This window comes from Orbicella faveolata, unplaced genomic scaffold (assembly GCF_042242905.1).
Source record: "Orbicella faveolata isolate gen_17 unplaced genomic scaffold, um_ofav_v1 contig_46, whole genome shotgun sequence".
In the NCBI taxonomy this organism is placed as follows: domain Eukaryota; kingdom Metazoa; phylum Cnidaria; class Anthozoa; order Scleractinia; family Merulinidae; genus Orbicella; species Orbicella faveolata.
The window spans coordinates 28,839,569-28,911,657 of record NW_028301576.1 but is presented as its reverse complement, the minus strand read 5'-3'; the positions used below and the strand labels follow the sequence as shown (position 1 = coordinate 28,911,657).

The 72,089-nt window shown below is 39.6% G+C and overlaps 4 protein-coding genes, 2 long non-coding RNA genes and 3 pseudogenes across 6 annotated transcripts; 5 read left to right on the top strand and 4 right to left on the bottom strand.

Moving 5' to 3' along the window:
* Positions 1 to 2,565: 2,565 nt before the first annotated feature.
* LOC149099497 (uncharacterized) lies at positions 2,566 to 3,757 on the top strand (annotated as a pseudogene).
* A 3,404-nt stretch (positions 3,758 to 7,161) lies between these two features.
* LOC149099496 (uncharacterized) lies at positions 7,162 to 11,326 on the top strand (annotated as a pseudogene).
* On the bottom strand, positions 9,557 to 21,620 carry LOC149099495 (uncharacterized protein KIAA1958 homolog). Its single transcript, XM_089277422.1, has one exon. The coding sequence runs from the start codon at positions 18,504 to 18,506 to the stop codon at positions 17,151 to 17,153; it is 1,356 nt and encodes a 451-aa protein (XP_089133548.1). The 5' UTR covers positions 18,507 to 21,620; the 3' UTR covers positions 9,557 to 17,150.
* Positions 21,621 to 24,629: 3,009 nt separating this feature from the next.
* On the top strand, positions 24,630 to 27,518 carry LOC149099494 (uncharacterized). Its single transcript, XR_016203890.1, has 2 exons — positions 24,630 to 24,854; positions 25,015 to 27,518. It is a non-coding gene; the product is annotated as an uncharacterized LOC149099494 (long non-coding RNA).
* An 18,598-nt stretch (positions 27,519 to 46,116) lies between these two features.
* LOC149099493 (52 kDa repressor of the inhibitor of the protein kinase-like) lies at positions 46,117 to 51,240 on the top strand (annotated as a pseudogene).
* A 1,268-nt stretch (positions 51,241 to 52,508) lies between these two features.
* Positions 52,509 to 57,581, bottom strand: LOC149099492 (uncharacterized). Its single transcript, XM_089276849.1, has 2 exons — positions 57,467 to 57,581; positions 52,509 to 57,025 (listed from the first exon to the last, which is right to left on the bottom strand). Exons 1-2 carry the CDS (start codon positions 57,579 to 57,581, stop codon positions 52,509 to 52,511), a joined length of 4,632 nt encoding a protein of 1,543 aa, XP_089132975.1.
* Positions 57,582 to 59,095: 1,514 nt separating this feature from the next.
* Positions 59,096 to 60,789, top strand: LOC149099491 (uncharacterized). Its single transcript, XR_016203551.1, has 2 exons — positions 59,096 to 59,796; positions 60,120 to 60,789. It is a non-coding gene; the product is annotated as an uncharacterized LOC149099491 (long non-coding RNA).
* Positions 60,665 to 63,881, bottom strand: LOC149099490 (uncharacterized). Its single transcript, XM_089277192.1, has 5 exons — positions 62,988 to 63,881; positions 62,742 to 62,866; positions 62,150 to 62,496; positions 61,320 to 61,672; positions 60,665 to 61,052 (listed from the first exon to the last, which is right to left on the bottom strand). The coding sequence occupies exons 1-5, from the start codon at positions 63,088 to 63,090 to the stop codon at positions 60,721 to 60,723; spliced, it is 1,260 nt and encodes a 419-aa protein (XP_089133318.1). The 5' UTR covers positions 63,091 to 63,881; the 3' UTR covers positions 60,665 to 60,720.
* On the bottom strand, positions 63,424 to 65,425 carry LOC149099489 (uncharacterized). The gene is made up of 2 exons (XM_089276848.1): positions 63,876 to 65,425; positions 63,424 to 63,512 (listed from the first exon to the last, which is right to left on the bottom strand). Exons 1-2 carry the CDS (start codon positions 65,362 to 65,364, stop codon positions 63,424 to 63,426), a joined length of 1,578 nt encoding a protein of 525 aa, XP_089132974.1. The 5' UTR covers positions 65,365 to 65,425.
* Positions 65,426 to 72,089: the final 6,664 nt, after the last annotated feature.

Below are 72,089 nucleotides of genomic sequence, written 5' to 3'. Positions count from 1 at the left end.
TAAGCAAATGGTTTGTCCCTATGGGGGAATTAGAATTTGTTAGAATTTCTCAGTCTTAGTATGCAATATGATGAAGTAGAAGCCGAACGTGAACTTTCATTTTAATATTTCAGTCAATGACATGTATTTATGTGGAATAAATTAGTCATTTAATCAGATTCCATACTCTTCTGGTTGCAAATTGACAACTCATTTTCACCTATATGACAATGCTTAAACTGGTGTTTGGAAATAATGAAAGGGATGCCTTCCAGTGCTGTTGATGAATATAATTACAAAAATTTCGGGCATCAAAATATCCAAATATACCAATAAAGAAATGCCATGAAATTATCTTAGGCTTTATCTTTATCAACATGTTATACACTTCTTGTCGGTCTACCTAATTGCATACCACTGCTTTGGTACATTAAACAAGTAATATGGGGAGTGTGAACATTGCAAGACTATATGAAGTAATCACATAAAAACTTCTGAGACAGACATGATACCAATCTGTCCTCGAAGTCCGCTAATAAACAAAGGGATTTTAAGGTCAACAAAAATTTCAAGGCACTGGTTGCATGACTTGGAACAAAATGATACATGTAACTATCTTATTTCAGAGCGATGCTTCTTTTAAAATGATATTGAATTATTTTCATTTATCTATTTCTTCAAAGAGTGCCAGAATACAGTAAGGAGAAACGTGATGCCATGAAGTCTATAGGCTAGAAAAGAAGTTGCAACAATGGCAACCTTCTCTTCCAGTGAACTTGCAGTTTGTTATTTGTAATAGCCCTTTTTCATAATAGTTTCAATACACTACCGAAGAATTACTGTATTACTTGGCACAACAGTTAACACATGGAACAGTTAAACCCGACACAGAAAACAGTCAAACCCGACTGATATGATCCGGGCCTGATATGGTACGTTGGGGTTGGATATGGTAGGTTGCGGTTTCATATTGTATGTTGGGGTCCGAAATGGGGGATCTGATATGGTAGGCCACTTTCCAACTCTAATAGTGATCATCAACAAGTGCAAGGCATCTCTGGATGTTTGTGGAAGGCTTCAAATCAATTGATGCCCACTTCTTTGAGTGCATAAAAATCATTGCCCCATTGTTTCATTATTTATTTTGTCATAGTAATATTGATCTTGACCAGAGTTTATGAACTGTTATTTAAAATAGAGTATGACTTAAAAATGACAATGTTTCAATACAAGATTATTCGCAACATTCTTTCAACTGATGTCTCTTTAATGCCAAACTATGTGATCATGATACAGCTTTCACTGACAGGCACCATTTGAAAGACATGTTTTACACTGCTCTTTAACTTATGTTACTGGCAAATATTTTATTGTTTTTAATTTCCTTTCAAGACTTAAAAAGTTTCTTTGTATTAATCATAGGACACCCCTTTTAGTAGTTATTTTGGCTGATGTGTTTGCCCACCTGCAGTAAATGAAACAAAGAAATCTATTATGCTTTGTATTACGCAGTACTTCTTTTAACAAATTCAGAAAAACGTTCCGTTATAGTCAATGTGTCATCGTGTTAAGATCAAACTCTTGCACTCAACTCGACACATGTGAAATCCCTCATACCGACACAGAAGTAAGGTTTTGTACTGGAAGCAACCAATGAGACATTTTTTGCATCAATCCAAAAATTAAATCACAGTCATTTAGAGAATCAATAGCAATGTGCAAGGATTTAAGCCAAAGGACAACAGCTGTCCAGAATGCTACAATAAAATCACCTGCAAAAAAAGTGCGTGAGAGATTCATCTGAAATTTTGCAAGAAGTGCAGAGAGGTGAATCAATCATTTTCATTTTGTATAAGGATTTGTTAATATAAATTATTTGTCTCATCTGGACTGCAATCTCTCTGGTGATGAAGGGAAAGAGAGGAGAAGAAAATAGTCTTTTACTTGGAGGCCATCTTTGATTTCAGAAAGACTCATGAATAAAAACTAATTTCTTTCTTGTTGTAGTCAAAGACAGTTGTGTGGAAAAAGCAAAAAGTACAGCAAGCCCAATTCTCACCCTGGACACTGATTCAAAGAGAGTTTTTCATGTGTTTTAGAACATTCAACCTCACATATAGCTTTGAATAGGAAGGGACAATTAAGTGAAGAAAACAGGAAAATGCAAGAACTTCACACCAAAAAGAACTCATCTGGATGAGGTTGGTTAATATCACAGAGTGTATGGAAAGCCTATAAGTTTCTCCTTTATCACATATTAAAATCAGGACAGATTATATAATTTTAACAATTTATTTCATTCTTTAGTAAACAGACTTAAATTTTATGGGCATTCTCTTGTTTTTTTCCTCCAAATGACTTCTGAATATTTGACTTTTTCTATACCTCGGTAGCTCAAAAGGATGCAGCTGAAGGGAAACTTCAAAGACAGTCCAAGTTCAACAGCAAGAGGAGAAAGTCAGTGAATTAAATGAGCAGTATAACAAATCTAAATCTTTACTTGTGCAGAAAGGGTTTTCTGTCAGTAGGAGACAAAATACTAGTACTACTTATGAGATGGTTACAAATGTCAATTATGGTACTAGATAGAGAAGAAGACACGAAACCAAAACAATGTCTTAGAATTTTATACATGGAGGAAAAGAAGGATTACTATATGGGGCTTGGGATTGTGTCATCTACTGCTGACAATCAAACCATCGATAAGCTGATTTCAGGCCTCAAGCTGGGAAAATAAATCCAAGGCTCATTTGACAAGGTAATAAGGCAGTATCAAAATTCAGAAGAGGGTTTGAAGCAAGCTGTGCTTATGAAGTATCAAAACCTTTTGTCCAGATGAAAGTATGCCCTTGTCTGTAAAACTCAATCCTCAGTTTGTGATCCCAATTCTGAACTCTGGGTGCCTCACAATATGAAATGTTTGGGTTTGGACTTGAGGGTTCAATGTGTAACTATTTCTGATAAGTGGGTGCAAACATTTTGTCTTGACACTGGCCATGTCAATCAAATCCCCAGTGCACCGGGTGTTTCTAGAACAATAACTGGGTTCTTATTTATGACAATTGATTTCACTTGAGACTTCCTCATTTGTCACGTAAACTCACTTGGTTTAATGCAAACAAGTCATCTCATATTTCAATTTCCTGATGATGGGGCTCCTGAATCCAGCCAAATAACTATGTCAATAGGAAATCTGACATACTGGAACTTTGGGGATAAGGTAAGAAGGAGGGACTTTCAACATATTTTACCCTGTGTCAGTTTGAGGGAGAAACATGAGGTGCTTGAAAGTATTTGGAAATAACACACTGATGAAATGGAAACGTTAGATGGTACTGTTTTTAATGTTTGTGACAGGCACTGAACTTAAGAGTTTCAGCCAAGTGCTGATATGAGCTGGAAGAGCTGGGCTAATAATGAATTAAATCAAGCTGCTACTTATCCTTCTCCTTATGCTACTGTTAGCAAATGAAACAAGTTTAGCAAATGAAACAAATTTACCATGGGTGCTACCCCTGGGTTGAGGGAAGAAGATTTATTTAAGCCATATACACTAGAAATTAGGAAATCTCATGGTAACAAGGTTAACAATTTCATGCATTTGCTGCCATCTAATTTGTCTGAGAAAAATCACCATGCCAGAAAACTAAAGTTCATGACAGAAAGTGGAATATGGCAGTTAGGTCCAGCCCAGATTGGTATTTTTGCAGACTGAGAGCAGCCCGAGCCTGTCTACTGTGAGAGGCAGTGCAGAGAAGTACATTTACAAAGGTTATAGATATCCTGAGTGCATCAGCTGTAGGACAGAGTACTGATCAGGAACTGTCACTGAAAAACCAAGGGTTTTTGTTTCTCATGATGATGGGGCAGGGGAGCAATTCACCATAGTTGATATTGTGAATGACTCTAACACAAAGTTTTTGCTTCTGTGCTTAAGGACCATTGCCTTTGCAAACTAATCTTACAGGCTCATTGATATCCTCAAAATTTTAGAGGAGTTCCTAGCCCAGAAACTAAAAAGATTAGTCTTTGGCAAACTTGCCTAGTTTCTTAGAAATCCTGGTGCTTTATTCAACAAAATTGAAATTTGTGCCATTGACCTTGGTCAGCTTAAGGAATTTTGCACTTTATATTTTAACCTATGACATTTTGCCCACAGGCATTAGCCTTAACATCCCGCCCTTTCTTGGACGAAACAGTCAAATGTCGGCAGATGTGGTGAGAACACAGAAAATTGAGAGCAAAGATTAACCACAAGTGGAACTCTCAAGCCCACAAAAGTGGTCAACTGCCATGACAATGTGTGGAAAATTGAACTTGCCATGGTCAAGAACCCATCAGAATTGTCAACCATCCTGAACTGCAAAGTTTGCCAAAGACCCCAGCCAAGGTTACTGCCAAGATTGCCATTAAGATGGTGTACTCCAAGGATTAACAGAGTTCCACCCAATAAAAGTTCTGATGACTCTTCAGATGACTCTACTGACATATTCACTGCTTTCAGAACTCCTCTGAACCCTGTTCCAAAAACGCTGGCCAACCCTGTCTCAATCTGAAAGGCTTAGCAGGGGACAACATGTCAACCTCTATCATGAGCCTAGGACAAGCAATTAATAATTCAAGTCACTTAAGTTCATTTTTGTTTAGCGATAATTCTTATTATTTGGGCTATTTTCTCACATTTGTTTGGTTTCCTTACACTCCATGTTAACTGTTTCATTCCCACACATTTCTCTTAGCTAAATCCCATTGTGTAGGAGTACAGTAACCTCCTAGTTGCTCAGTATTTACACTTGTGCAAATTTTCCATAAAAACGGGATAGTACTAATTGAAAAAGTGTACACAAGTGTAGCCTTATTCAGTACTGAACAATACAAATAAAAATACCATTTATATACTTATAAAATAATCAGGATGAGGAAATCCTTGCCCTGTCTAGTTCTTGGAAATAAAAATATCACTTATTATTATTGTTATTTTGTGATGACCATAGATTGTTTCAATGGCTGTCGAATGCAACTGAAATGAAAAAGACGGACATAAGATGTTAACTGTGGTAGTAATGCTGACCCTTGCAATGATCAAAACACCAAATTGAGATGAAAAATGGTCATGGAAAACATTATCTACCCATCATAAAGAAACTGCTGCTCACTCATGAAACATGGGACAAGATGCAAAAATGAGGAGGCATATGCATCACCTGGGTTTACTTCTTAACTAACAGCTTTGTATTGCAGTGATTGGGAGCACCTAACATAGGCATCTACCAATGATTCATTTAAAGCTATCTTTAGGATCCACTTACACATACAACTGTACAGGAGTTTGATGGTAAAAAGAAATTGGACTTCAAGAAAGTGGCCCTTTTGATGGCAGTGGACACAACCATGGCGAGCCAAGCCCTCACACCATTACAACATTAATATGAGAGGACATTAGGGCGGTCGTAATAGCTGACCCAAGCAAAATAGCTGCAGATCTCCAAAAAGGTAACTTCCGCCTACATGGAATAACTTGGCAGAAATTGAAACCTTTGTGGATGAAAATGCAAAGCAAGTACATATAACACTGATATCATCTTATATATGAAAATTACCTTTTCCTTTTTGTTTACCCCCTTTATTTCCATGCTATTAATACATGCTAATTTCATTGTATGATCTTAACTTCTTACATCGGAGGTGGATCGTTGGCTGCAAATGGTGGCATGATCCCTGAAGAACAACTCTATGACAAACTGGGAGGAGATCATGGCAAGTGCTCCATGAAGTTTGCATTCGAGCTTGCAAACCTGAAGAAACCAAATTCTTGATGTTTGAGGCAAAGAACACTGGTAATAACTTGAGAGCCTCTCTCCAAAGACATAAAGAGCGGCTAGGAGAACTTAAACAGACTAAGTTAAAGATATCCTCATTTTTAGAATATATTGAGCCCACTGAGAGGGTATTAAAAAATATAGATTTTAGCTATGCCTAAAAGCAGAGCTCCCATAAAATACACATTAACCTTTAAAGAAATGACAAAATGTACAGTAACACAATATGTATATCACTACATCTGAGTATTGATTAGAAAATCCCCTCTTAACGAAGGATGGCCGAATGAAAGAAATGCTAAAGACAATTTGTTTATGAGTGAATATCATTTAAACTGCATTTGAAAGCCAGAAAACATCCAAGACTTCTGGTGTTTATGATAAATAGTCATTCATGCTAAAGTGTAATTTGAATATTATTTTTGCTGATGGCTTTGCAGTTATTTTCTTGGCCATGTCTTTACCAGTCTTTTACCAATATCCTTTAAAGAAATTCACCCCAGCACCCCACAAAACTGAATAAATTGCACAAACAAAACGAGGAAATCTCCACACTTTGTTAACACAAAATGCAAATCACCATGTGGGAGTGACAAATATTAAGCAAATCCTAGTTTGTTAACCTTTCTTGGTTTCCAACCGTAAAAAAAGAAGAAATTCTAACAGCCTACGAAGCAGCTGTCCCTGCTTACTTAAAAGACATTACCAAATGAAACTGTTGGCTTCTTATTAACCTAAGTTATGCAAGATTAATAATGTAGCTGTATGCTGATAAGAAGTCTCCTCATTATAAATTGTCTAAGTACTCACTTGAAAAGGCCAGTAGGTTCAGCAACGCTGTAAATTACTATGGAGCCAAGTCCACAAGACCCTCAACATAAACTAAAAAGGCAAATGGAATCCCCAGAAAGACAAAGCAGTGCCTGAGAAGTTGTCACAGACAGTCGTAACATAAGCACACAACCAGAGGAAGAATTTCGGAAAAACTACCACTTCCAGCGAACACTGAAAACACTTGTTCACAAGTTTGTCAAAGCCATAAACAAGCTCTATGCTCTGCAGGAGTAGGTGAAAAGACTTAACAACTCCAAAAGTGCAGGAAAGGTGCCCACTGGCTTGATAGTCCATTTCATTCATGACCAGCCTCTACAAGATTGTTTTGATACATATCTCTGGGATGCCAAGCTTAAATTTCTTGATGCCACCATTAAAGCCCTTGTCCAAGATGAACCACATTACAAAGAGAGATAGGCTAATGGAAAAAAGAAAGTTGCAGCTGCAGGAGATGCCTGAAGAAGTAGAGGCAGATCATTTTGTTGCTTAGGCAAAATGCTTTGCAAATGACTTCTACTTTCAGTGTATGATGATAAGATTCTCTAAACAAGTCGCTGGGGACATAAAAAAAGCTGCAAAGGAAGCAACCAGAGTGCAGCAAATGGAGACCATATTCGAACCAAAGGAACAAGCCATAAAAGACATGGTCATTCATGAGGAACAAAAGGAAGTCTCTAATCTTCAAACTGCAAATAGCAGACAGTCTTACTCCAAACCTGCCGACACTAGCAGTGTAAACCAATTTTTGACAGCACTCGCCACTTGGGCAAATGAATCTCAAAATGCAATCATCTACTGAAATGTTACTTGCCCAGAAAGATACCACCCACCCCTCTATCTCTGCAACCATTTTTCTTTTTTCCACGTAGAATTTTACTATTAAATTAAATAACTACTTCATTGTTATTTTAACACAGAAAGGCTGTTTACAAGTGTTACAAAGGCTCTTTTCACAGTTCTTGCCATAGTTTTTCCAACACCATTTCCTCAGACAGCTCATCTTCAGACTCTCAGTCTGAAACCATTCCTTCATCCACATTATTGTCATTGGGTTATCTTTAAATAGAATGTCCTCCTCATTCTCCGGAGTTGAACAAGCCCAGGAGTAGCAGTTACATCATCGACATCTCCAGCTTCCATCATTCAAATCCTGCTCTCTTCTTTGACTGACCATTATCAGATAAACTATCACCACAAGGAAGCCATATTTCATTTTGTCTGTTTATGAAACAATAAGTTGTGTTTTAATGGAAAATTAGCTGGGCACCTTCAAAGATAAAAAGAGGAAAAAGCACTGGTAAGTTTTTGTTGAGAGATTTTCTTGCCACAATAGAAAATAAGAAGAGGTATCAATTTTAAGCTTAAACAAATTTCCCAAAAACTGAAAGTAATACACTGATTGCAAATATGGTGGCGATAACACCAAAGCAAGGCTTTTCGGTAGTAATCGTTGCTAAGGATTGGCCAGCTCTGTTTTCCAAGGAATTTTGCAGCCTTTGCACTGAGAAATTGGATGCAATTTTGTTGGGTGCAAAATAATTAAATTTTGAAGACATGTATTTCATTCACTTAAAAGTACTGGATAAAGATAAGAGTGTTTTCAAGATGGAAGAATGATGTGGTTTTGCATGCGAGACTCTCCAACATGTTTAATAAAATGGTGCGTCAAATGACAATTTTAATGAAATTTGGTAATTTGCAGATTTCTTTGAAATAAAAGGATATTTTGCCAAAAAAACTATCCAGTACTTTTTGTCATGCCCTAGCCTATCTACTGTAAAAATATGAGCGAAATCGAATTTTCAACCCTTGCCGAGTTATTTTCCATATTTATGGACAGGGACCCTTAATAACTTATAGTCAGGCAGACCTTGTGAAGTTCCCATCAAGAAAGGATTTCGCAAACATCATCGTTTGTTCTTTTTCAAACGGTGCAGCCAATGTAGTGCAGTGGTGCTGTTCTCTCAACAATCATAGGAAATCTGGGGTGCATTATCATATTGTTATCAAACCTGATAAAGTAACACGTTGGTTTAAGTCCAAAAAATATCTCCTGCGTGAATACAGTGTAAGCGTACATTGTTCAAGTACACATGAAAACTAGTGAGACAATCTCAGATAGTGCAGAGCGCAATTGATAGCTCTGGTACAGTAGTCCCATAAGTACTCACCCCTACTCGGCTCACTTCCGGTTTGTGTCTACCTTGGTAGTCTGCTACGGCTTTTCCCCTTTGCAGTGTGTATGTTTCAAGGTTGTATTTTCATTCAAGGTCCAAACATTACGCACAAATTAATTACTACTGGTGCTTTAAGTTGATTTTCGTTCATTTTAAATTCAACAATACGCTGAAGCAGCAAACGTGACAATTTAGCTCTTCACGCCAACTTTGTAACTTGATACTTTTGTTTTCCTCGCAAAGCCATGTAATATGAAACCCCTGTTTTCTCCAAAACATACGGAAGATGTCCTTGTTTTTTGGAGATAAATGAAAGAAAGTTAAATATCTGATGTAGTGATGAAGCAACGGAACAGAGACGATGTTTTACTAAAAATGCAAATTTTTACCGATGAACAAGAACTAATTTAATTATCAGATAGTCACGAAATACCACTTTCTTTTTCTGTTGCCACCTTTGTTGTTAACAATAAAACAATTCAAAATTAACACACAACGATATTGATGGCTGAGAAGCTTTTCAACGAAAAGTATTGAAGATAAACAGCGCTACTTGGCCGATATGAATGAGTCTCCTCAAAGACTGATTAAATTAATTTGCGCTTTCATTAGGTGCCACGGCGTCTGCATCAATATTTGAGCATTTTCCTGGTTTCTTTTGTTACAAATTCACAATTTTGCGGAGTATTAACGCCACTAACTTGAGAACTTTTTGGTCTCTCTTACAGACACAATTAAGGCAAGAAATAAACAAGTCGCTAAGGAGAAGCAATATATTTGAACTCTGACAAGCACACTATTGTAGATTGAAAACAGCAGATGATATTTGTTGAACCGACCTGTTTGTAATTCTAAAAGCTACACAGCCACAGTAACGTTTCACTTTTGCAATAAAAAGGGACAACTGGCACTACCTGAAAAATAACTGCCGTCCTTGGTCGCATGATACGATATATAAAATACTGCGTGTAAAGATAGTGTATAACACTAACAATGCTAGAACGCATGCGTCTTACATGTTGAGCTCTACCATAAGGAAAACCACTCAACATTTGTGCGTGATTCCGTATGCAATGTATCCTTCACCTAATATAGAAGCCACGAACCCTAACTAATCTACGCATGCGTTTAGGGCAAATTAGTTTTCTTCTAAGGAGAATGGTACCACAAGGAGAGCATGGGTTACCTGAAACAAATATATAGCTTTGCAATGTTCAAAGTTAAGCGACGGCGATGGAATGTGTTTTATGTAGAGTACACATGTACCTTTCCCACCCTACTCCCATTACTTCCTTGCCTCTAGACTAATTAATTAATTGAAATTAATTAATTAAACAAACATTAAAGTTTACACCTTAGCGCCATAGGGCCATAGCGCCATAGCACCATAGCGCCATAGCGCCATAGCGCCATAGCACCTTAGTTCCTTAGCGGCAGGCAACCCCCATAACCATCCCAATAGTGCACTCTGCACTAATTACCACAGTGCATGGAGGTACTTGACAAAACAAGATAAGGAGTACGCACAAATCACCAAACACCCAGAGCTTTGCAACTCAAACGAACCTCGCACAATTGCAGCAAGGAGAGCTAGAAAAACTTCTGCCGCTCTTAAAGAAGATGACCAGTTATCAGATTGCATTGATGATGGAAGTACAAGTAAGAAGCAAAGACGAAAAAACTAACAGCATTCAAAGTTTCCCAAATCATTACCGAAAAAGACATCAAAACAGTGCAAGAGTTTCAATCACTTGCATATGAACAAAAAAGTAGGGGAAAATGGACTTAGATGAGTTTCTTATCAACCGATCACCGTGCATTGTTGCTGATACAGTTAACACCTCGTGGGAGATTGAAGAGGAAAGCATGAAGCTTAAGTGGGCTCGTAAAACAAGAATGCAGCTCTTGGAGGAGGCTAGCAGTAATGAATGTGTTACAGGATGCAATGGTGAATGGCTGCTTTGTGCAAACAAAATTCTTGTCAAAAAAGGAATCTCTCCTGTGTTTTTTAGCACTGCTATGAAAGAGTTGCTCTTGAAGGGTTGTGGGAAAAACAGAAACCTGTTAATTACTGGGAACGCAAATTGTGGCAAAAAATTTCTGCTGAATCCCTTAACGGTTATATATGATATACTCTGTAATCCAGGAACAGGGAGCTTCACTTGGGTAGGTGTGGACAAAGCTGAATGTATCTTTCTGAATGATTTTTGATGGTGTAGTCAGTTATTACCCTGGGATTATCTTTTGTTAATGTTAGAAGGGCATGTGGTTCATTTGCCAGATATTAGTTTAGTGGGACACACTCAAATTTGCTGCACTGGAAAGAGTCCACGCATTTTCATCAAAAATGGAGTAATTGATCACGTTGAAACTGACATGATGGCTGCTAGGTGGTTGCACACGAGACTTCATCATCAAATCCCACAGGATCAGCAGAGAGAAATCCCGCGATGCGCCAAGTGTTTTTCTTTGCTCATTTTGTTTTTGGGGGATTTTCTCTCCCAGGAAATCGAATGATTACCATGTTAACTTTCTGTTCTGGCACTGAGTTTTAGTTTTTCCCTCTATTTCCTGAAGCCCATGTAACAAACAACTTTATTTGCAACAGTTTACATGGTTTACATCGCAACAAAGAAACATGATACCTATTTCTTTTTAGTGAAGCGTAAACCATTTAGAATAGAGGGATATTCATTGCCTATTGTTCCAAATAATGGTTTGTCATTTTGTAAACCATTAGTGTTACAGTAACAGGTCCAATTATGAGGTATTTTGCTGCGCTTTTGTGAGGTGTTTCACAGAGTTTTAATGTCACGTGATTCTTGCAACTCGGCAAGAACAAAGAAACATGATACCTATTTCTTTTTAGTGAAGCGTAAACCATTTAGAATAGAAGGATATTCATTGCCTATTGTTCCAAATAATGGTTTGTCATTTTGTAAACCATTAGTGTTACAGTAACAGGTCCAATTATGAGGTATTTTGCTGCGCTTTTGTGAGGTGCTTCACAGAGTTTTAATGTCACGTGATTCTTGCAACTCGGCAAACATTACAAATTCTTGTGTACCATCACGTACAGTTTCCAAGTTCTTTGTAAAGTACATGAACATTTAATACTTTGTTCACTTACCATGTCCTTTAATAATAAGGTCCATTCTTTTATCCATTGACTCAATGATGTTATCTATTATTTAACAAATGGGAAGGTTGTTATAGTGTTTATTACACATTTCAAAAATTCGTTAACTTTTTCTGGTTATGATACATTGTAAGGCATCTTTTCGAAGTTCTCGTTTCACTAAATGGAAAAAGTTTTCATTAGGATTAATGTCTAGACTTCAAGCTGTAATCAACGACAACTTTGCCCCTATCAATTGAAATATTCTTTTCACTGCAGCGCAATTTTGACTGGGATCTCCATCTTGAATACACAGTTTCGAATTTCCTTTCTGTGCTCTAATGAACATTCCATGGAAATTCTCATTGACAAAATTGACAAAATACTCTCCATCCAGCTTAATGCTACAAACAAGTGAATCACCCTTCCTCCTGTCTCTTCCTTTCTTCCCTTATTCGTACAGCCATGGCTTGTCCCCTCACGATGTTTTTGCCAAATTCGTCTATCAGGTGTGCATGCGCCTGGTCTGCAGGATTTATTTTGTGAATGAAATTCACACTGTCCAGATAAAAAGGAAAATCTTTCTTCCACACTTCCTTGGAACAATTGTTCCTCATCATCTTTGCAAAGCGTAAATGCAACTTGCAATCATTTTCTTCTAAAAGCCCCTTTCTTCGTGCTTGCAAGAAATGATAGCTGTGTCCGTTCAAGCAGCACTGCACAGTTCTCACATTTACTTCTTTTGGGCTTATCCCTGCTCGATCCATTATTCAAAGGCATGAAAAATGATCTTCATTCTTTCTTAAGAAGTGTAAAGCACGAATAAGTTTTCTTTCATCACATTGAGATAATTTTTTAGGGCAACCACCAACCTTAAAAAGTTTCTCCTCCATCTTCTCACATGCAGTTAAATTCAGTTTGCAGTATCTGTGCACTGTTGCACACAATATCTTGAAATGTCTGCATATTTTCCACATAGGCATTGCCTTGTTTGTATCTCGTTAAATGATATGTACACGTTTCTCTCCAGTTCAACTGACCCGCTGAAAGCCATTGTAAAGAATTGTTTACACAAAATTTTCATTGTAGCTTTATGTAATAAACACTTAAGTGTGTGATTAACACTACTGCATGTGTGCAATGAGCCATTGCAACTAAAACTGGTTTATTGTCAATTCCAGGCTCCAATTTGGAATTGTTCATTACAAAACAAATTTGTCACCCTATTACGTGCTAAATAAAGCTGTTATGCTTATTTGACTGTTGTTTTCTGGGAAAAATAGAGGATATAGCATATTTCACACAATCGCAGACAAAACCTGTTGAGACAAAGACATATCAAGCAGCTCTCCTCAAACTGCGATGCGAAAACAACACTCCTAGCCCAGAAATGCCCCTTGTCACTCTCCTTTCTCAATGTTGCTATTTGTTGTTGAGAAAATCTTTTTTGCGACAAACCAGCTAACATAGATACTCAAAATGAGTGCAGAAACAATCCCTGCACTCTTCATTTTTTTGATGAAGCAAGTGTAATTCCCACTACAGGTAACAGAAGGTATGGTCATTCATCAATGAACATCAGTGAACATCGCTGAACCAGCCATTGAATTCCAAATATATGCCTCCAATGCAAATTTCACAGTAAATTTGCTCCATTCAGTAAGGAGTGTCATCCACTACAGTATTCTAGATGGCCCTTCAAACAGAACTGAAATGCTGTTATTCTTTGATGACATTAACAAGCTGAAATCAAGCTCAATGAGAAAGGGATCCAACAGCTAGAGGAAGCTGTAGAGGAAGGGTCCAGTGACAAAGAAGATTAGGCCATTTCACTGGCCAGGTCTTCTTCTCAAAGTATAGGCGGAACAAGCTCTGTTCATGTGGTATATTTTGCTGTTAGAACTTGGGACTTGTTTTTAGGCAACTTGATAGGTTGAAATTTTGTTCCACATCTTGAAAACCCTTCTTATCTCATGACTATGATGCAATGCTTCAAAACCAAATAAATCATCACACATGAGTAATCCACATCATCCTTAATTCCACACTTAAGCATTGCAGTCTTTTATTCTTTTGTATTTGAGGTAAGAAAATTTAACATATCAATTGCTTTTCATTTTATTCTGCATTTCTTTCTATATAGTAAAAGTTCTAGCAGAGTTACCGAGTATTGAAAGATTTGCATATAACAAGTTCACATGACATTTTTGAATGGCAGCAAATTTGAAATTTTTGTTTTTATGCTATCAAGGTAAACTGTATTCAAATACAGATAACACTGTATGATTTAATTTAGAGAAAACAGTAAGGCAACTATTTGTCTTTCCTTCTGTGGTCATCTAATCTACAGAGCATGTACAATTATGTTGATTCAAGGTCAGAATTACTAGGGAAACTCAAATTAAGTGCAGAGGCCGAGGGGTTTGACCTCATTTTCCACATAGTAGTGACAGAGTTAAAAATATCAAGACATTTAAAAAGGTCTCCCAATGTATGTAGGAGAACTGTTTACTATAAGGAGGGATACTCAAGTGTGTTCCCTTTATTTTACTGCTGATAGTTGATGAAAAACACCTGGTAAGCATTATGTTCTTAAGGGCAATGCCGTTCCCTAGGTATTACCCTGAGCAATGCTAGAAAAAGTTCTTGCAGTCTGGGAAAAGTGGAAAAGAGAACACTATGCAGTGAATGTCAGGAGGATAGGGAGATAAAGCAGCTAAAGAAAATACTTCAGGAAAAGATGTTGATATCCAGGTATTACGATTACAGAACAGAAAGTTGCTGCTAAAATGTATACATGTAAACCAAATAACAACACTACTGGAAAGACAAACAGCCCAAAAAAAACAAAAATAGAGTAAAGGGCAGTAACAGGCATCTTACACTAGTAACAAAAAGGATGACTTGGCATGATGTCATTTGTTATTGCATCACACTGTACTACTTCAGTTCATCATGTTAGCCTGTTTACATCGATAGTAAATGCAGCTCTTATTGTAAAGAATGTATCAAAATTCTCAAATCAGAAATCCATCGATAGTAAATGCAGCATCCTCTCCTTGGGAGGAATGTATAAAAATTTCCAATGGAAAACTGTCAATTTGGAAAGCATACCATTCCATGAGGTTTGATCAAAACAGAATCCTTTGCTGAAAGAAATCCACACCTGTCCAAACACAAAATTCACACCATATAAGCAGTCTTCTCAGCAAACTGTACCATTGCAAGGTTCACACAATTTCTGACACACTGAAAAAGTCCTCAAGGGCTATCAGGGTGCACAACTGATCATTAGCAAAACCTGGAGTAAGAGATATGAAGGCTGCAAATAATGCAGATGACAATAAGAAGGTGAGATCCCTCGTACGCCAATGATCAGCCATCTTTTGTTGACTAAAATCACATGCTATCACCTTCCAAGTCTGCCATCTTGAATGTCATGGATGCTTATGAATTCAAGATAATAGCAAAAGTAACAAAGGTCAAACATTGCAAGAAGTAGTTCCAACTTTTTTACCAGCCCAGCAAAAGTAGCAAACTGAATCCAAACAATGACCTCAATAAGACTGAAAATGAAGACTACAACTCCTGACTACAATGAATTATTAACATTATTACTATTATTATTAGTTTCTTTTTTTTTTCTTGCCATGTTGTAATATTAGGTTTTATATTTGTTGTATATGTTTATTATATTTATTTATTAAGTTACTTTTGCTCTATATTTAATACACGACTATAATTTTTATTAATTGCATTCCATAGATAGCTGCCTAATTTTTCTTAGCCTTATGGTTTTTATAGGCAGCTAATACCATTTTATAAGCTTCAAATTGTTACCTTCCTTTTTCCTTTTATTGATATAAATAAATGTTGTTCTTGACTGATCCTTCGCAAAGAATCAACAGCGAAAGAGCAATTTCAGGTGTGAAGATTTTTTTTTTCCATATTTCAATTTGCGAAGAGTAAAGATAAAATGCGATACAACCTGAGCAAAATAACATCAACAACAACAACAACAAATCCCAAACGTCTTTAGAGTTGTCTGAATAACAAATTGGACTGACATTCTTGTAATTTGCCAAAACAATCGTGGAGGGTATACCAAACTTTGAGACATTATTGTTGTTATTGACCATGACCCAGAGCAGGGTGGGACATTAGCATTCGCCCACTCACAATGCATGAATTATTAATCAGTTTGAGAAATTAAGTATCTAACCCTGCCACAGTCCACAACAGTCCATCTAACAACTCACCAAAGCAAACCCTATTCATTACACCTAATATGGCCATCAGCCTAGCAATAATTCTAGACAGTGAAGCTGTTACAAATATTATGACACCATAATTAATGTTCTCCTGCTGTAAATAAAATGATAAGAAATCATCAGCAAAACTTACAGTCCATTTCACAAAACTTTTGACAAATGGTTTCCAAAGTTTGTTTGAAATTCCCGACGTTTGCAACAAATTGGACAATTTCATTACATACTTGTAGATCAAATCACAAACTTCAAAACAAAGTTGTGAATTTCATGCTGAACTTTATTGGGAAGTTGAGAAGTTTGTTGTGAGTGAAGTTTGCACCATTTGGTGTAGTTGGTTTGGTAATATAATTACAAATGAATTTAAATGAAGTGAACAAAATTTCTCAACCAAGCAAGACATATTTTATGTTTACTTCTGAAATGTTAATTATTTCAGAGGCATAGAAGGACTCCATCATCACAGACAGATGATGCAACTTGCGTGTCAGTGTTATAGTGATTTCAATTATTTGCATTAGGAAACAAATGTAAGAACAGATTTTGGAGTAGGCCAAAAGGTAAATATTTAACAATTATTCCATGAGACCGCGTTGGATATGAAGTGATTAATAACCAACGAGCGCGTAGCGCGAGTTGGTTATGATCACTTCATATCCAACAAGGTCGAATGGAATAATTGTTTTAGTATATTCTCAAATCGGGTTTTTGCCGCCGATTTTTATTTCAACAATTTTACAAAGCGGTGAAAAAAACATACAACTTCCGGTCACATGCGCGCCGTGATCACCTGATTATTACATCACTGAATGAGCTGAATGAAATTTGACAGCTTCACAAACGACAAACTGTGGTCAACTGTTAAACAAAATCAACCTTGAAATATTCAACCGTTCAAATGCAAGGGAAAAAGACCGCTTCGGAAGCTTTCAAGTGTTTAAATAGTGTTCAAAGTTCAGGAAGATTTTCCTGATTCTCCGCCTCCGTAGTAGTTGTGAACTTGGACATTGCAGTTGAAGAAAACCTGCGGAAAGCTTCTTCGCTCGCTTTGCCGAACCTCGGTGTTTACGAACTGATTTTGGACTAAAACTGTCCCTTCACTTTGAGGTTGCCGTTCTTGCTGGCCGTGGCATTGGTTTTCTTTCTCAGCTGCAGAGATACCAGTGCATGGGGAAGCTTCAGAGGCTCCGGCTGAGACAAAATCACTGAGAACGTGCGACATCTTCTTTTGCTGTTCTATGGATGGGCGATCATTGTACGATTCCACCGCCTGGTCTGATCTGTGTCCCGTAACAGACTTTATGTGTCTGGTTTCACAGTTATGGTCAGACAGAACTGTAACTGCTGTCGCCCTGAGGCAGTGGTTGGTTAGATGGGGCTCTATGCCAGCTCGCCTGCTCATATTTTTCAACATGTTGTCCAGCATGCTCGAGCCAACCGGCGAGTTGCAATACCAGATTTTGTCATCTGTTGGACTGAATTTCTGACTTTGGCCGTCTCTTGGTTTTTGGAAAAGAGCTTCGGAACTCGGGTTCAGGTGATGTAGGTAGTTTTTGATTGTTTTCACTGGGCACCTCTGAGAACCAGCAACGGCAAAGATCTTCGCGTCGGATTCATCCTCAGAGTCTCCAAGGCCGCCTTGATGATTTTTTGTGCTGCGCAGTGAACCAGGCTGTCGTCTGTTTAACTCAAAATACTCGACACCTCTAGGCGTTGTTCTTAGGGAGAGCATTCCAGGGTTCAACTGCCGCTGATTTTCTCTTCCTCGTCGTCCGAAGAAAAGGGTGAGATAAAACCATGCCGTTCTCTGCAGTTGGGCTGGATTTTGACTGTCGGCCGGCCCAAGTTCGCCGCTTTCAAAGAGCCTCTGGATTTGATCTTTTGACACTGCTTTCTTATGGACAACTCCAGCTATTTTACCCGTCTTTCTGAGATCCTTTACAAAGGCATCCAAAACTTTATTGGCTTCGGTAAACACAGCGTCGGAGATGATAGAAAAAGGCTTGTTGTTTGGTGGCGAGCGAAGAAAGCGATCTATGGCGGCTCGAATGGACTTCATGGATGTGTTTTTGTAATACCTCCCGTCTTTCTTCCTTGCGGAGGTGTAGAAACATTTAAGGCATTCATTTAGCTCCTCTTTGGACATGTCTTCAATTCGTTTCGAAAATTTTGTGGCAACAGGACTTGACAGCCATTCTGTAAATAACGAGGTAAGAATTTTTGTCGTTGTTACGAATAAATTATCAAAATATCGACAGTGAACGTAACAATTGTTGCTAGTTTTTGAGTAAAACTCCCACATACGTACCATTAAATATGTTCATGCCGAACTTTGTGGCTTTCTTCGTTTTTTCTGGGATAGCATTGTCTAATATCTCTTGAAGTTTAGAGGGAGACAGCTCCTGAAACCTGCCAGTATCGGCCATTATGGAGAGCTGAAGTTAAAAACTTCGTGCGGAAAATTTTTAAACTTGGCGCATTATTTTCCATATTAGGTAAAACTCCGACTAATGGCTCATAGTCGGAGTTTTTGAGCCAATTAGAGAGTTAGAAATGCAATAGTCGGAGCTGAGAATATACTAAACTCTAATAGCAGGTATTATTGAACACAGTAACAAAGCCATCATTGAATAGTCCGAGTGGTTATTGTTGATTTTCTTTTTAAATTGATAACAATCGATACTCCTGAAGGAATTATCCATTGTTTTCATTCTATGTATTTTTCCTTCCTTTTCATTGGCTGAGAGCCAATCACATGACCTGAAAATAACTGCCTACAAAAATAGTCTAAATGTGTTTTGCTGCAAAAAATATGCTTGTGCATAATTGTAACCATGAACTCTGGTGAAATCAAAGTGGCCGTGAGCCACTGAACTTGGAAAATAAATTATGAAAGGGTGTTATGAGGCATTGCTCATTAAGGAACTACTTGTGATGTGAGGGCAGTCTAGCTTTCGAACAAGCCCATAAAGCCTCTTTCCATTCAGGGGTGTGTTGTGATATTTGCAAAATGAAAAAGTTCAACGTTAAGAAACTGTTTGTTACTAAGGCCTGCCTACACGTTTTACATTACAATTATCTGTACATGTCTTCCTTGTGCTCTAGTCAAAAACGGCAAGATCATTTTGTTTGGTCAAAAGCTGAACAAAACACTTCAGCCTGCGGTACATGAATAAATCATTAACACTTTCACACTTCGGTAACTCATGTTCAAGTAGCGCAATGTGATAAACGCTGGCTCGCCATGCAAGACATTGGGAGTTCGAATCCTAGTGGTGACTACTGATTATTTTTCCTTTTCTTCTTCATTGTTTTTTTCTTTTTCTGTCAAGAAACCATTTACCGTAAGGTAGCATTTGTCTTTCCGTTTCGTGTTAAAAAAATCATCTGGAGCCTTTAATCGTTAGTTTATATCGATTGCTTTTGAACTCACAATATCACGTAGGTTTGTGAAGGAAAAACCACGACGACTTTATCTGAATCAAATCACTAAGGAAGAACCATAATTGTTTTCCTTACAATGAAAAAATCATTACACCTTCTACCTCTCGAAAATAACTAACTTGACCTGCTTCAAGCAACTGTAAAACGGCCTTAGACAGCTGATGTTCAAAACCCGCGGAGACTTCTATATGGAAAGGTTGGGGATACTCATCATCTCTGCTACAAATAAGGGTTCTCGTCTCATTTAGGGTGTTGCTGATGAAATGTCACCAGTGTTGGCTGTCAAAGTATCCTTTAGGGTGCACTTGAGGAAATAATAATAAAAGAAACGCTCTCATTAAATTTCTGTTTTCAGCCTTTATTTCCACTGATCTTGAGTACACGAGACCGGTCTACAAATGCGTGAGGGATCCTTTCTTGAACAGTGACTAGTGATCTAACCTATTCCGTTTTAAGTGGTATCTTTTAGGGGTCTTATGAAGCTCAAGCAACGTCCACATCAGTCTCCCATAGGAGTTAAATTCAAATTTTCCGACAAGCATCCCTGCATTTGCCAGTGTTAGCAATTGCTTCACGACACAACAAAGTGTGGCCTTCGCGTTGTTCGCAGATGCCTTCCCAGAGGTGCCACTATCTGCCATTACTGTTTCACCTGGAACATGTGGAACGACTGGAACACCACGTGCAATTATTTTGAGACCACATACTTTGTCCAGCTGCCTACCATCTCAAGGTCAGGTCACTCAAGCATGAAGTTTAATGTCCAAAGAAGAATATTGGATTGTGTAACAGGCATATTGCACTATGCACCGCAACATACACACTGAGTATCAACATTGCATTGAAAGACATGAATGTCACACGTTAAATGAAGAAATTTGAAAGCAAAATACAGATATTGATTGAGAATGCAGAAAACAAGAATGTTGGATTGCATTGCAAGCATATTGCATTTTACACCATATAAACACATTGAACATTGAATAAGAATGTCGCATGTTCAAACCACATTGCATTTGAAATATGGACATTGAATTGTGAATCGGCAATGTTGAGCTGTAGAAGTTGAATATTGGAATATGGAAACGAGCAACAATTCAAAGCAACAATGTTGCAAACAAAATTTTGAATTTTGGCGAGGATATAACGCCATAGGTTTTAGATAGCGTCTTTTCATGTAGTTTCCCAGGCTATCAAGTCAAAACAGGCCAGCAAGTCAAAGAAAATATAAGCGCAAAAAGGTACGTATGTGGACAAGAAACTCTGGGGTGAAATTGTACACCTTACATACCAGACGACGAGAAGTACAATATGATAAACTCACGTGAAACACCAAGTTTATGGTAAGCAGTTACTTGAACACAACAGACATTTTCAGCCGTCCCTAATTGTGAGAAAATCAGCAAACTAAATATAATAAGCTTGAGCTGAAAGCCAGTCACGAGCAGGCGACTGGGACCAGCTGAATTATTCGTGCAAAATCCTCCAAGGGAGTCATGTTACATCGCACTCGAGGCTCGAGCCAACAAACGTGAAACAAAAGACGGCCTACGAAGCCGTCATATAATTTCCAAGCACTGTAATGGGAAACAAAGTAAGTGTTAATACCACTCACCTGAGAACAGAATCGAAATAAAGACAGCAACAACAGTCAACCGCTGACTTCACACCACAAAATCACACCTCCACACCTCGTTTCTTTTACTTCGTGTAAACGAGCATGAATATTCCCTCCATTTGATCTAGAACCCAGGGCCCCCATCGAAATTTAGAGCTCAACGCCTTACAACCCAAAATAGGGTATGAAAATACCCGGTTCTCTCTGGAAAAGGGGTATATTTTACTTAAGTTTTAGCTCTGGTACAGGGTTCAACACATGATTTAGCGTTATGCAAATTGTGCTAACTCAGTTGCCATAATTCTGTTTCGTCTCTTGGGCGTGAAACAACCAGCCGAAAAATTCGGATGCTTTCCCAGGCTATTGGCGTAGTGATGGAACAGTGTACATACACATATTTTTTCGTTTTGTAAGGAACAGGTCTCCGTCCAGAGTCTCAAAGACTCAGCGGCACACTCTCGCAGTAAATTCCGTGGAGTCCACCCGGGCTTTTTCTACTTCATATAAATGTATGACTATAGCCTGCAGAACAGGCGTAATTTTTACGCCTGTTCTGCAGGCTAGTCTGACTATAAAGAACAGCATTCTCGTCCAAAGGCGGCAATACTTTTAGGTGACTGACCAAACGGATCGCAGCCTGAGAATGCGCTGAGAAACTAGTAATCCTCACAATAATAACGAGTCAGTGTAAAAAGAGGATTGCGGACTGCAGAGTGCAGACCAGGGATAAAATGCAGACTGAGGGTAAAATGCTGACTGCAGACTTTATATGTATATATCTTGTTATTGCCATTATCGAGTGCTTACCGTAAAAGGGAATGTTCAGGGTAATCATTGTAACCTTGGGGAAAGTCTGCACTCCAGTTAGCCTGAATACCACTCAGGTTAGCATGAATAATACTCCGATTCGCCTGCTTGCGGTTAGTTGTCGATGATGGAAATGGTAACACAATACAGTTAAAAGGTCTACAGTCTAAAGTCTGCATTACCCCTGGTTGCCATCTCCATTTTACCCTCAATTTGCATGTTACCCCCCATGGTCCGTGGTCTTCGTTAGCAAAATTTATTTCATGTTGTTTTGATCTAAGCAATATTCTACTTTCAAATCAAACCAACGTAACTTGATTGCTATATCATAACATTATTATATGATCACGATGATCGTTACTGTTTTAGTTTTAGTTTACAAAAGCTTTTGCAACACTGTATGTATTTATGGTCATGCAAATAAAGCTAGTTGTTGTTGTTGTTGTTCTTCGTTTTACACTGACCGCAATAACAAGGAGTTTTCTCCGACCACCACCAAAACATTTTTGGTTTCACATCGCCACCCATTAACTTGTCCCATTTTTCAGGTGTTGTAAAGATTAATACGCTTTGTTTTCAAGTGACTCTGACTCTTCTGACTCTGAGTGATAATGGTGCTATGCTAACTGGCAGTAACGGAGGATATTCTCTGCTTTTATGTCGTTTTCCTCTGCAGCCCACTGTTGGACCCGCTTGTACGAGGAGAGAGCGATGTAAAACGCAACGTTTTATGAAACAAAACGTTATCTCCTTTTCCGCCTAGCACGCTTGCTGCAAATAAATCCACCTTATGACTTAAAATCAGGTGTAATTCGAGTAGCATTACATACAACGTTATACTGTAAGCGATAAACAAACCATTATCAAATCTCTCCAACAACTGAGCTGTTATTCCGCATTATCATTAATTCGCCCGGAAATAACGTGATAAAGAAATCTAATGACACAGCACTATTCATGCGCTACTATAACTATAGTAGCAAATTAAACAACAAAAACAAACCTATTTATCTTCACGATTTTATAGATGCGGTACCACAAAGATACATGTTTGAAAATTCCTTTAATTAAAAAAGAAACTGGAAGGCGCTCCTTCTCTAGCTAATGTCTTTCCTATTTTTAAAAAAATATGAATATGCAAAATAGACAAATTATTTTTCAGTTCTACTTGTATAACCATAACCAGCGGGAAAAAAAATGAATAAATAGTGTATGATAAGTATTCAATGTATTGTAAATAATGCTTAGTGTAGGTAGCCACAGCAAAAAAAAAATTATGATGTATGTTTAGTTATGTGATGCACTGTAGCGTAATGTAATGTAAAGTACATGTAATATATTCCAATGTACTGTAAATTGAAAAAAGCTACTTTTGCACATAAGAAATAGATCCAAAGTTTCTGATTATATTTAAAGTAAACAGCCGTGTACAAAGAGTAAATAAAGGATACCTTATCGTAGCTATAGTAGTATATCTTAGCAAATATCTTGTAATGAAGTGCTGAAGTGCTGAAGTGCTGAAGATGCTGAAGTGCTGATGAAATAAAATCAAATTAAAATAAAAATCTGTAAGCGATAGGCTGGTTAGCAACCGTTTGCTTTCCTTCTCTAGGTGGGGAGATCGAGTTTTGTCCCCTTCGTGCCCTTTTTTGAAAACGCCTTCACGCAGGCTATGTAGCCGACAACATGTTGTTTGATGATGTTTCGGAAATTCTTCAGTTTTGCCTGTAAATTTACTTAACCAAAAAATATATTTTACTTCGATGTATTTACTCGTCCAGGTAGTAGTAGCTGGTAGAAAATGAACGAAGAAATTAATTAACAAGTGCCTTTATTAGGTGATGGTGTGGAATAGATATAACAGAGTTATTAGTTTGTAACTGAAGAAACTAGTCTGCTCTATTAACTATGTGCGGAGTAACTTAGAGCAACACGGACAAGCTTCCAGTGTGTTACTCTTCATCAAAACAAAGAACTCATTTTAAACAGGGGTCGCTCTAAATGTTTCCTACAACCTTGTCTCTCGTAGCGGTTTCTATTGTAACTTCCATTTTTACTCCGAGTTGCTCATGAGCGGACTCATGAGTTGCTTATTTGGTGGTTATTGACAGTCTCCTTGGTGGTTATTATAAGTATTATAAGTATTGTATTACTTGCAGTATTAATCGTTAGTTGGACTCGCATTCATACGATTACATTCATATTGGTAATTACGAAAACGTTATACTGAAAACCCAGCATTTGCAAATTAACTCGACCGTTGATTCAAAGATGATTGAAACTATTAGAAGGTACCAGAAAAAACTGGCGAAAAACATTGTGCTCGGCATCTAGTAGGTCTCAGAAAAAAAAAATTGCTTTTGAGAAACTGAAATTTAAAAGCAAGCAAGAAAACAAGCCGGAGACATCACAGTTGCTTGTAATTTATAATCCTGGTTGCCTCGGCTATAACAGCAAGTCAGGTAATTAATGCGCCAAGTGACCCGAGGCGACTTTTTGCGTGCTGTTTGCTCGACGCGAGACAGAGACTGTGATTATTCTGGAAAGACTTATTTAGCCAACGAAGCGTGTTATTTAGCCAACGAAGAGCGCAATTCACGTCTAGGAAGTCAAAATTATCATTCGAACTCTTTGGCCACGCTACTTTGTTGAACTCCGTGATCCTACCCCCTTGTTGGAACAAGTGCCAAAAATCAATTCTTAGTTTTTGCTAAATAGGTAACAAACCCGGGATTTTCTGCATTGTAGCAACAGACGTGGAGAAGATGGAGACCACAAAAAAATCCGAAGGTACGTTTTCAATTTCACCCTAACGCGCTAACACATCTTAGCCGAATTCTGTGTTATAATGCGTGAACTATTGAAAGTCAGTAATTTTAAAACGTTGTGAAAGATATCTTTGATGATTGTTAAATTTATGCCTGGAAATCGAACTCGTTTCTTTTTCCAGGTCCACGTGTATCAAGAACCATGGAGATGTGGATATTTATCTCCATCATGTCGTTCGTCGTTGTTGGTAGGTGCTAAATTCGAGTCTTATCTTCCACTGTATATTTGTTATGTTACATCCTGGTTGAAGTTCAATCAACAGAGCAATTATCTCCCACTTGAGATGTGTTCCTGTCCTCTCGAATATTCGTGAAATGATACTGAAATTATTGCAAATTTGACGTCAGTGGCCTCAGTCCCTGGTTCTTTCTTTAATTTCGCGATCGCTCCGGATTCTGCCTGAATAGACAGGACGCTAAACGATGTATAGGTAGAAAGCACTTATGTCCTGTCTGTTTCTGTTACTTAAATGGCCGCTTTATAACTTTCGTATTCTCCAAGAAAGATTTATTCCCTTTTTCACTCTCTTTTGCGATTGTAAAACGTTCACGTTTTGTAGTGCCAAAACTGACACTTGTATCGTTAGATACACGCACTAAAGTAAATGAACTAGACGCTTTGCTGCGTGTACCCAAACAGTCGTTATACTGAGAAGCTTATGTGTGAAATGCTTGTTTGTTCAGTACGGATAATCAGTCGCCTAGATAGGCAAGGTAAGTTCCAGATGTTTACACTATTTTCCGGCCGCAATGTTGTCGTACCACGGAGGTACACCAACATGGCGGCTCCATACTGGGCTCTGTAAATTTTTGCAAAATATTTCGACGAATATCTGAGCTTAGGAAAAAAACACAGACTTTAAAATGAGAGAAGTGTCATCTTTATTAACCTCCTATAACATCACAATTTCTTGATTTTATCCACTAAATGGTTTTCAAATAATTTTTTATTGTGTCAGGATTGAGTGACAATGCAAGCCAAGAATCGTTTTGCTGGGGGTCAACAATATATTAGTTTCTTTCAGCTTAAATGTACAATAATTCGTTAAGTGGATTTCGCTCTTATAAAGACACATAACTCTGTTACAAGAAAATAACGAGAGAATATCGTTTAGTTCGAGATTTTATCTTTATTATAATTTACGAAGCTTCTCAGAGCGTTTTACTTGGGTGTACTCGAACAGATACATTCGTAAACAAATTCTCTAACCTTTCTGCTCTTGTTGCTCAGAAGTTCTTGAGTTCGTACTGGGGTTCTACTTGGTTTACGATCACGTCTAAAAATACGATGACGCTTCTGAAGATGCTTTTTATGAAGTTGAAGAGTTGATAGCCCCGGTTAATGGTTCCTTTGGTATGACATGATTCTTGATAAATTCACTCAAAATGTTCGCTCGCACATTGATCTCTCGTGAGGCTTGCAGACCGACCCGTTGCGAAAACGCTTAAAAAGTCCTTTAGTGTTGGTCTACCGCGAACGGCGTGTTCGTTTGTATGTGATTTCATCGCCCTAGAAATCAAGGAATCCGTGCTAACTTTTTACGACGGCAACTTCTGTAAGTTCCATGTGCTGTGCGCATGCAGGGGTGACGCGTGCACTTGAGAGACCAGACGGCGATTTGTGACTGAACGAGGAAAAGGAAAAAACGAAAAACGGAGCCGAAATTTAAACATAACAATAACGGGAAAGGGATGTTGACTTATCGATTACTAAGTCTGATACAGAAGACGCGTTATGCAAGAAGCATTTATTGTACAAAAATTAGACATGAAGGAAAGTAGAATTTGGAATCGTGTTTATTATTTACACCCACCATTTAACAGATGCAGACAGGTACGCTTGGCTAATTTCATCGATGCTTTTTCTGTTTAAAGAAACAAATGGATCAATTATTTCGATTGTTCTATTTCTGGCCTTTTGGTCAATGCATATCGCTTGCATAAACGTAAAGATTTCTGCGTTTTCCGCGATCCTTCGATTCTGACTTCGTTTCTTAACTCTCAATTAGAAATGTTAAATACGTTAATGACGTCAAAGTTTATCATAACCTCTCTTGGAAATAAATCATAAGAAATTCAATTTCCTTCACAATCAGCTTTGTCAACAATTTACAGTTATGATTTTGAGCTAAAGGCCAGGTCGCATTGTCATGCGAAATTAACAGAAACCGGCTTAGAGCCTTAGACTGCGAGTAGTCCCTCTTTCGCTTAGTCCGTCGTGCGTGACGCGAAAGAACTTGAATTCGCGAGAAAAAAATGGCCGCGCGAAATCCTGGAGGCGAGGAGCACACAAAAGGAGGGACTACAGTGGTCTTTTTTGCATGCCAACATAAACAAAACATTCTGGCTTCGAATGTGACAACAAGTTTTTCCGCTTTGAACTCTTAACGGGGGAAAAGGGCGTTGAAGGGTCTAACTGGCTAGAAACTTGTGTACTTGACTGTATGAAGTTAGCTTGACTCGGGAATTAGCTCGGAGCAACTTGCTTGATGCGGGAGAGGAACTTGTCATGGGTTCCAATGTACCGTCGGATCTCCTCCGACTGGAAATAAGGACACTCGTAGAACTTGGACTTCAACGTAAATCGTAAATCGTGGAGATTTAAATTGTATTACAATGACAAAAAGCACTTTACAAGTGAATATATGAAAGATCATATATTTCAACTGCAAAGAAAGATATGAAGACACGATTAATCATCGCATCCTGATGATTGATCATCGAGTCCCGTTCAGGCCTGATTTTTTTTTTTAGGCTTTAATTTCACAACTGCTTACGTTGTGTATATACTGCGATGATCGATCATGTCTTCAAAAGTACTTTACTTATACTATCGAAAAACAAGATTGCATCATCTTAGAGGTACAATTGAAATAAGGCTGAATCAAGGCAGCTTAAAACCTGAAAGGAACCTGAATTCAGCTGTATGATGAGTAGAACCAGCCTGAAACCTTGATAATTCATCTGACGAACGGCGACCCCAAGAAAACTAGTTTCTAATATACATCTCCTGAATGTATGGGTAGGCTAGAAAGCTGTGCAAACTCAATGGAGTTTTCCTTGGCTAAATCAGCGACAAATATATCCATTCCATTTGACGCACGTACAATCTTTTTTTATCCAGGTGTACGATGTGAATGAAGTCCACTATTTCTGCAGGTTTCCAGGAAAAAGATACCTTCTAAAACACCAAAAATCCTCCACGTGAACATTAACATTCTTGAACCTATAATTTCTCTTAACACGAAATCGTTTAGAAATATAATTCCCTTACAATTAACATATGACACGTAATTTACCAAATTAGGTCAGCAATGTGTACCCGTGTTAAATGGATTTTCAGCCATCAAGAGCCATAATAAAGAATGGACACTGTAAGGGGGGGGGGGGGGGTGGGGTGCGTTCATAGAGTAGTGGAACAAATTGCATTGTCGTGGTAATTTGCATTTTTGTGGAATTAGGTTCACAGTGCTTCTCGAGTGCTGTGCAGTACTTTCGAAGAGAGGAAGTGACTGAGAAATGGAAAATAACTTAAGGACCGTAAGCTTACCTTGAAAATTGGAAACCAACTCAAAACAGAAAAAAACGGCAACGACAACATGTCATCCAACGATAGGCCCAGCAAGTTGTAGCAATATGGCCGCCCTTACTTGAATGCTCAAACGACAAGTTACTGTTTCCCATGCACACGAACAACGTGAACCAGCGTTCAGGTCGCCGTTGTATTTGGTGTTCGGCCTTCCGATTTAACACGATGACAATACGAAATAACACTCATGACGATTCGTTTCTTCGGGAAATGGCATGGGACCACCGAAGTTTTACACTCGGGGTGGTTTAACACAGAACCGTTTTAAACATAGTTGTTTAATGCGCATGCACATTAAACTCAAAAATGTGCAGTCCAATATACATTCTTCTCTCTCTCAGGCAAAGCGGTTTAATTTGTCAAAAAGCTGTATTCATCATATATTAGCATATCGGCTGTTGTAAAACCTTATATCTGCTTTGAGTTCTAAGCAAGAAAATACTCGTTAGTGAACTTGTTTACGTAGGAGCCTTCTCCAGATAACTGGCATAAGAGCTTTGTATGAGCAAGCAAGAGATCTCAGATCGTTTCGTTGTGAGTGACACTGGCATTGACTTTGCTAGAGAAAATTTTCCATATATTTGTTTCGATTGAGTTCCATTAAATTAGATTAAAAATTTAAACTTTTCGTAATGTAAAACGGTCTTTCATTTCTCAGTTTTGCTTTTTACGTACAAGGGCCTTATCTTCATTTATCAAACAGCAATTACACGAGTTAAAACAGTGGCGAATCTAGGGGAGGGAGGCCGCTCCCCCCCCCCCCCCCATTATTTTGGGTGAAAAAAAAAAGGAAATCACAGAGGGAAGATGAGCCGGCAGGGCAAGCAAAACAAAACTCCACCCCCCCCCCCCCCAACCCCTTAGCTCAAGGTCTGGATCCGCCACTGTAAAACAATGTTGAACGACTGGAATGATAGAAACTGATAATTTGAACTCAAATTTTAACTTAAATTGTCCAAACTATCATCTCAGTATGGCGTTTTGTACTTTTCAGTTGCTGGTTTCAAACCATTGCTAAGTAAGGTGTAACTTTGGAGAGCGCTTTAAGGTGTCTCGATACTGTTTTTTTCTGCTCCATATCGAGCATTTTCGAATACCCTTTTACCAGTCTTTCCTTAATAGAATCGATATGAAAATTACACAAGTAATTGAAACGGATTAAAGTTTGGTATAACGTATTTCTTAAGGCAATCAAGCCGAAACTGCAAACTTTCAGGACGATCGCTCTCTAAATCTCTTACATCCAGTTGTCTTAGGATCGTCACAAGCCCTTGCACCAATTCACCTCCTAACCTAGTTTGTGCTGCTGTTCTCGTCCCTCCCCTCGTCCGCCATGTTTTTCTTCGAGTGGGCATAAATTTCTTTAAATTGTATTTTGGCGGCATACTAGTTATCATAATTGTCAGTCACTGATGGAATCCCAGTCCAACTCGGTTCGTTTCAAAAACAGGTCACGAGTATCATGCGGAATAAGGCCCAGTTCAGACGCCGAACTTTTCATGAGCCGAACCAAATATATTGAATTAAGTACATGAAAAGTTCGGCGTCTGAATCAGTTAAGAACGGCTATTTGAATTTGGAACGGCCCAGCCGTTCTTTCCGCCTAGGTCAGCCGGGAATTTCGGCTTTGGAACGGCTTTGATTCAGACGTCGAACTTTTCATGAGCCGAACCTAATGCATAACTTATTATAACGTATTTTACAAGCAGTTTTAACTTTGCCTGAAAATCGCTGACATTTCCATGTGTTTTGGTTTAAACTAAATAAAGTTCGGTGAATTAAGTTCGACGTCTGAATCAACAGGTGTGCTTTTGATAATTTGGGTCGGTCCAAATTCGAATTAAGTTCGGCTCATGAAAAGTTCGGCGTCTGAACTGGGCTTAAGAAGTCACATTTGATAATTCAATGACTGAATATCAGAATTAAATGTTCGCGTCATGTCTGATAACGAGGTTTCACCTTGTTAACAAGGTCTCATGCTTGGCATGCTTACTTCGTGCACTTATGTTTTGTCTCACTCCCCTGCATAGTACTGATTCCCAATCATAAACCAAGTTTCCTACAGAGGAGGTCTGTGTGATAAGCAATGACATGACCTGTTTGTGTTATGTTGTCTAACAGGAGACAGCAGACATTGATTGGAAGGGTCCTGCCTGCAAGACACCCTCAGTTATGGTGACACGGCTAAACTGGCTGATAGCGTCCCTTGACTGAACCCAGCGAATACAAATATGTAAATTTGAAGCTGTGTCTGAGGACTGTTATCCTCCTTAGACATTGCCTTGAGAATGTATGGGAACTTGTGGTACAGCTTTTTCTTTCTCCCTGAACTGGTAAGAAAGGGATCCCTTTCTTCCCTGGGGACCTCACACTTTTACCTTCTTTTACAACCTAGTAGCCTTAAAATTTCTTTTAAGCGATTAGATGAGCGAATAAATGACAACCTGGTTCCTTGCTGCGATCAGAATAATCGGCAGGGAGCTTGTTCAGTTCTTGACATTAATGTAGAAGAGCATAAGCTCAAGTAATAGCTGCCAAAACCGACCTAAATTTTCTTCAACAACAGTCAAAACAAATTTCCAAATGAGGTTTAACAGTTACTATTCTTTAAATGATACATTTGGAGGCTCGTAACATCTAGGTGATATTTATCGTCATGTGTAGGGTTGAGACTTTGGAGGAAGTTGACTCTTCCTTACCTTTCCTTTTAGCTTTTTAAATTTTGAATTTTCAGTCGAGTAGACTTTGGAGTAGTCTTTTGTCTATGAGAAAGTTTACCGATTGGTAATTTATTCCATGCTATGGCCGTGGAGCTTTGTCCCCTTTTACAACCTTTTCTTTCCGTCTGCAAAGGGTATGCGTTTGCAAATCACAGTACAAAAATGAAGCTGAAAACAAAGAATCCACATTGAGAAAAGGCGTTCACAACTACAGCGCATATTACAGGTGTCCACTGCCTTAGAATTCTAAAAGAACTTGTTTGAATCGTAAAATCTTGTCTTTCTTCCACATTTATAATTTCAAGGCTTATGTCAAATTACCAGAATAAAAACCAACATTCTTCAACTTTTACTGTCGGTATTCTCGATTGAACACTTGATTCTTCCTCTCCCACAATGGAGTCTCGCGTTGTTTGTTGACCCTATGCTATCCCATAACTCAAACAAAATCCGGAATGAATAAGAAATCAATGTGGAAAAATTAAGAATAGTACCTGACACCATCCTGGATAGAAGAGCCACTGCTGGAAATGTCCGAATTCCTGACACTGTCAGCCTGGTGCGTTTATTTCTCACTCTTCACTGGTTTCAGATCGCTCAGCCCGTGGAATGACCACAGCTTGCTTCAGTGCTCCTTCGGAAGTATTGAAATCTTTGACAAGCTTTCCCATCACAGCTTACAATTATGTTCCCCTTTTTAACAGCCGATCAGTTTATCTATAGTTTCTTTTGGTTCTCTCCACTTCATTAATTCACTCCAACATAACTTTCTTTACTGACAAACTGCTTCTCAGGTTATTTTAAATGTTGCGGAATTGCAATGTTGTTCCAACTACTCCTTATGAGTTTGGTCAAGCATTGGTTGAAAATCTAATTGTGCTCTTTCTTGAACTCTTCAAGGCTTTCTTGAGATTTTCTTAAGATAGAACAAATTTTCATTGAGAAAACCTACTTTCTCTGAGAGTTCCTCGCAGAAGGGTCCAAAGAAAACTAAACAAAGTATAAATATTTATACGTATGAATCTAATAAACACAGAAAGAAAACTATAGTTATACAAGAAAAAAAAATATATCATTGCTTTACAGATTGCCCTTTAATAATTGTCAAGTGACTGATCTCCCTGAATGACTCGTGTTAATTGCTTTATTCGTTTAGAGTCAGGTTGGTCAAAGTGCAGTCCTAATTTATTTTTTGAGGGAGTCTTGAGTAAGTTATCCTTATCCTGGTCTTACATTTATGGTAGAATGGTTGAAACGGATTGGCAAGTTGGCAAGTTATATCCTTTTCCCAATCATTTTTTAGAAATTACACAGACAGCTGGGGCACGGTGTTGATGCTGAGAAGCTTGTCGTGGTTCAGGACCATCGGAAACCTGCTTAAGCATAATGCATTGATTTGGCAGAGAGTAAAAACTGCATTGAAGTTATAATCATAGATATAAAATATTATTAATTGTGTGACTTTATAATTTGAATCTACAATAGTTCCAGATGCTCTAAGAGAGTTAACTGGGTTTACTTTTAGAAACCTAGTACAAATTTCCAAACAACTTTGCTTGGTTGAAGGTTGGTTATGACTAAACAGAGGTGAAATAGGTTATGAGGTGGTGAACGCGATTGACGTAATGAGATAAACCAACGAAATGACGTACTTCTTCGAGGACTGTGGTCGTATTTTCTTGATTCCTTTTCTTTGTTGTCGTTTCCTTTCCCTGCACTTGCAGCTAAGGAAGTCCATCTTCCTTTTCTAATGTCCACTACGCAAATTTCTAAGGTACTTCTTTCGAACATGATGTAGATTTTGCCTGGAGGTCAGAGTGTTCTCTATCAACTTTGAATGAATCGCCCTCCAGTTTGAGTATACGTGAGAAATCAGTGATGTTTGAGGAAATCACTAGGAATCTTGCCATGTATGACTTATATAGAGAGTACTTTCAAATGAACATCGAGTCCTTATAATAATAAATAATACATAGATTTAGCCAAGCCTAAATAGGGAGCTCCTGATTACCGCCGATTAACCCGGCTTGAACCTGCGATCCAATTAAAAAAAAAAACAGTACCCGGGCAGCGTTTAACTTCACAGAAGCATGTGACTTCGATCAACTCTTAACTTGAGCCCGCTATATGGTCACGTGATACTGGTAAGCAAATACCTTGTTTTGACTTGTGTTTTGACCTAAAATGGATGTCCAATATCAAAGATACAGGCTACAAACCAAGGCTGTATGCTTCGCTTGACCTATTAGCTAGAGTGTGGCCGCCATGTTGCGCGACTTCATCGTTGTCTTCCTCGTCGACGTCATGTCTACGTGTCCACGGGCAATACCGCTAGCTATGATGATCACGAGACAGCAAATCATGGGTTCTTATCAGTGTGGTGCTTCACTCGGCAACCCCTCGGTTCGCTTGAGCTCCATTATGGCTGAAGCAACGTCCATGGTTAAAGTTTATCTACGAAAAGAGGCAGCCTTGGATATGTCGTAGCCGTCGTAGCTTGCCAAAATGAACCTGCATGCATGTAACAATATGAATTTACAAGCGAATGACGCAGACTAACAGAATTCACCGGAAACACCCACACTTTGGTTTGAAACTCAAACACACTGTACCACAATTTAAAAAGAAATAGTCTGTGAGATGGATATGTCAAGTGATTTAATTTCACAATCCACAACTTGCAACGAAAGGCACTGCCGTCGCCAACGTGCCAAAAGGTACAAAAACGGCCTACAAAAGCAGGAAATAACCTTGTCAACTTGCTATGGTCTAAAAACATGAACTAATCTTGCCAACGTCCAAAAATGCAAGTAAAAGAACTGTTTGGACAGACATTTACCAAACTACACACTGCAATTTCGCAAAAACGAAAATCAAAACACGTGTGATTCACCAACAAAAATCTCACGTGACGTGATGTCTCTTAAACCGGATATAAATAAACCGGAAACAACACGGTAGCCACACCCAGGGGATATAAAAATAAACAGCACGCAATGCCTGCAGGAGGTATGACGTTTAATTAACAATGTCTTGGCTATCCTGGACATGGTATGCATTCTCGATTTTTAAATCCAGATTAAACCCGGCGGGGGGGGGGGGGGGGGGTAAAAAATATAACACAGTGATTGGTAAGATAAATGGCGAAAATGTTGAGAGAAAAACTGAAATACGCATGAATATGACTTAAGTGAAACTCTAACTTTAATTCGGGTTAGCTACTTGAAAGAAACAGAGACCTTGGTCTATACTGTTGCATCTGGACCTATCACACGGTTCTGTTTGTGATATCAATTTAGCCCCAGAGTCCCTCCGAGTTTGAAGACAGCCCATTACCTACGTATTTCTTTATGATCCTTCCCACTAGAAATTTTTCTCAGCGATCTTTTCAAACTGATTCTTTAGGCAGTCTTGAAAATTGCCACCTTCAACCAAAAACAGTTTCTTTCCGGTAGACAGTATGTTCATCTGTACCATGGCGATTGAACCCCTATCGGAAAGTTTCACTGTTCTGGGGTCAAACACATGAGGCCTTCGAAGCAGTTTATCCAAATATTTGAGTAACATTTCACTTTTCTCCTGAGCAAGTCGAACAGTGAGCGACTTTGATCCAAAACTTGAAAAGTCGTTGGCAAGAAATATTTTCTCCGAGACAGTTTTTGCTTAGCGTTCTGTATCCTAGAACTCAATTGACGGAAACATTCAAGCAAATACATTAAGTTTGATTCATTCGTTCGTAAGACCTATTCGAAGATAATATGAACTGAAATATAGCTGTTTCCAGGTTGCTTAACTGCGAATTCTTGCGCTACTTGCACAGGTTTACGGCTAAATGGCACCTCGTGCCTCATATAAAAGGGTATGGTACTTTGTCAGAGGAAGGAGGAAAATGGCAGCGGCCGTTCCGAACCCTTCTCCACTCTACAAAACCAACGCAACTAGAACCTCGTAAAACATCGCTTTCTAACAGTTCTTACGATGTTAGAATTTCAGGATCGATGCAAATTGTCTTATTGATATTAAATCCCTTGAACCGGCCTCCGGTCTGTTGCGGATCGGAAAAACATGGCGTCCATCCAGTTTTATTCAGAAACTGCCTTTGTCTGACAAGCGAGCGTGTGATCTACCCTCCAGGATAAGAACATTCACCAATACATCCAGGCTTTGATTGCACCGTTGGTAAAAAACCTCCATTTCCTCAACAATCCATAACCGTAAGAATTGAGTGTTTGGTTCTCCCGTACATTCAAGTCAAAGTGTCCCTGCATAAATCAACTCTAAGAGAACAAACACCGGCTTTGCATTTCATTGCATGCACTTCCACCGCGCTGTTTCCACTTAAAATTTGGAGACCAAGTTTCACATACGTAACATAAAATCATTATTGTTGGTTTCCACTTGATTGCGTTCCTTGTGAATACATATTTCATGCCGGCATGGCAAAAAACGTGCTAGGTATTGTTATTAAGACCGTTCAAGCATGAAAATATTCAAATTTATTACAATTTAATGGCAATTAAATCTAAGTCTAAAGGCATACACAAACAGGCAAAGCCATAAGGATAATCTGTAAAAGAGTGGAACACTCCATGCGAGACAGATCACCATGTAGCTAATCTAAATAGATAATAATGTAATAACAATCGAAAAAAAAAAAATCAACTATTCATTCCCCACTCAAAAACTTCTTCATTCCCGACTTAAAAACTGCACAGCTAGGAGATAACCTACTATCTAAGGGTATCGAATTCCACATCTCCACAACTCTATTAAAATAAGAGTTTTTAAAAGTAGTCGTTCTAGAAAAATTTGTCTTCAAGGAGTAGTCATCAACATGTCTAAACCTATGCCCATCATCTTGAGAGTAAAAGTTCAGAAACGGAAATACATCCACATTCAAGTATCCATTCAAAGCCTTTTACAAAAAATGTGACATAAAAAGATAGCGCCTCTTTTCAAGCGAAAGCAGATTAAGACATTTCAGGCGCTCGTCATAGGTAAAATTCCGTTTTCCGATAATAAATTTTGTTCCCCTCCGCTGTATGCGCTCAAGCTTGTCAATGTTTCTTGTGGTGTGTGGCGACCACACAACTGATCGATATTCTACTTGTGATCTCACCAACGTGTAATACAGCACCTTCAGGGTTTCGATGTCCTTCTAACCTCTACAAGTTCTTCTAAGCAGGCCTAAAACTCTATCAGCTTTATTTCTAATGGCATTTACATGAGAGTTCCAAGAGAGATGATGGTTAGTAAGCAAACCAAGGTCGCGGAACTCATAAACTTCCTCTATGAGCGATTAATTTAGGGTGAAACTAGATCTCAATGGTTGTTTCTTCTGGGTAATGCCCATCAACTTGCATTTCTTAACATTGAAGGTCATCCTGTTGTGTTGACTCCAGGTACATAAACTATCTAGATCGTCTTGAAACATCGTTAGATCACTTGGACAGTTTACTACCCTAAACATCTTGCAGTCATCTGCATATAGTGCCACAGAACTTTCTTGACTGACCACCTCAGGCAGATCACTGATGAAAAAAATAAAAAAATAGGGGACCCAAAATGGACCCCTGCGGCACGCCAGATGGAATATTTAGCCAGCTAGAACATTTTCCATCAACCACGACTCTTTGTTTACGATTCGATAGATAGTCACCACACCAGGCAACCAGCGACCCTGATATTCCAAAGTTACACAATTTATGCAGAAAAATCTTATGGTTCACGCGATCGAACGCCTTAGCAAAGTCCAAAAACACAGCATGTACCTGAAGGCCAGCATCCAGTGCTTTGCTCTACATATGGTGAGTGAGGACTAGCTGAGTTATACAGGAACGCCCTTTCACAAAGTCATGCTGTCAATCAGTAAGAAAAGGTGAAACATGAGAGTAGATGGCACGATGGACAATTCTTTCCTGACATTTGCCCAAGATAGATAACAGAGAGATGGATCTATAGTTTTCAACATTCTCCTTGACATTGTCTTTAAAAACTGGTGTAACATTAGCACTTTTCCAAGTTAAGGGAACTTCACCCAAACTAAACGACAGGTTGAGCAGCTTGGACAGGGGCATCGATAACTCCCGGGCACGTGATTTCAGAATTCTTGCTGGGATGCCATCGACACCAGTTGGCTTCTTAGCGTCTAGATTAAGTAAGATGTTCTCTGCCTCAATCTGTGTGGTGGAAATTTCAGAAAGAAGATCAGGGTGCAAAATATCAACTTTGAGATCTTCACGATTTACGTTATCTGAACTGTACACAGTACTAAAAAAATGCATTAAACAAACCAGCCTTGTCGACAGACTCAGAAGCAGATCTATCTTTATAGGTGACAACTGCCGGCAGCCTCCTTGTTTTTGACTTAATAGCATGGAAGGACCAAAACCTCTTAGGATCCACTTTCAATTTAAAGGATCCACTTCCAATTTGGGATACACTTTCAATAAAACTACTGTCAATCAAAAGATTTATATATACAACCTTTATTTATACAAAAGCAAACAATTGTCAAATACTTGTGAAATGTTCGTGGCTAGTCTGACGCGGCGTTTCGTCTCGGCCAAGAGACTCTTCAGAGACCTTTAGAATTCAAAGGCAAACTCGTTGAGCATCACGCCCAAAGTCCCGTTCGCAAATTCTTGATGTTGACAGTCTGGCCCTCTATCGCAGAAGGATTCCCAACCGTACGTTCACGAGTTAAATTTATACAAATTATACAAATTTAAATTTAACTCGTGAACGTACGGTTGGGAATCCTTCTGCGATAGAGGGCCAGACTGTCAACATCAAGAATTTGCGAACGGGACTTTGGGCGTGATGCTCAACGAGTTTGCCTTTGAATTCTAAAGGTCTCTGAAGAGTCTCTTGGCCGAGACGAAACGCCGCGTCAGACTAGCCACGAACATTTCACAAGTATTTGACAATTGTTTGCTTTTGTATAAATTTAACTCGTGAACGTACGGTTGGGAATCCTTCTGCGATAGAGGGCCAGACTGTCAACATCAAGAATTTGCGAACGGGACTTTGGGCGTGATGCTCAACGAGTTTGCCTTTGAATTCTAAAGGTCTCTGAAGAGTCTCTTGGCCGAGACGAAACGCCGCGTCAGACTAGCCACGAACACTTTATTTATACACGATAAAAAACGTCAAAGCTAACCAGCTTGTGGGGTCGTGTACTAATAAGATACATAAAATAACTACAATTAATAGATAAATAATTAATACAGTTAATAAAAAATTAATACAAGAATTAAGTAATTGTTATAAAAAAAATAATTTTGATAACAACGAATGAGATCAATAGTTAAAAATAAATAAAATCTTTAATAAATCCGATCTTTTGTTAATTATTTGTGGGGCTAAAACATTAAAATTAAATTCCTTAAAAGTGTTACAATTAACAGCATTCTTCAAAAAAGATTTCAGGTCTGTGCTCTCTAGTATCGATCTATTAGTTCGCCCTATAGCGTTCCAGAGGACAGCCCCTCTATAGGAAATGGAGTTTTTAACGTATTTGGAGGTAAAACTTGGTACTATCAGCCCATGCTTCAGTCGTGAAGAAGGTCTGTCGCCGTGGATAATCAACTCTTCAGCCAAAGTGCTAGGGAGCATGCCATGATAACCCTTGAAAAAAGGTTTAATTAAAGAACGTTTATACATATATGTTAAAGTGTTCCACTTAACGGTAGCTAAAACGTCAACTGTTGGCGTGTCCGGTGGAAAGCCAAAAATAATTCTAGCAGCACGGCAATGTTGTCTTTCCAATGTTTTAAATAACTCTGTCTGATTAACCCCGCCCCAGACGGGCATCGCGTACGTAATGGATGGCTGGATAACCTTTACGTAAAGTGACTCGCACACATGACTGGGTAGAAACTTGGATTTCTTCAGGAGGCTCAATTTGTTTGCAAAGTTCTTAATGACTTCTTTCAGGTGAGGTAACCAGCTCAGGTTTTGATCCAAGGTAACACCCAGAAGCCTGGCCGTAGCCTTGTATTCAATGATGGACTTGCCAATATAAATGGCAAGCAGCGGACCAATAAGGCGAGCTTTGGAGAGTAACATTACCTCGCACTTGCCAGGATGTGGAGTAAGGCGGTTGTTAACACACCAGGTGAAAAGTTCTTCCAGGGCACAATTCAGTAAATTGCAGGCGACGTCTTGCGAGGAGCCTGTACAGAAAACCGTAGTGTCATCAGCGTACATAAAAGTATCTCCAGATTTAATGAATGAAGGTAAATCGTTCGTAAAAAGCGTAAACAAGGTAGGACCCAACACCGAGCCCTGTGGTACTCCGCACCTAACGTAGATTTTCGATGATTCTTTTCCATTTATCGTCGTCTATTTAATTTCTCCAATGTTTGCTACATGCATATTGTACACGAAATTCAGACAATGAAAAATTATCTAAAAACTGAAAAAAGTTATTTGGATTGCAGTGAGCTGCCTTCTTTTTTCGTCTCCATCCTCTTCTCTTTCAAATCTTTTGTAAGGGTCTGCCGTCAGTTTGTCCATTTTTTAGCCCCTGTTTTCCTTCTTTTTTCTTATAACTTTTCCCAATTCCCTTCTTTTTTTTCAAATCCAACCAACTTAAAGTACTCTTCCAAAGTTTTAATCCATACAGGAATTATCTCTTCACCTTCTTTTTACTCTCCTTTTCTTATTCGAGGACCAAACCTTATTTACATTACTTATATTACTTATTAATTGACAGTTTCAAACATTACTTAAAATTCAGTGACATTACTCACAATAAGCTATTATTCTTACAATACCTTTTTTATTAAAATACAATACTATTATACTCGCAGTAATTTATTTATTTCGTTACTTGTCTCATTTACAATATCACATTTTCAGCTTCTGCCAAATTGTATCTATGCAAGTTTGCCACTGATTCATTAACGTGAAAACTAAAGACTTGGTATCCTCTGGAATGGCTTCTAGCATTTCAAGGCTTTCTTCGATGTTGGTTAAAGTATTCTTGTGCCGATGCGTAACTTCCTCATTGTAACTAAGAGGCATCTTGGTACTTAAAGTTTCATCAACTTTTTATCACATCGACTACAAACTTGACAATACATCTAAATATTCAAAACATCAAATAATAGCAAGAACGTCTCCTATGACAAGGCTCAGAGTTTGGTATGCAGCGAGTTTAAAGGTACCCAAAGTCTGCTTAGCTGACTGCAAAACATTGAAATGTATGGCTGTGTATCATCAACAGACTCACTTTATTAACAGCTTATTTTTAGATCTGGTCTTGTAAGTTTTACAAACATCTTGCCATCCACATTGTTGCGTTTTAGAAGAAAAAAAGGAACTTTCTAGACATCAGATCTTCATTAGAGTTGTAATGGAAGTCATGTCTGGAAAGGAGGTTCCACTTTGTGAACAAGGTCTCATGCTTGGCATACTTGCTTGATGGACTCACGTTTTGCCTCGCTCCCTTGCATAGTACTGATTCCCGATCATAAACCAAGGTTGATAAGGAATGACGTGGCCGATTGTCCTCGCTGTCTATGTTACATTGTCTAACAGGAGACAACAGACATCAAATTACCTCTTAAAAGAGTCTTCTTGCCAGACACCCTCAGTTACGGGGACATGGCTAAACTGGCTGATAGTGTCTGTTAACTGAAGCCCAATTAATATAAATGCGTAAGTTTGAAGCTATGTCTGAGGACTGTCATCTCCTGGTAAACTGGTAGAAAAAGCATCCCTTTCTTCCGCTGGAACCTCACACTTTTACCTCCTTATGCAATTTAGTAACTCCAATTTCTCTTAAAGTGATAAGATGGGAAGATAAAGTACACCTGGTTCCTTGCTGCGATCAGTATAATTGGGAGGGAACTTGTTCTTGGCATTGAAATAGAAGAACATAAGTTCACGTAAAAGGTGACATGCATCATTTGAATTATGCAGAGGATCAGCAAAAATCCTGTCAGACAGAGGACTCAGAGGGGAAGTAGTTTTCTGCCCAGAATTTAGACTTGTATAATTTAACAACTTGATTCCTTTTGTAGACCAAAAGTACTTTACAATATCTTAGAAAGTGGGGAAGAAAATTGTACTTACGGTAGTGAAAGAGACAATCTTTGAAAACAAAGTTATAAGTGTTGTACTCTGAAGTATCGTTTAAAGGTTAAATGGCAAATGCACGCTTGCCAAAGATCTTGCCGTGTGATAAATTAAGAAGTTTCGTCAACAGCCTTGAGGCTGAAATATAAAATGAGTCCATTTCTGTTTCATCTTGGATCTGAACCACATCACTGAAGAGTAGGTCGCCCTTTGGAAAAGACGATGAGGTGACCGCTTGGCTTGGATTAAACTGTAATGAAGGTCAACGTCATTATGGTGCACCATATTGAAAAATAATGTAAATAAATCTACAGGTTATTCACTGCCTGGTAGTTGAACTTTAGGTCCACGAGGATGGTTGAAAGGGATTTTAAGTTCGTGATCAAGTGACGTCCTTTTCCCAGTCATTTTCTCTGTTAATCCTAAGGAGCTTGTTGTGGTTCAAGGCCATTGGAAACTTTAGAATCGTCACTCTGATCGTCCTCTGAGTCCAGCCTTTATCAGAATCTTTCGATCCAGTAACAACAGTAGTTATAGGCATATCATTCTCGTATACAATTCTAACTTGGGGTTTTCTGGACGAAAATGTTCTTCTTTGTTGCCACCACAACTTGTTGCCATATTCGATCAGCTGATCCCAGGCGCCTGGGAAAATCAATTGAATGATATTTTGTAATTTTCTTTTCAGTTAAAAAATGGAAACCACAGTCAAAATCACAATAAATTGTCTTCAACAACAGTCAAATTAAACTCCAAGGGGTGGAGTTTAACAGTTACTATTCTTTAAATGACACATTTGGAGGCTCATAACCTCTAGACGGTATTTATCGTCATATGTGAGGCTGGATGGAAAAGGATTAATACTTTAGATGAAATTGTCCTTTCTTTACCTTTCCTTTTGGCATTTTAAATTTTGAATTTTCAGTCGAGTAGACTTTGGAGTAGTCTTTTGTCTATGAGAAAGTTTACCGATTGGTAATTTATTCCATGCTATGGCTGTAGAGCTTCGTCCTCTTTTACAGCCCTTTCTTTCCTTTCGCAAAGGGTATGCGTTCGTAAATGACGGTACCAATTTACGAAAAATGAGAACAAAGAATCCACATTGAGAAAAGACGTTCACAATTACAGCGCCTATTGCAGGTGTCCACTGGCTTAGAATTCTAAAAGAGCTCGCTTGAATCTGATAATCTCGTCTTTCTTCCGTGATCATCATTTCATTGCTTTTGCCACATTACCAGAATAGAAAGCAACATTCTTCAACTTTACTGCCAGTATTCTCAATTGAACACCCGATTCCTCCTCTACCAAAATCGAGTCTCATGTTGTTTTCTGACCGTTTGCTAGCCCGTGACTCGAATGAAAGTCCTAATAACTAAATAGATTTAGAAAAATTGACAATGGTACCTGACGCCATCCTGGATAGAAGAGCCACTGCTGGAAATCTCCGAGTTCCTGAGTCTGTCAGCCTGGTGCGTTTCTTTCTCACTCTTCACTGGTTTCAGATCGCTCAGCCCATGAAATGACTACAGTTTGTTTCAGTGCTCTTTGAGAAGTATTGAAATCTTCGACAAGCTTTCCCATCACAGCTTCCAATTACGTTCCCCTTTTGTAACAACCCATCAGCTTATCTATAGTTTCTTTTGGCTGCCTCCTCTTCGTGAATGCACTCCAACATAACTTTGTTTACTGACATCACTTGTATCACAAATTGTTTCTCAGACAATTTTAATAGTTGTGGAATTTTGACGTTGCTCCGACTGGGCCTGCTGATTTTGGTCAAGCATTGATTGAACATCGTTGTGTTCTTTCTTTAATATTTATCATTCTTTACTCATGGCAAACAATTCATCAGGGTTTACAAATCCATTGGAAATTCGTTAACTATATCTACAACTCATTTACTATGTAATTAAAAATCATGTAGTAATAACATCCCGTTTCCCATGAACACTTCAACACATTCTCGAGTTTTTCTTTTTAAGGCAGTGGAAACCTTTATTGAGGAAATCTACTTTACCTGAGAGTGCCTTATCGAAGGGTCCTCCAACAAAAATTAGAAGTAAGAAAAATAAATAACTTATAAATATTTATATGTATGAATCTAACAAAATTAACAAAAAAGAAAACTATACTTATAAAATAATAAATTACTTCATTGCTCAACAGATTGCCTTCTAAACATTATCGTGCGACTAATCTCCTCGAATGACTCATGTTAATTGCTTTATTTATTTGGAGTCAGGTTAGTCAAAGGCAAGTCCCAATTTCTTAGATAGAAACTTTATTAAGAATGTCGTCAACCACCTAGCTGGGGAAAAACTCCCCTACTAATACGGGGACATAACAAAAACGAGTTAAAGTAGAAGAAAATACTAAAAAAAAAAAAACTATAGCTATTTACATAGTAAAATTTAAATCCAAGTTAAAATATGCTATGAGACTATGTACAGTGGATTTGTCAACGGTCAAACCGGGTACCCTCGTGCTTTAGTTGTCAAACCCATAAAGGGAGTGCCCGGTTACCCGGGGAGCATTTTGGTTTGACCGTTGACAAATCGTTGCTGACTACCCCCGGTCGGGCTAATTATAGTTACCCAACACCGCGAAAGTGTCCTAACTTTTGTGACGCGGCTGTTTTCGAGTTTGCGAGCGAAGCAATCTCGAAATAAATGTATCGTTGCGAAGGCGTTGTGGACGGAATCGCGTAGCGAGTGAACTGACATGGAACTTCAACATTTCTTCTTCGATTCTACGGAGGAATTGAGCCGGCAGGGTTATTTCCAGTGGATTTATTCGCTTCGAGCGGCGGGCACTCCGGAAATCAGTGTCCGGCCTTGTCTTTCTTTTAGTAGTGGAAACCCACAGAACGATAACTCGCCGAAATCGCGTTAGATCGGCCCGAGGAGCTGGCAAACAACAAAGAATACAACACAGCAACAGGGTAAGTAGATTTTATTCACAAAATATAAGAATAATTGGCTTTTCAAGCAAAGCCGTTGCATTCCCATACAAACCTTTATAAATTCAAACCGTTGTAACACAACACCTCCATATACTGCAAGGCGTGAGTCATGTTTCGCGTGGTCAAATTCGGTCGTTATGTAATAGTACATGCCATATGTCACGTTAGCCTGAACGTTCGCATGAAAAGGAAAAAAAATAAGGATAACATTGAGAGCTTGGGCCGCCTGTATTTTCACTTTGGAGGAGACGCGCAGCTTTTGTTTACAAAAGAACGACACTTTCAGAGAAGCGATTTAAATATGTTGCAACATAGAGGTTATACAGAAAATTGTCTATGGAACAAGGAAACGGGCTTTAGTGTTGTAATGTTGCACCACCCAACATTTCCGGATTTCAAAGAAGATAGAGCATAGTTAATTGATGTCGAAATACTACAGTGCCAATGTCTATGACATATAATAAGCCGTTGACTAAAAGGTTGCTGTCTCTTTACCATAAGGATTACAAGGATTTGTTGACTGTTGATCTGTTCAGCGTTTATCTTCTGTCGCGTGTTGACATTGTAATTCGTTATGTCGAGGTAGATTTTACGTTTGGGCTTCCGGATTATGTTCGTTATATCGAAGAATTCGTTATATCGAGGTCAGGGGCGTAGCCAGGGGAGGATTCTGGAACCCCCCTTTTGGGTTATGAAAATGAATATTATTTCAAGAGGAAAAACGTATCGGAACCCCCCTTTCGAAATTCCGCGAGACGAGACTTTCGTGTTTGAAGAAAAACAAAAGAAAATCAATTTAAAAAGGCATCACATGCTATATCGCAGGTTACAATATTATAAGGGTGCATAAATTGGCTATTACTTGTCATACGTTTTGTTGACAATAAAGGATATATTCACGAGGAATTTTTAGGATTCAACAATCTGTAGAGGATAACCGGGAAGGCGATCGCTAGCTCGATACTGGATACCCTGCCACGGTGGAACTTAAACATACAAAACTGTCGGGGACAAGGGTGCGATGGAGTGTCTAATGTGTCATCCTCTAGGCACGGTACACAAGCACTGATACGGGAAAAAAGTCCAAAGGCTGTGTACACACACTGCAGGGCTCACTGCCTAAACCTCACAATCGTTCACTCCTGTGATCAACCCCTTATCAGAAACATGCTTGGAACGTTCAATGAAGTTTGCAATTTTTTTACGTATTCACCGAAGCCAGGAGCCATAATCGGGGACGGAGACCGTAAGCGCGCGCCATTTCTGGTATTGGGGTTGTCCCCATGATATGGGACAATAATTCTATTTTTAGAACAAATTACGCCATCGCCTGCGGCACACGCGCGTACATGCTGCGAGGATTTTTGCGGATGTCGCGCGGGAGAAATGGCGACCGAAATTCCCGAAATTTTTCATGTTTTTGGCCCACAAGTCAACGCGTTTACGTCTGTTAGAATTTTTCTTAAGTATTTTCGTCGTAAGCTGCCTCAGTTTGAGTGAAGTAAGACAGTGTCGAATTTAGGTGTTCCGCTTCAAGCTTATATATATCGCTGACCAAGTTGTGTTCCGACGGATGCTTCTTTTACATGAGCTGTACATTACTCCACTTTAAATTTCACATATGTTGAGGATTAACAGCTTTTCCATTACACAGCAAAAAACTAGCTGGATATATTTAGATATAGCAGAGCTTTAGGACTTCATAGTTTCCTAGCTCCTCTTGCCACACGCTTGCGAGCAATTTGCCAGTCTATCGCGACTGAAAAGTAAAACAAAATAATTCCTAGTTTGGTCAGTTTGAGTTTCGCCTGAATTGTAAGCAACGCTTGCTGTTTCATCAAGGCCCAATAACTTTACGTCTGTAGATACTGCTCAGTTTTATTCGTGTAAAAATCCACTAAATTCTCTGTTGTCGATGAATGAGAGCGCCCGCCGATGCTTGTTTTGTACAGTCAGTAAACATGACAAATTGTACTTGCGCCGCACTTTCGTGCGAAAACGTACATCGAACTCAAACAATAACTCTATAGTTTTTAAATATGTTTAAGATTGATAAATTTTGAGAACATATTAAAAGCTAAGCTAAAAATATGTGAATAAAGCAGAAATAATCAGCAAAGTTACATTGATGCTTTCTTTAATCAACTTCGAATAACGATTTCGATTTTGTTGATCGAGTTATCAAAATCCTTGTTTATTTTCATTTTCGCAGTGTAAAACTTCACTATGCTTATGTTGAAGAAACACACATGATGTTAGTAGCACTTTTTGCGTTCGTGAAATTTGTTGCAGCATCTCAGCACAAAAGATAACAAAAGAAATCTTTGTCAAGATTTGTTGACAATTGAAAACACCGACTCGGACTTGAAAGTGCACGAGCTGCACTATGCAAATGAGCTAATTGTACGCGTCGGACTTTCCTTTCAAAAACTTTTGCAAACTCACCAAACAAGCAGAAACAATAAGAAACCATCAAAACAGGTTTTGGTTAGATTAACCATTGTCTGAGAAACTCACAAATTAACTCGATACCAGAGTAGAGAGTTTTCTTGCTATATTCTTAAGTCAGAACAAACGCAAAAACATACGCGTAAGCTTACAACTAGCGCGACCAGATCTTATTATTCATTCCCAGAGGGAGATTGAAGTCTTGTTTTCGACCCTGAAAAACCCACCTTTTCCGTTAGCTCAGAGCATAAAACTACATATAAGCGCCCTGGTTCTTATTCCCTGCCATCGCCGTGAAAAATACGCAAGATAATCTCTCAAGGTCTCTCAACTCTCACCATTTGATCACGCAACGTGACAACATCCACGCGAGAGCCCCCGACATGTGCGTGGATCCGCGCGGATATATGACGTCAGGATGGCGCAATTTGTTCTAAAAATAGAAAAATTGTCCCATATCATAGGTGCGCGTGGATCTCAAGACTTACGGTCTCCGTCCCCGATTATGGCTCCTGCCGAAGCGTAACAAGTTTTTGCTTGCCGTAATTGAGAAAGAAACCCCGAGGCCAGCAAAACAACGTTGTTCAGCTTGTGTCGAACACGGTGGGTTGAAAGGCATGAGGCACATGAAGTTTTCTTTGCGCTTTTGCTATCTATACTAAGAGCACTAGAAGCTATGTCAAATGAGCGGCTGTTTGCAAATCAATTCGGGGTAACTGCCTGGAACTGGGACACTGATAGCAAAAGCAAGACAAACAGCCTGATGCATGCAGTATCCAATTTTGAATTTATCATCACCCATATTACAACGATGAAATGCCTTTCGATACTGGTGCCACTCAGTATCAAGCTGCAAAAGCGAGACATCGATGTCTATGAAGCATACAGCCACATCAAAGATTTAAATGGTGAGCTACAAGATATCAGAGGAGACATCGAGAGATATTGATCGGATTGGTACAGCATGGCTACCATCACAGCGAGGAAAGCAAACATCGAACCATCTATGCCACGCGTAGTTGGTCGGCAACAGCACCGAAGCAATGTCGAAGCAGGAACACCGAAAGATTACTACAAAAGAGCACTCACAATTCCTCTGTTGGATCATCTTATTTCTGAGATAGACACATATACTTTGATCCATATAATGATGCTGTGATGTCTTCCCTCCTGTGCCTACTTCCAGCCTTGCTAATTTCTCGAGAAGGAAACTCTGTACAAGCCGCTTTGCAGTACAATGCAGATGACCAACCATCGCCCCAGGTTTTTGATGTGGAACTTTTCCGTTGGCGGCGCAAGTGGCTAAGCGCGGATCGAGACCTACCCAGCGTGCAGTTCAGGCGTTAGAAGAAAGCAACCATGAATTCTTTCCAAACGTACATAAGTTGTTGCGCATCTTATGTACGTTGCCAACTAGCTCTGCAGAATGTGAGCGATCGTTCAGCACATTGGGGTGACTGAAAACTTATCTGAGGGTGACCGTGACTAGTGAGCGAGAGCCTGGACTTGCGATTATGAAAATCCATTATGGTAGGCAAATTGAGATTGGTGCAACAATCGACATTTTTGCTCGGAAGCATTCACGGCGCCTCCTTCTTTCCGATATCCTAGCTGAGTGAACGGTAAATCACAAGTCTACAGCATTTGATGAAGTATGTAATATGTTAAACAACTATTATATTATCCATTTTTAATTCTATTACGGTCCATCTCTTCAGGGAGTGAGATTTACAATTCCCTCTTAGAAATACTAGTTACGTTTGACGCTGAAATTATAGGAAATTTGCGCTCAGAGTCAAGGAAACGCCATTTCTGAAGACACAAAATTCAAATATTTTCCGGGGGAGCATGCCCCCGGACCCCCGTAGTAAAGAGCGCCTCCGGCGCTCGATTGTCAATCGGGCAAGCAATATACATTAGGAACCCCTCTATGCAGAAAGGCTGGCTACGCCCCTGGAGGTTCGTTATATCGAGGTTCTGTTCCATACGTTTTACCGTAACTTTGGCCGGGGCGTAGAATATCATTCGTTGTATCGAGGACTTCGTTAAATAGAGGTTCGTTAAATCGAGGTTCCACTATAATTCTGGGAGACAAACTGCCGCTGGCCGGATCGAATGACGTTTCTGATCCAATGACATGAAGTTCTATCCAGTGCCATGATGTGTTTAGTTAAATCGAATGGTCTACGATGGTTGTATCCCGAAAAAATTATTTTTTTAGAAATTAAATTAAGCCATCTAGTTGTCACGTTATCTTTTGGTTGACCGGTGTATCTTTTAGTCGACCTTGGTCACGCAATTTTCGTTGACCGGTACACGAGGACACAACCTCTACGATCCAATGATATGAAGTTAGATTCAATGACACGAATGTGGTTTCCTGACAGAATGATTTGTTGCAATAAAATAAAGTCCGAACCAATGACACGAAGTATATGATCCGATAGAATGACGTACGATTCAACAACATGGCGTTAATGGTCTAATGCATGAAACTCGATTCGATTACATTGTTGTCCAAATCCCCCTCCATATCCCAGGGAATCTTCTTTAATTCAAAAAGGCAGAAAAATTGATCCCGGTGGTCTGAACATCCGCGAAGAAACATATCAATTGTTTCCTTTCATTGTGTTACTTCATTACTTTATTTTACCATATGCTTATCTTTAATTCACACTGTCGATTAGTTTTTGCGTATTTTCGGTTTTACGAAAATATCCTACATAAAAACAGGTCCCAATGTAAAATTCTCATTGCACCAGAAGAAGGCTGGTTTGGCAAGCCGAAATATAGTACGCCTTTAAAAAAAATATCCTACGTTGTGTCGGTTTCTACGGTGGCCTGGAAGGGACATGGACTTTTTTTTTATCTGCGACTTTTGTTTTACTCGCGACTTCTTTTTTTTTTTATGCGCGACTTTTTTTTTTCACCCGCGACTATCTTTTTTTATACGCGACTTCTTTTGTTCACCCGCGACTTTTTTTTTTCATCCGCAACTCTTTTTTTCATCTTTCTTTGCCGCGTGTGTTAAGACTGCGGGTTCACGTACATTGTAACAGAGCAGCAGCATATCACCCAGCAGTACGTGGCCTAAAAAATAACATTCAATGAATAACTGGGTTGTAGTCATACAGAACCAGCCATTGCTGAAAAACATCTATACAAAACCTCCGATTGTATCATACAAGAGAGGCAAGTCTCTTAATCACACAGGGACGACGTCATCATTTTCCAAAATTAAAAATAACCAACCTTCTGAAGTTTTAGTTTCACCAAATATAAGACCCTCATTTTGTTATAGAGGACGTTTGAATTTCCAAGTTTTAGCGATGCGTGACATTAAAATGGCGGTCCGAGGTGGCTTTCGCATAGGCCAAAAGAGGATTTATCGCTCAAGTTTTTGTACCCGAACAGTTTTTGCAATAAAAGAATTATTACTTTCAACGTGTCGAAATTCTAGAGTAATAATTTGTTGTTTCAATGGTAAAACTCAATGACAGATGTTTCTGTTACTTTACGGCGTCCTCTCACTTTACGTGCGCCTCGGGGCGCCTCCGAAGCGAAGGGCGTCTCTATACAAAACTCTATAAATTTGGGCGAAACACTTTTCCAAATACAGTAAACACCCGCATATAAGAACACACAATTTCAGAGGTCAGACTGATTGTGTTCTTATTTATCGGATGCTTAGTGAAAAATCAGCCTCAGGATGTTCTTAAATGTTCTTAAATTTTTTTAAATTCAGTGCTGTACAGCATAAAAAATGTTGCTAGAAATTTTAATCATGTTTCTGGACAATTACATAAATTGATGGAACAATAATTAAAAACCTAATGTTCAAATAGGTCTACTGTAATCAGTAATGTAACAAAACAGTAACAAGAAGGGTGTATGTATAGTTCTGTAGATATTCTGAAGAGAACAAAGGTGCCCAAAACTTAGCTAATACCATTGGTCAGCAGGTATGTTTATGGTAATTTGTGTAATTTTGACACCCTTCCCATTTTATAAGAACATTATTTTTTTTCCAGGCTGATATTGTTCTTATAAAAGTGGTGCTTTATTTGCCAAATTTCAGCCTGATGTTCTTAATCCATGTGTTCTTATATGCGGGTGTTTACTGTAACGCGCGACTGAATAACCGCACAGACCTAAATTCTGGCGAGGTCGTTTTTATATCAACCATGTATCACATCCCAGACTTAATTTATTGAATGGTTACCATTTTTATTTTGGAAGTCCTGTCATTTCGTTTGTTCCCAGTTCCGGAAATTTCTTTTCTGACAGCGTTTACAACCTCCAGCTAAGGAGAATAATTCTTTCTTCCAGGAAAGGGGGTGGGGGGAACTCCCATATATTGGCTTAAAGGTATGTGCCGCGCCGCGGGACAGGGTAGGGTTTTTGAGGTTCTCGATCCTTAATTAGGGTATCATTTTTGCCCCTATTGGCGTTGTGTTTCCGGTGTGATCCTTAGATTGGGTACTGAACCTTCGGCTAATTTCCAATGTTACAGAAACGAAATAAAGTCGACTCGTTTACGTTATTCTTAGTTTTTGATTTTGTCTTCAATGGGGTGGGGTGTCATTTTTCGGAATAGGGTGTCACTTTCATATCCTTCATCCTTAAGGGGGTCTTATACTCTCAGATATAAATTTTTCTCCAAAAAACCATTTTTTTGGAACATGAAGATTCAACATCCCTGTCCATTTGTAAATCGTATTTTGAAACGACGTTCCTCTAATTACTCCTGAATTTACGTTTAAATTAAGAAATCTGAACACTTCTAGTTATATTTCAACATAGCAACACCCATAGTAACCATTATTTACAGTCTAAAAGTACTCACAAAATGGATTCAATTCAGTACATTCTAATGACACTTTACACAAACGCTTTAAAGATGCGTAGTTATGAGAATTTTGCATCATGGTCCTGAACATTATTCTTATACGCTCCTTATACTTGGTTAACATTTCTATGACTGGTGTGTATTCGGGTGTTCAATGAAACATTTATGTAAAACCTTTAAATATACCCCTCCCCCTGCCCCTAACCTCCCCCCCTAGTTCACAGGGCTAATTTGGGCTCTCGGAGACCGAAGTAAAACTTTAAAGCATTATTTCTCAAAATGACCAAATAGACGAATCATCAATATCTCGCACACGATATCTCCACTGGGTTTTAACCGAATGTTGTCAAATTTTCAACATTAATGAAGGACACAATTATGTAGGTCTTAAACCTCCAAAATTTGCAATTTATGAAATTTTTTCCTGTTATTTAGTTAATATAGTTAATATTAGTTAATATTAATATGTTGAAGAAATCCATAAACAAATTGTACACTGAAGATGTTTATTCTGTTACTCGTCCTTCCGTCGGTTCGGTACAGCTGAAAGTTACAAATGTAAAGCTTGCGACTCGAACAAATATTGAATTACAAAAAAAACAATACAAATGAGCGACCACTTACATATTTTTGGGCATCTTCAGGCCTAATCAAGATGTCAACATCGAGAAAGTAAAAGGCGAAGGTAAAAGCAAACTTTCCGCCTACACACAAACGCACATCAAACTGCTAAGAGCAGATGGTGGCAAAAACCACGTGACCCGCCCAAGGGGGGTACAGAGAGGCACGGTAAGGCAAACTGTCTCTAACATCCCGGCCCCTTAAACGCGAAAAGGTAAGCACCGAGCGTTTACCGAGAACTCTACAGTTCAGTGTTTTAACGATCGACAGTCCAGTTTTCTAGTAAGTACTCCTGCTTAAGACAAGTCCGGTATATAGTGTATCGCATAACGCACACAGGTTCACACCTCGCCACCTGTAGACTCCAAAAGGCACAACTTAGTTACAGGCCTGGTCAGGATCGACCAGCTGGTCTTCACTCGGGCCGCTCTGACTAATCCGTCCTTTCCGGGGAAAGTCTGAATTATTCGTCCCAAAGGCCAATTCTTCCGGGGGGTGTTCCCATCCCTGATCAAGACCACATCTCCATCCTGCAAATTTCTCTTTGGCCGCAACCACTTGTGACGCAACTGCAAAGTGGGTAAATACTCACGGACCCAGCGCTTCCAAAACTGGTCAGAGAGGAACTGAACATGTCTCCAACGCCTTCCATAGATGTCACTCTGGTCAAACCGGCCGGGAAGCAGATGAGGTCCTCCACGAAGAAGTAGCAAATGATTTGGTGTCAGGGGAGTTTCATCATTCGGGTCATCAGATAGAACTGTCAACGGTCTTCCATTCACGATCGACTCCACCTCGCAGAATAGGGTGGACAAGCGTTCATCATCTACGATCTGTTCCCTGAGGATGACATTCAGCACTTTTCTGACCGTTCTGATCTGTCTCTCCCATATCCCACCCATATGGGAAGCTGCCGGGGGATTGAACTCCCACTTGATCTCCTTCTGCAGAAAATGAGCTTTCGCCTTGCTATCTTCTTTCCAGCTCCGCATTGCCTCACGCAATTCCTTTTCCCCTCCAACGAAATTAGTGCCGTTGTCCGACCTAATCTTCTCTGGTACGCCTCTCCTGGCGCAAAATCTCACTAAAGCATTGATGAATGAATCAGCTTCAAGACTGTCGAGTTTTTCTATGTGTATAGCTCGCATAGTTAGGCATGTGAATAAGCAGCCGTAACGTTTCAGTTGACTCCGGCCCCTCTTCACCACAAAAGGGCCAAAACAGTCCACACCAACATAGGAAAACGGAGGGTTGTCTGGCGTGACTCTTTCGGCAGGTAGATCTGCCATCTGCTGAACTCCTGGCTTTCCTTTGAGCCTCTTACACAGTACACATTCCCTCAGGACCCGCTTCACCAGTGGTCTGGCCCCTACGATCCAAAATTTCTGCCTGATGAGGGAGAGTACGTACTCCTTACCAGAATGCCCGCTCTGAAACTCATGAGCTCGTCTCGCAACAAGCCTTGATACGTGATGATTCTTTGGCAAAATAATGGGATGCTGAGCTTTCTCGGGCAGGGGTGCATTTTTCAGACGGCCTCCTACTCGGAGTATCCCTTCTTTGTCCAGAAACGGTTCTAGAATATAGATCGGGCTCTTCTTCACAACAGGCTTTCTTGATTTAAGAACCCCCACTTCTCCTTTGAAGTGCTTGTGCTGAACAGACTTAACGATAGCTGTTTCTGCAGCTTGCAGCTCTGGTGGGTCCAGAGGATCAGTGACTACTGAAGGTGGCCTTTCCTTACTTCTCGTCTTCGCTCTCAGCCAATCCTTGCAACGAAGTAACCAAGCCACACACCTTTTCAGACGATGCCAGCAAGAGTAACTCTCTATAAAACGGATCATGGGGTCTTCCAATTCTTTTTCTTTATCCGCTATGGGCATGCCGTGTTTCCCCCTATCCCCAGCATCATACCGCACATTTGAAACGCAACACTTGACTTGATTCTTTACTTCCTCATCTTCACAAGCAATTTCTGGCACAGCTGGATTGGTGGGCCAGGCAGTCTCATCTTGCCAAAGGAATTCTGGACCTCGCTTCCAACGATCACTAGAAATCATATCAAACCCGTTCAAACCTCTGGAGGCATCATCAGTGGGGTTTTCCTTTGTGCCAACCTTCCTCCACTGTCTCGGCAGTGAACCATCATGAATGACAGACGACCGGTTCGCCACAAAAGTTTGGAACCTCTTACTGCAACTGTAGATATATTGAAGAACAATCATACTGTCAGTCCAGAATACGGAGTCTTGAATCTCCAAAGAGAGTTCACGGGATAGCATTCGATCCATTCTCACGGCAATCACGGCAGCAGACAGTTCAAGCCTTGGTATGGTTATCTGCCTAATCGGGGCCAATCTGGACTTCCCCAACAACAGGGAGCAGTAAATTCTTCCCTCTGCGTTCACTCCGCGGAGATACGAAACAGAACCGTAGGCTGACATAGAAGCATCACAGAAATGATGTAGTTCACATTTCAACGGCTTTCCGAAACTGGCAGGCACCAAACAACGCTCAACCTGGAACTGATTCAATAGTGGGAGCTCCTCCAACCACTTATTCCACCGCACCTGATTCTCTGGGCTCAGTGGATCGTCCCATTCCTTGCCGGACTTACACTCGTCTTGGAAGATCACCTTAGCACGAAGAACAAACGGGCACACCAGTCCCAAAGGGTCGTAAACAGAACTAACTATACTCAGAAGCCCTCTACGGGTGAACTCTCTCTGCTTACTCTTGATCTGAATGCCAAATTGATCAGTGTCAGTGTTCCAGTGAATCCCTAAGGCCCTCTCAACAGGCAGAGAACTGCGGTCAAGATCGAGGTTCTTGACTCCCTTCGCTCTCTCTTCTACAGGAATAGCCTCCAGTACTCTTCGGTCATTACTGATCCACTTTGTCAGTCGAAAGCCCACAAGCGCAAGCAACTTGCATAAGCTAAACACGATGTTGATGGCCTCCTCAGTAGTACCAACAGACTTCAGGCAATCATCAGCATAAAAGTTCTTCAGCACAGCTTGGATTGTCTCTTCAGGGAAATCCATTCTGTGATCATCCGCCACGCGCCTCAGGGCAAAACTAGCGCAACTCGGACTCCACAGTCCTCCAAACAGATGCACACACATCCTGTAGACTTCTACCTCACCACCAATCTCACCATTCTTCCACCACAGGAAACGCAAGGCATTACGGTGCTTGGGAGACACCCGAACCTGATGAAACATTCCTTCGATATCTCCCATTACAGCCACTTGTTCTTCCCTGAAACGTACTAAGACCCCTACGAGATTGTTTGTAAAGTCAGGGCCTTGCAAAACTTCTTTGTTCAGCGACGTACCACCAAAGGTCACTGCACAGTCAAATACAATTCGCAACTTCTCGGGTTTGTTTTCATTGACAACATTGTGGTGGGGAAGGTACCAAGTCTGTCCAGGCATCACACCTATTTCCTCGTCAAGCACTTTCTCTGCATAACCCTTGTCAAGAAGTTCTTGAATTCCGCCCTTGTACTTGGCGTGTAACTCGGGGTCTTTTCGGAACCGACGCGCCAACGACTGAAGCCTCTTTTCAGCAACACTTCGATTATCAGGCAAATTAGGGAGCTTGGACTTAAAGGGGATATCCATCTGATAATGTCCCTCAACTACCTCCACCGACTGTTCCCATATCTCAACAGCTCTCTTGTCTTCGACTGAAAACTGTGGCAAACTGTTTGCCAATGCTTCACTTGTTTCAATCTTCCAAAACTGCTCCACCTGCGCATCCAGACTCTCATCGGCACGAGCAAGATTGCAAAGGGCGGACTCTTCAATCAGGCGTTCAGATTCCAAGGGACCATTAAGGGACCACCCCAAGCGAGTTCTGGTGGCATAAGGTTGTCCTTCTTCCCCCTTTCGCAGCTCTAGGGGCCAAAGAGCTTCAGGAACGTCTTGGCCTATCAAAATAGAAACGCCCGACCTGTCAACTCGAGGGAGACGAAGATCTCTGAGATGAGGCCACTTAATGGCGTCGCTAGCTGAAGCTATACAACTCTCCAAGGTAGGTAGATTGGGCAGGGCGTACACCTTTGGCAGCTGGATAACACTGGTTTTCCCCATCCCACTCTTAGCCGCTGCTACTTCTAGAGCCACCACTTCCACATTGGCGTTTTCTCTACTGTTGACAGTAGTTAGGGAAAGATTCGCCTGTTGGCCTTTCACCCCAAGTTTCTCAATCAAGGCCTCGGAGCAAAAGGTCTTGGTACTCCCTGAATCGAGCAAGGCATGTGTGTAATAATAAACCGTTTGACCCTTGGCTCTCACCTTCACAGGAACAATGGGCAGCGCTAACTTGATCTCCCCTTGTTTTGGTGAGTTGCATGCATGGGTGTGGCTTTCAACTCGTTGACTACTAGTTCCAGGATTAGGCTTTGCCTGCTGTTCGCCAGGGTCCTCCTTTCCAGATCGTCCAAAGGATTGGTGCAACAGTTTAGAGTGCTTCATAGTACATCCTTCTACACCACATATAACGCCCGCTCTGCACTGCTTCACAATGTGTCTACCATCAAAACAACAGAAGCATAGTTTCTTACCGCAAACAAAACTTAGTCTTTCCCCAGGCGACATAGCTTTAAACCGGGAACAAACACTCAAGACATGATCCCCCTTACACAGCCGACAAACATGCCTTGTAGTCTTAGCGTTCTTAAACTTGGGATCATTGATGTTTCCCTGACCTTCCGGGCTTTGCTGGTCCTCATGGCCTTGCACTCTGAAACTAGATCCTATGGTTCTTCCTGGCCTTCGCGGGCTTCTTCTACTGGAATCCTTAGACTTGCTTTCCGAGACTCCGAACACAGGATCAGTGGCCTCCCGAGCAGCTTCCGAGACAAAATGTGTCAACTTGACAATTGAGGGGTATCAATAAGTGTCACACATGGCCATTTATCGATTTAAATATTTCGTCCTTATTTATCCCTTTTAATTTCTTATTATATTTATTGACATTCTTAAAGTTGTTATCACTTTGTTGCGATGGGCAGACTGTTGTCTTTATTCGGTAATGGCCATCACAGATTTCCTTTTTTTTTTTCTATTTTTGCAATTAAGTTCCTTCAGTTATATGATGCCATGCGGATATTTGACGCCTTCATTTTTAGTATACGTTTCCTTCTTCGATTTCATATTGCACAATCGTTACATTTGGCCATTTCTGATTTCTAAAAACAATATTGTTTAGATTTCATTGCTTTTGTACCATCCGTGAAGTTTGCACTGTGTAATTGTGTTGCCTCAACTCCATTCATGTCTAATTTGTGTACCTAACGGCAGTATTCCGTTATTCGTATTCTGCCTTCTGTAATTATGTTGCCCTGATTCCATGTCCATTCCGTTTTCCATATTCCGCCTTCTGTAATTATGTTGCCTCGATTCCATGTCTAATTTTCCGTTTTGGTAGACTATTCTGGACTTCTGTAATTTTGTTGCCTCGATTCCAGGTCTAATTTGTTTACCTAATTCCGTTTTTGGTATTCTGTTTTCTGTAATTATGTTACCTCAATTCCATGTCTATTTTATTTACCTAATTAAGAATTCAATTCCGTTGTTCGTATTCTGCCTTCTGTTGCCTCAATTCCATACCCAGCTTGGTTATTTTTTCAACCTCGCATACTCTTTTGGCGGGAAAATGTCACGTGACTAAAAAGGCGGGTTAAACAGCATGGCGGATCTTGTCTCGCTGGATTTCAAAGGAAAAACAGTCGGTTTAACGGCGTCAAGCCTTTACAAATCAACGATAGCTCGATTTCTTAATGTCCACGAGAACGGTTTACACTTAAAAGTGAGTAGAAATGGCAAAATTGAGAATATATGGCCTTCGTCAAATGGGAAGTTCTTATTACCACCCGGGATAACGAATGCCACTGTCATCGCATTTAGTGCTGAAGAATATCAAGACGAGGAAGAATTTGCGCCCTCTACCTTTGGCTTTCGGTACGTATTAAGTAATTTTGTTTCCGTATCGTTCATTATCCCTTCCTCTCGAGCTTTCTTCTCGACCTTTATGCGCTAGGTAATCAAGTACGGGCGTTTGACATTTTATGAAAAACATTCCTTTAAATTTTCTGCTCCGAAATTGTAGAACATGTTAACTGCTCAATCAAGGACAGCTAACAGCTACATGTTTATCTTTTTTTTAAAGAGTAATATTTATTTATCTCTAATTTCTGATATAATATCATCCAGTGTTGTTTCTTAGTTTACTTATTCACATAATTCACAGACATCATCAATGTACTTTTGTGTATTTCATTCATTTATTTATTCATTTATTTCCTCGACGATATAATGTTCATGTGCTACTCTTAAATCTGAGTTGAAATAAAGTTGTGTATATTACATATGTCTGACTGTTGTCTTTTGTTATTGCTAGCTACAGCACTCCCTCATTCCCTGGCAAACCAACCCCAAGCGGAAGTAAATTTGTTCCTGCAGGACCATCAGGGATGGGTGCTGGCTTTGGGAAAAGACCAGCACCGGGTCTTGCTTTTATCAAGAACAAGAAAAAGAAAACAGCGAGCCTTGTGAAGGACTTCACTTTTTCATCTGTTGATGATGAGGGCCAAATGGTGACAGTCTTCCCAATTTCAATCAATTTGAGTGAAGTCTCTGAGAAGTTTGGTCAGTTGTCTGTACCAATCATCTGTAGTGCTGTGGAACAAGAGCTGCGGGATCAAGGAGAGGTGGTAAGACAGGTAGTGGTGGATGCAAGGGGGCAACCTATCATGGATTCCTCTTAGACAAGAAGTAAGTTCTTCAGTTTTGTTTCATTTGCACCCTTACAGTCACAATGGACTTATCTTGTGGTGCAATGACACTGAAGGGAGTTTTGGTTTTGTTCTTGCCAGTGAACCAGGGTATTGTAGGTAGAACAATAAAGTTTCCTTTCACGGACAGGAACTAATTTAAACTAAAACTGTATTTCACTATTTAACAAAGTGAGAAAAAGCTGTCAGTGTTTGGGGCAATGCTGTGGCTTGAGTTTTTCTCTATGGCTCTCTAATGACAGGAAAAGAAATGACAGGGCAGTTTGAACTCACTCCCTCGACCCATGATTCCTGCTTCTTGACATTATTTTTTGGTGCTTCTCTCCCTGTCTTTGGTGGTGATGGTGTTGTTGGTGGTGGTGGTGTAGTAATAGTAGTATCCCCTTTCACCCAGGTCTGCTAGTACTGCTCTTTATTGCTCAAAAAATCATGCGTATATCATCATCATACGTAGGTGTTCTGCAGGCCACATGTCACTGCCAACTACTGAAAATGTGCATTGGTTCCTTGCCATAACCTTATCAAGCTGCATTGCTAACTATTTACATAAAGAATTGGTGTGACCGTGTTTATTTGTCAATAGCTATTTTAATTTTGGTGCAAAAAGTTGCATACTCTGAAAAGTTTTTCTCACCTATGCAGAAGAACAGTTTTGGACATCTCAGCGAACATTTCGTGTGATATCACAGCATACATTCAAAAAGTGGAAACCAGGAGTCTGGCAAGCTCTTAACACTGGTCTTTACACTCTTGATGAGGGGGAGGAAGATGAAGCAAGGCAGGGAACACTTCCTGAAGAACAACATCATTTCTTCTCACAGAACTCTGTAAGTATTCTTCAAGGAATCATACACGTAGGTGTATCTTTATAATATTCTGAGTTTAATAAAAATAGTCATAAGTAAAAAAAAAAATCAAACATACTTTTCAGGATTTCTTTAGGTCACACGACCACATCTCCAACTCTTGAGCACATGAATTAGAAATACAATTAAGAAAAATTGAGAGAAATGTGATTAAAATGGCAGCTTCTGAAATCGTTTTATTTCTATTTGAAGCCTAATATAATTTCTAAAATTCAGTGCAAAAATATTAAAAATCCAAACTAATTCTCTAAGATGCATTTTTTTATTCTTTTTAACCTCCATAGGCTCAAACAGGAGACATGTCTGAGATAAAGAGTATGTTCCTTGAAATTAAAGATAATATAGAATCAAACAAGGAAGTTAAAAAGCTTAAGCAGGTGTTTACCTGTGTCATCTGCCAACAAACCAGTGCTGCAGTAATGTATTTTTGTGTGACTGGCTGTGGCCAGCTAATAGGCTGTTTTTTATGTGCATCCAAAATAAAGGATTGCCCTCTGTGCAGGGTCAGCCTGCCTGATCCACAACTGAGGAAGCCACTGAAAGTCAGTGGACTAGCTGGAATCTTAGGGATTCCTGACTTTTCTGTTACTTCAGCCTTACGGGAAGCAAAGATTGATGTGCAGGATGAGGAAGATGTGGACAATGAAATTCTTTTATTTCTATACATCTGTTACTGATAGCTTATAATAGTTTGTTGATATTTCATTAGGATATGAAGATAAGCCTGGAACAACATTTGGAGTTTTAATGCCTTTGTTGATTAACTTGTGTGTGCCAGGCATTGACTGAAATTACTAATTATCAGTTACTCTTACTTTATGGAAAAAAGTTTATATTTTCTTTTTGATTGCAGTTCAACTTGTAGTTAATGTTTTAGTTCTCCAGTTATGAAGTGGCCTCTGTTTGGGCAAGGAATTCTGTTATTTCAATAAAACTTTTAATTGCAGTAACAAATGTGTCAATCCTGTCATGAACAACATCACAAAATATGCTTGCAAAAGAGGAGTTTCGAGAAAGAAATAAATGCTCCCTTGACTCTTGAAGGTGATCATAGCATGCGATTGGATCATAACCAATGCTGGGGTCAGTATTCAGCCTTCCGCCTCGTTCTTCATACATTCGTACAGCCTCTGGAGTTGTAGGAATCAAATGTGGTTCCAATGGCACAGCCTGATTTGTCCCTCTCATTTTCTCAATGGGTATACATCCTTTGGGTCCTGTAAATGAGAAGGAAATGTTTTCTAGTGTGTAAGCCATTAAATACATTCAGAATATACCAATGAATTGCTACATTCCACATTGATGCTCGAGCCACAACGCGTAATGTGGCTATAATGTACCCTTTCACTCTAGCTGCTTATTTGTTTGAAACACATTTTGAGCCAAATACTTCTGTAGATAACAATGCTGTATTGTTATGGTTACTTGTGGTTTCAGTGAAGTTCAAAGTGCATGACTTTCTGACATGAAATACCACCACTCACCTGGAATTCGGTGATGGTTCCAAGAATTAACAAAGTTTTCAGATCCCACTTTGCTGACATTTATGGTCAGCCAGGATACAGCAAAACTAACCATAGGATCTTCCATGTTGAAGATCTCTTGCTCTTTTATAATGCAGAGTGCCTTTTTAAGCGGATAGTTTACTCTGGAATTTTCCTCTGGCCAAAACCTCTCTGCCCTGTAATTCTTGGTGGATGTTGTTTGCCTCCAAGGGGCCCTGCTGTTATCATGACGTCTATTCTTGAGTAGCTCCTGTACAAAGATGCAGAGACAGAACTCTGTGCCATGATCAACACGCACCTGATCAAATAACCCAAACTGAAGCAGAAGAGACCTGTATTAGATAAAATGAAAACTAGTCAGCAAGGAGGATTGTTAAAAGGAAAAGGTTTGAAATCATGCGAAACAATATCACCCCCAGTTGAGTTACCAACCAATTCAGCATGAGCTTTTAAAAAGCTTTGAAAGAAAATGAAAGATCTCTCCAATAAATTATAACCCAGGCCCAGTCACTTATGAAGTACTGCAAGACTACCTGATCATGAAGAAGTCTTTTTAATGTTGGGTTTACTTTTTGGATACCTCATAATTATTTTTGGATTTATACAAAGAGATGTAAAATTCATACATGTATATCTTCCAGATGCAGAAGGGGAGGGTATAATCCAATGATAGGGAGAGCTATAATTTTGAATTGTTTTTAGTTTTTGAGAGATTGGATCATAAAATTGTTGGTGAAAATAATTCAGATCTGATAAGTTAATCTTTAGGACATGTTTTGATCTGAAGAAGGTCTAAAAGGAGCACCTACCGAAATAGATATTGGTAGATAAGCACAGGGTTCTTTTTAGGTATTGTAATAAATCCAAGGACCATCCTACTACAGCCATCCAGAGCATGGACGTGGGTGACCCCAAACTCTTGGGCTAACTTCTCATTTTGGTCCATATGCAACTTATAGCCAAAATATGGTGCATAGTATGGAACTGGATTTGTTCTATCTAGTAGGTCATGTGCCCTTTCGTTGTGGGCGCTGGGAGCAACTATTCTCAGCATACTTGATATTCGCCGCTGACTGATTTCACGACCGCGTGAACCTTGTTCCAGCTGATATCGAAGGGTGCCCTGCATCATGCGTCGCCCATATGTATGTCCATACTGTGGATCGAAATACACACTATTTGGGATAAGTTGTGAAGGGTAGGGGGTGAGGGCTAAAGCAAGTTAAGGGCATGAGGGGTGTGAGTGGGGAGGGAAGATGGGGAGGGGATGAGGGATAACATAGCTAATGTACGGGGAAGAAGTAAGACAAATTCGTAGCGCAAATCACGTGAGGTCCGTGTTAATCTTTGTTGTTGGGTTAAAGCATAGTAAACCGAATAAGTACGTAAATATACGGGTACCTGTTCGATGTTTCTTATGACCATTTCCTCCAGACATTCCTCTGAAACCCAGCGTAAAGCTGAAACATTTATGTTTCTCTTCTTACAGTATCTTCTGATACTTCTTGAACTAAGTCCCCGTGCTTCTATCAATCAAAACAAAGAGCTGACATAAACATAACATTACACGTTTAATTGGTTCAAACTGATAAATCAAGACCTGAATAAACCGGCGTTAAAAACTCCAGCTAAACACGCTAAACCTACCAGGATAGAGTGCTTGAAGTCTTTCACTTATAGCTTGGTAGGATAACTTCCTTTTAACGAGGTCTCGTATGAACTCCTCTTCAACGATTTCGTCTAGATTCATTTTGGGCCAATTTTCTTTTCAAAAATGCCCGCCCTATTTATGAGCACGTGATCTCAGGTTCAGTCTCCTCTCGAGCAACCTCGTCCCCACTTTGCACTGGGATCGAGGCAACATACTTGCAAAATGAGGAATGAAAAATACGAAATCAAGATGAAGAGGACCGAAAACAAACCACCGTCGAGTAGTAACAATCTATTCACCCACCAATTACAAGTACAATATAAAGAAAAAAAAAACGAATAAATAAAATCACGGGACTTTACCTAAGGGAGTCACTAGTACGGAATAAGAAATAACAGAAAAAGATAACAGTAAGATAAGAAGACGAAGCAATCACGATAATGATGTAATAACATCATTGCTTGATAGGCAAGACGATCCGAAGAAACTCAAAATACGGGCAAAAATATCGAACTTCATGACTACAAAATAACAATTAATAAATTAGAATTTCAGCATATAACCGGCCAATTTGGACATAGAATATATTGCAATGGCCACCTGGTACACTGATCCAAAACCCAGAAAATAAGCATGGAATCGAGGCAAGATAATTACAGAAGGCAAAAGACAGAAAGCCAACACGGAATCGAGGCAAGATAATCGCAGAATGCAAAAGACAGAACATAAATATGGAATCGAGGCAAGATAATTGCAGAATGCAAAAGACAGAAAGTCAACACGGAATCGAGGCAAGATTATAACAGAAGGCAAAAGTGAATTCAGGCGAATTTCAGAATACATTTTGAATAACAACATCAAAATTTGAAATGGCCACGTGGTACACTCATCGTATCTGCCTGTTGCTTCCAAGGTCTTAACAAGTAATTTCCTCCATCGACTCTGAAGCGACTGTGGCAGTCTTTCAACAATCTTGACCATACTCCTGCGAGTGTCAATTTCTTCAAGTTTGCTGATGGCTTCTAAAGTCTCCTTACAACTTCTAAGATCATCCGCCAGTTCCTGAAGGCAGTGCCCTTCACCATGTCTGACAATAGGTCCCTCGGTGACTTTCTTAACCCACATTTCAGAGATTTTGTAGTCATCTCCAAACCTCTCTTTCAGCAGCGCTCTTGCTTTCGCATATCCCGCTGAAGGACTCATGACGGCACAGCACTTGATGACTTTGAGGGCTTCTCCTTTACAATACTGAAAAAGCCTGTTCAACTTTGCGCTATCATCTATAGCAGCACTTCCAATGCTATTATCAAAACTACGCATGAACATCCAGAACTCTAATGGGTCCCCATTGAAAGTCATAAGCTCAGCCTTCGGCAACTGCATAATGTTAATCATCTGAAGGAGGCGTGGCTCATCACAGACTGTGGAATTTGGACCGACATGCTGTTCTTTGCCTTGTGCAAGGGGGTCCTGACCATTCCCTTCAATATTAGCATATTTAACTTGCTCACCAGTCATCTTCTTCTTTACTTCAACACTGGCTCCTCGAGTTTGTGTATCAGACACTGCGTTCTTCAAATTGCCTGACATACACGTTGGCCAATCTGCTGCGTTTGGATTTAAAGGCGACTTCTCAACTGATTTTCTTATAGCACTGATGCGATCACTCAACCCATCTCTCTCCTCAAACATCTGATAAACTCTCTCCTCAGCTTCAACCTCTGAAATCTTAACTCTTAAGTTCAACTGCTCTTGGTCATATTGCAATTGTAACTGTTTTTGTTTGAGCTCCAAACCATCTTTCAGGACCTGTGCACGCGCCATCAATGCCGCCTTTCTAGCCGCGGCCTTCAACCGCGCACTGGACGCGGTTGTTGAAGAGGACTTCTTTGTACTCCTAGTTGTCTGACTGATACTATCGTCTGGGTTAAGTTCGTCTTCTAACCGACCATTTGAGAGATTTAACGCACATGACACACTCACGCGGTGGTCTGCTAATTTCAACACTTCACTACAATTGTTTTCAGCCTCGACATAGTACAATTGGACACTGGGAACCTCTTCTGGCATACCAGCCTTTTCTAGCCACCGAATTAATTTAACATTAAAGTCAAATAAATCCTTAAGAGCTGTTCTCACCTGCTCCAACCTTTTCTGGACGCGATCAACACTCGCTCCACTGTCCAACAAAGATTTTAACTCATCCCGCTTCCTTGTCAGATTTGACGCGTAGCCGCCACGTTTTCTCAAGACCGCCATTTTCTCCAAATTGACAGCATGTAAATCCAAAGTTACATTGCCCCTTCGAGGCCGAGCACTGACACAAAGATTCTCCTCAGACAGGCTCCTTCGTTCGCCTATTCCACGGTACATTTCGCTAGCAGAACTCAAACCAAGCACGACAAACAGCCAGACCACAAACGTCGATGACAGACTCGGTTTTCAAACTCCAAACATGCAAAATGTAATCCGATGCAGCACACAAGAATACGAACTTCAACCAGCGACCTTTTGCGTGACAACAATCGAGGACTTCAATCCAGAGTTTCCGACAAATATCTGTACGTTCGGTGTTGAAGAAATCCACAAACAAATTGTACACTGAAGATGTTTATTCTGTTACTCGTCCTTCCGTCGGTTCGGTACAGCTAAAAGTTACAAATGTAAAGCTTGCGACTCGAACAAATATTGAATTACAAAAAAAACAATACAAATGAGCGACCACTTACATATTTTTGGGCATCTTCAGGCCTAATCAAGATGTCAACATCGAGAAAGTAAAAGGCGAAGGTAAAAGCAAACTTTCCGCCTACACACAAACAACGCACATCAAACTGCCAAGAGCACATGGTGGCAAAAATCACGTGACCCGCCCAAGCGGGGTACAGAGGGGCACGGTAAGGCAAACTGTCTCTAACATAATATACTTTTTCAACATTTCAAGAGAAAAACCCCCTCAAAACACAGTTTTCTGAGGTTTGTCTCCTGGACAACTTGCTTATGGACAGGATGAACTTAATTCCATACTTCTCGAACCATTCATTATTACGTTATCGTGTTTATAATGAACACCACTTTTTGACACTAAGGAGCTAGTTATTCATTAACTATTGTGGCACGTGAGCTGGAAAAGCTCATTTTTTAAGTCGGAGTGCAAAGTCCTTTAACGTGATACCAAAACTGTTCCACAGAGTTGTTTTGCAAAAAAAAAAATTTTAGGTATAAGACCACCTTAAATAGGGTCAGGGTTTCAAACCCTTCGCGATAGTCTGGGAAAGCACAGTGACACTACAATGGAAACAAAATAAGCATCAAGATGACCCTGAGAAACTTGGCTACTGAAATGCCGTCTTCAAGTTATCACAGAGCAATCCACTACCAACTATAATAAAATGTCACACACACAAAAGAGTCGCGGATAAAAAAAAAAAACAATCGCGGACAAAAAAAAAGTCGATGTCCCTTCCAGGCCACTAGTTTCTTCTTTTACATTTTTCATTTTATATGTAAAGCCGATTAGATCACTATTGACCCAACGTATACCAGCAGGATCATCGTTCAGGTTGCTTGCTCAAACATTTTATAGAATTTTTTCCCCTGATCTCTGATGATCCACGATCAAGAATTCTTACCAAACTATGCCGCGTTGCTTGATCTCTGACAAGACCAAAAGAACAATTTCGATATATTAAAACGCAGCCTAAAACAATAGACCTCAGCACGAGGCCTCGGGTAATAAACCGCGCAAACTCTGTAGTTATTCCCCGGAGCCTCGTACTGTGGTCTATTGTTTTAGGCTGTATTTTAATATATCGAAATTGGTCTACCGACCTCTTCTGTGCTTATAGATCAGTAAATTCCAGCGGTTCCCCTCCCCCCGGGGAATACGCGGGCGTTTGCCCAAGGCCCTCGTCATCTGTACAGGCCCTGCGTCACGTGAGAGTCGCGCCGCTTGAACAGCTTTAGTAACAGGAAGAATACAAAAGGAAAAACCGATACAACGTAGGATGATTTTTTGAAGGTGTACTATATTTCGGCAGGAGCCATAATCGGGGACAGACACCGTAAGCGCGCGCCATTTCTAGTATTGGGGCTGTCCCCATGATATGGGACAATTTTTCTATTTTTAGAACAAATTGCGCCATCATGTGCGGCACACGCACATACATGCTGCGTGGATTTTTGCGGATACAGCGCGAGGAAATGGCGTCCGAAATTTCCGAAATGTTTGATGCTTTTGGCCCACAAATCAATACGTTCATGTCCGTTGGAATTTTGCTTTAGTATTTCCGTCGTAAGCTACTCCAGTTTGAGTCAAGTAAGACAGTGCCGAATTTAGTTATGTCCCGCTTTATATCGCTGACCAAGTTGTGTTCCGCTGCTTCTTTTGCAAGAGCTCCACATTACTCCACTCTAAGTTTCACATATTCTGACATATGTTGAAGGAAGATTAACAGCTTTTCCATAACACAACAAAAAAACAGTTGGATATATCTGGATATAGCACCGTTTCAGGACTTCAAAGTTTCCCTCCTCTTGCCACACGCTTGCGAGGATTTCGCCAGTCTCTCTCGACCGAAAAGTAAAACAAAGTAATTAAAAGTAAGTACAACAAAGTAATTACAAGTTTGAGTTTTGCCTAAATTGTAAGCAACGCTTGATGCTTTATCAAGGCCCAATAAGTGACAATAAAGTTTATATCTGTAGATGCTGCTCAGTTTTGTTTGTGTAAAAATCCAATAAATTGTCTGTTGTCGATGAATAAGAGCGCCCGCCGATGCGTGTTTTGTACAATCAGTAAAACATGACAAATTGGACTTCCCCACTTTCGTGTGAAAACGTACATCGAACTCATATAACATCTCTAGTTTTTAAATATGTTTAAGGTTGATAAATGTTTGAGAACATATTAAAAGCTTGGCTGAAAATATGTGAATACAGCAGAAATAATCAGCTTTCTTTAATCAACTCGAATAGCAACGGTACTCGAATAAAGATTTCGATTTTGTTGGTTGAGTTATGAAAACTCCTTGTTTATTTTATTTTCGCAGTGTAAAATTTCACTATGTTAGAGAAATACACATGATGTTAGTAGCCTTTTGGCGTTGGTGAAGATTGTTGCAGCATCTCAGCGCAAAAGACAACGAAAGAAATCTTTGTCAAGATTTGTTGACAATTCAAAACACCGACTCGGATTTGAAGGTGCAGGCGCTGCACTATGCAAATGAGCTAGTTATGTACGCGTCAGACTTTCCCTTAAAAGAACTTTTGCAAACTCGCCAAACAAACAGAAGCAATAAGAAACTATCAAAAACAGATTTGTTTATGATTAAGCATTGTTTGGGAAACTTTCAAATTAACTCGATACCAGAGTAAAGAGTTTTCTTTCATAACTTTTCTTTACAGAACAAACGCAAGAGCTTACGCGTTCAACTAACGCGAGCACATGTTATTATTCATTGACATCCATTTGATTAGAGCATAAAGCTACATATAAGAGCCCTGGATCTAATTCCCTTCCTTATTCCCTCCCATCGCTGTGAAAAATCTGCAAGACAATCTCGCCACTCTCACCATTTGATCACGCAACGTGACAACATCCACGCGAGAGCCCCCGACATGTGCGTGGATCATACTATGGGCGGCCGTCGCCACCAAAAATACAAGATTATTAAACGGCACAGACCAAACATAAATGGTTTAGTGATGGTTTGCGAAATGGAATAAACGATTGACAAATGATACTGTCTAAATACAAATAGTTAGGTGTTCTTGTGTTAGATGGTCTACTGAAACAGTAAATAATTTAGACAATTTAGAAATGGTTCAGTCACCGATATCAAAATGGAACAAACTAATAAGAATCAGTTTATTTAAATAAGAATCCATCTGACTACGATACGTAGAATGATCAGGTCTGACAACAAACGGTCAAGTGTTCTGTTTCAAAATGGTGTAATTAATGGTGGGACGGTCGAAGTAATCGACAAATCATTTAATTAACCAAGAAATGGTTCAACTCACCGACCAATGGTTTAGTGTAGTGCCAACTGATTTAATGCAGACACAAATAGTCCGGGCAAATACTGCAGTACGAGGTCAAGTCATTCGTGCAAACAGCAAATAGCTTAACTTAATGTTGAGCTGTTCAGTCATAGAAGGAATGGTCCAGTGTAATTAGAAATGATTGAACGAAATTAAAAGTGATTTAGCGTGGCACGAAACGAAACAGCCTTGTTTGCGCATCGAACCGCAAAAAATACAACAGTGAGGTGGACAAGTCAAGATTGAAATGGATCAGTCAATGTGGGGTCTGACGTAATACGTATACCATCATATTTGGCGCCAAATTAGGGAGAAATCTTAATAACATCTTGTGAGGGTCAACTTCATGTATCAGCACAAAGTACATTATCCGACCAATACACCCCTAAACAGCACTATACATCCTCATACAGTACTATACACTGCTATACAGTACTATACACCCCTATATAGCACTATACAACCATATACACCACTATACACCCCTATACAGCACTACACACCCCTACACAGCACTATACACCCCTATACAGCACTATAAACCCCTATACAGAACTATACACCCTTCTACAGCACTATACACCCCTTCACAGCACTGTACACCACTATACAGCATTCATAAGCTCGCTTGTTTACAGAAAATTTTTCACGGACGAGTATTATCCATCCGGGCATTTTCCTCCGACGGGCACTATGGGCTGATAGTGTCTCTCCGCGGATGACCACTATCGCGTCACGTGATCAACTTAAACCGATAAGAATCGGAGAAAATTTAGTGGTGAACTATAACGCGTGATAATTGACGAAGGCACAGCCCGTCAACTATCACGCATATAAATTGAGAGCGAATAATATAATTGTTTTCGTATATATACATATACATACACATATACATATACATATACATATACATATACATACACATACACATACACATACACATACACATACACATACACATATACATATACATATACATATACATATACATATACATATACATATACATATACATATACATATACATATACATATACATATACATATACATATACATATACATATATATCTACTAGTCGTTCAAAACTTTACCTAAATCCCCTTCACAGACACTTCAAAAAAGCCAAGAAGCGGCTGTCATTTTGTTAACAAGCGAATACTGCTACTCTACTTACTTTCTACCACAGAATAGATAGTGAGTAGCGTAGCCAATAAGCTCACGGCATTCGTAATAGAACGCTAGCAGATTTATACTAATACCGAACAGATGCACGGCAACATGGAATTTAATTATATATACACGGTCTACTATGTATTTGCATTTGAAAAATGGCGAAACGACCGGCCATACTGTCGGATGGATGTAATTTTTCTTAAATAAAAATCAACTATCGACTGTCAACTCAACAAACGGAAGATATTTTACTTGATATCTGTGAAAGGTTAAGAAAACTATTAGCTGAGAAGGTTGAACAAGGTGATCGCTATTGCTCTATTCCCTAACATCAAAACATCTAGAAAACAAATTTTACCTTGACAATTATAGTTTATTATTTAAAAATAGATTGAAATGGGGATTCAAGCCTAATATATTAGCCATCATTGGTCCTATTCGAATAACCCCATCCCTTAACCTGAGCTACGGCCCAGGTGTATTCTATTCATAAGTACTGGTCGTGGTAAGGACAATGCAGAAGTTGTTAATTAATAATTGTAAAACCCAAACAATGAATATTAAAAAGTCCTGTAAACCTAAAGCCACTTTATTCAGCCTGCGTAGCAGTCGTTCGCGTTAAAGATGGGTTTTTTTGTTTGCACAAGAGGTCCTGCATAAGGCTGTATAGTAATCTACAGTGCTATATAGGGTTGTATAAAGGTGTTTGGGAAGGTATAGGGCTGTATATGTGTTTTAGAGATGTATAGTGTTGTACAGTGTCCGTATCAGGTTGTATAGGAGTATTTAAGCTGTATAGGGATGTAAAGTGCTGTATAGGGGGGTATAGTGTTGTATAGGGATGTATAGTGCTGTATAGGGATGTAGAGTACTGTACAGGGGTGTATAGTGCTGTTTAGGGCTGTAGAATGTTTTGGAGGGGTGTATAGTGCTGTTTAGGGCTGTAGAGTGTTTTAGAGGGGTGTATAGTGCTGTATAGGGGTGTATAGTGCTGTAGAAGGGTGTATAGTGCTGTATAGGGATGTGTAGTGCTATATAGGGGTGTATAGTGCTGTATAGAGGTGTATAGTGCCGTATAGGGGTGTATAGTGCTGTATAGGGGTGTTTAGTACTGTATAGGGGTGTATAGTACTGTAAAGGAATGTAGAGTGCTATGTAGGGGTGTATATTGCCGTATAGGGATGAATAGTGCTATACAGGGGTGTATAGTACTGTATAGGAGTGTATAATGCTGTATAGGGGTGTATAGTGCTGTTTAGGGGTGTATATGGCTGTACAGGGGTGTATAGTGCTGTATAGGAGTGTATAGCGATCTATAGCGGTGTATAGTGCTCTATAGGGGTGTATATTGCCGTATAGGGATGTATAGTGCTGTACAGGAGTGTATAGTGCTGTATAGGGGCGTACATTGCTGTATAGGGGTGTATGGTGCTGTTTAGGAGTGTATAGTGTTGTACAGGGGTGTATAGTGCTGTATAGGGATGTATAGTACTGTATAAGGGTGTATAGTACTGTAAAGGAATGTATAGTGCTTTATAGTGGTGTATCGTGCCGTATAGAGATGTATAGCGCTGTACAGGGGTGTATAGTGCTGTATAAGGGTGTCTAGCGCTGTATAGGGTGTATAGTGCTATAGAGGGGTGTATAGTGCTGAATAGGGGTGTATAGTGACCTAAAGGGTGTACAGTGCTGTACAGGGGTGTATAAAGCTGTATAGGAGTGTATAGCGCTGTATAGCGGTGTATAGTGCTTTATAGGGGTGTCTAGTGCTGTATAGGGGTGTATAGTATTGTATAGCGGTGTATAGTGTATAGTGGTGTATAGTAATGTATAGTGCTGCATAGGGGTGTATGGTGCTGTATAGGGATGTATATAGTGC

What these genes read in the sequence shown, in the direction of transcription:
- LOC149099495 (XM_089277422.1), bottom strand. Translation starts at nt 18,506, where the DNA reads ATGGTACGTATGTGGGAGTTTTACTCAAAAACTAGCAACAATTGTTAC.
- LOC149099492 (XM_089276849.1), bottom strand. Translation starts at nt 57,581, where the DNA reads ATGGAATCGAGGCAACATAATTACAGAAGGCGGAATATGGAAAACGGA. An exon ending in TAACGGAATACTGCCGTTAG is followed by an intron (nt 57,026 to 57,466) that starts GTACACAAATTA and finishes TTGTCTCGGAAG; the next exon opens with CTGCTCGGGAGGCCACTGAT.
- LOC149099490 (XM_089277192.1), bottom strand. Translation starts at nt 63,090, where the DNA reads ATGAATCTAGACGAAATCGTTGAAGAGGAGTTCATACGAGACCTCGTT. An exon ending in ACTTCAAGCACTCTATCCTG is followed by an intron (nt 62,867 to 62,987) that starts GTAGGTTTAGCG and finishes TTTGATTGATAG; the next exon opens with AAGCACGGGGACTTAGTTCA. An exon ending in TCATAAGAAACATCGAACAG is followed by an intron (nt 62,497 to 62,741) that starts GTACCCGTATAT and finishes TTCGATCCACAG; the next exon opens with TATGGACATACATATGGGCG.
- LOC149099489 (XM_089276848.1), bottom strand. Translation starts at nt 65,364, where the DNA reads ATGTACCGTGGAATAGGCGAACGAAGGAGCCTGTCTGAGGAGAATCTT. An exon ending in AACAGGCAGATACGATGAGT is followed by an intron (nt 63,513 to 63,875) that starts GTACCACGTGGC and finishes GTTATTTTGTAG; the next exon opens with TCATGAAGTTCGATATTTTT.